The 60,948-nt window shown below is 42.3% G+C and overlaps 3 protein-coding genes and 1 pseudogene across 4 annotated transcripts; 1 reads left to right on the plus strand and 3 right to left on the minus strand.

Moving 5' to 3' along the window:
* Window positions 1-15,728: 15,728 nt before the first annotated feature.
* Window positions 15,729-29,420, plus strand: LOC110514335 (dpy-19 like C-mannosyltransferase 1). Of its 2 annotated transcripts, XM_021593782.2 has the most exons (22): window positions 15,729-16,177; window positions 16,529-16,553; window positions 16,690-16,777; window positions 16,971-17,108; window positions 17,205-17,325; window positions 18,589-18,682; window positions 18,814-18,871; window positions 19,332-19,423; window positions 20,173-20,272; window positions 20,813-20,890; window positions 23,128-23,214; window positions 23,330-23,389; window positions 23,678-23,758; window positions 23,944-24,045; window positions 24,218-24,289; window positions 25,147-25,226; window positions 25,382-25,406; window positions 25,715-25,834; window positions 26,222-26,396; window positions 26,626-26,725; window positions 26,818-26,943; window positions 27,237-29,420. In XM_021593782.2, exons 1-22 carry the CDS (start codon window positions 15,934-15,936, stop codon window positions 27,406-27,408), a joined length of 2,238 nt encoding a protein of 745 aa, XP_021449457.2. In that variant the 5' UTR covers window positions 15,729-15,933; the 3' UTR covers window positions 27,409-29,420. The 2 variants fall into 2 exon arrangements, with proteins under 2 accessions (XP_021449457.2, XP_036828314.1); XM_036972419.1 differs by lacking the exon at window positions 16,529-16,553.
* A 5,561-nt stretch (window positions 29,421-34,981) lies between these two features.
* Window positions 34,982-37,234, minus strand: LOC110514382 (fucolectin-3-like). Its single transcript, XM_036972421.1, has 3 exons — window positions 36,924-37,234; window positions 35,349-36,352; window positions 34,982-35,225 (listed from the first exon to the last, which is right to left on the minus strand). Exons 1-2 carry the CDS (start codon window positions 37,060-37,062, stop codon window positions 36,069-36,071), a joined length of 423 nt encoding a protein of 140 aa, XP_036828316.1. The 5' UTR covers window positions 37,063-37,234; the 3' UTR covers window positions 34,982-35,225; window positions 35,349-36,068.
* On the minus strand, window positions 37,180-39,312 carry LOC118944658 (annotated as a pseudogene).
* Window positions 39,313-40,861: 1,549 nt separating this feature from the next.
* LOC110514348 lies at window positions 40,862-60,730 on the minus strand. Its single transcript, XM_021593788.2, has 6 exons — window positions 60,522-60,730; window positions 55,695-55,771; window positions 48,951-49,245; window positions 48,464-48,618; window positions 44,944-45,226; window positions 40,862-44,353 (listed from the first exon to the last, which is right to left on the minus strand). The coding sequence occupies exons 1-6, from the start codon at window positions 60,593-60,595 to the stop codon at window positions 44,182-44,184; spliced, it is 1,056 nt and encodes a 351-aa protein (XP_021449463.2). The 5' UTR covers window positions 60,596-60,730; the 3' UTR covers window positions 40,862-44,181.
* Window positions 60,731-60,948: the final 218 nt, after the last annotated feature.

Here is a 60,948-nt window from a genome sequence, read left to right on the forward strand (position 1 = left end):
AAGACACATCCATGTCCATCGCCATCGATAGCATGGGACATCCACTCATCTTGACATAAGACCTCTTTAGAAATATGTTCAGACCTTTAGATCTGTACATAACAAGAGGTTTTTTACAACCTTTGAGTTTTCCCTGCCATTCTACTCTCTGCGTATCCTATGGTCGCCCCCTAGAGTTCAAAGTCCAATGTTGCAACTGCTGTACAGAGGTAGACAACAATATGTGCTGCTGTGTTACACATACGTTGTAAAACAGTATAAATGTCTGTGCAACAATGCCTATAGGTTTGGATAACCAGAGGGGAATGAGTGTGGGAATGTAGACGTTGCGAAAGGTGAGACAGAGATGTGTGTGTGAGAGAGAGTATGACTGTACATATGCTAGAGAGAAGTTTGTGTGTGGACAGTAGGTGTACTATACAGTGTTAACTGTCCATGTTTTGAGTGTGTGTGTGTGTGTGTGTGTGTGTGTGTGTGTGTGTGTGTGTGTGTGTGTGTACGTGAGAGAGTGAGAGAGTGAGTAGGGTTGAGTCTCTGGTCCAGCTGCGTGTGTTTGTTTGTCTTTGGTCTGAGGGCTCAAGGACCGGCCCAGCCCAGTGACAGACATGTGCAGTCCTAGCTCTCTCCCGCCTTGGGCTCTGAGAGAAATATGGTTCCGTGGAACTACCAGTTCCCATGAATCCAAGCTGTGTGTCCCAGGCTGGCAAGGGAAGCACACCCAAGCCCAGCGCATCAATTCATCAACGCCACCGCACTCCCAATCACATGTGACTATCTCCTTCCAGTGTACCAGTGGTGTGTGTGTGCATGTGTGTGTGTGTGAAAGCTGAAAACACAGCCCCTTTGTCTGTCTGTGTCATTATTACAGTGGTGAAAGTGACGGCCGAGTGTTTAGGTGTTGTCTGTTTATTTCTATTTTTCTACAGTGCTTTTACAGGGTTGCAGAGACAGTGACAGTTTCATGGGGTTATTTTCTACTGCTCGTGGAATTGGTGGATGGTGTTGTGTGCTACATTGCTACACACTGATAGTGCCAATATAAATGTAATGATGGTTTTCTCATTGCATTTTATTGCAAACCCACTGTCAGTGATGGAGTAAATTGATGTGACACCACACCTTGTGGTTTATTTATTTGAGGCTGGGAGAGAAGGTGTGTTCACTATGGCAGGTATGAAACGAACTGTATAGTGTTTTGTACTCCAGACTCCATGTTATGTTTATGCTGTTGTACAGACCCTTGTGTGATGGATATGACTAAAATACAATAAAGATTGTGTAAGATGAGGCGACGGAATAGCTGCGGTTTGAGGTAGTCTTTTGTGATTTTAGTAGTGTAGGGGACCGGCATAGAAATCCTATTAAATTACTATAATAATACATAATACAGTATTCTACTTCCTAATTCTATGGGGACAGGTGATGAAGTGAGGAACAGCTGCACTGAAAAGGTTGCATCTACACAGTAGTAGCTTCCTTTAAAGGGCCCCTACTAAGTTAATTTCTTGTAATTATATTTTGCACTTTAGATGTCCATTTTCCAACTACCCAATATATTTTGTAAACGGTCAACTCTGCACTATTTCGATTTGAAACACTTTCCAGATTAAACTCAGAACTATAGGGAAAGAGTTGATTGGTTTTCCTTTTGATAAATGTAGGCCCTGCTCCTTTAGGAATGTTTGTATTGACTGTTTTTCTCCTCAGTTTAAGTCCTCATAATTTGTACTAATTAACTCTGAATTAATTGTCAGCATCACCGCTAACCACATAAATTACATTTGTGTTAGATGGAAGCAGAAATCCCATTTTTTCTCTTTATGGTGTAGGGACATTTTTATTTATTGGACTGTGTTGGGCACTTGTAGGCCTTGAATTTTTGGTAGGCTAACAATTATTTGTGCCAATAACATCAAACCAAATGATTAATACATTTATTTTATTTTTATTTTTATCTATGACATTGAAATAAATTATTTATTTAACTCTTTTTCTTCTTTATTTTAGAACAACAAACTAAGATTTTATGGCATTAATGATTGATCTATCTTCATTTACAAGTACAGTAAAACTACCTCCACAATTCTTAAAGCCTGTCTAAAATAAGTTTTTCAGTCGCTTTCTCTGTCTGCTTACACTCAAAACAATCATCAGTATGATAAATATGCGCGGTGAATAGCTATCGTAAAATTGCCTAGGTTCCGGGAATGGCAAGCAAACATAATCCGTTCCGCTTCATCATCCGTCCAAAATGACAACGCTAACCACCAGGCGAGGGTCGAACAGGGGAAAGTCTCATTTGGCGGGCTGAATGCGGCTCGTGCACCCCGGCTGCTTGGGGCTCGTGCCTTGCCGTGGGACTGCTGGCCGGCTTCAGACAGCGAAACTAAATAAAGATGTTTACTGACAGGCTAATGAACGGATGGGCCCTCTTGATTTAACCTTGATGAATGGTTGGCCCAGGTGTTTTCAATAACGACAATAAGCACTGCAAGCCACAGACCCACTGATACTAGTATAATGCATTATTAGACCATTAGAGGCAGGGGAAGGGAGACCACTTATGCACTAGCCTATCAATAATGCTGTGTCCCAGTCTGCATTTAGGCCTGGGGAATTAGTCATACTGATATTCTATTTAATAAAAAATCACAAGAAGAGGCATAAAGAATCTCATTACATTTTAACAGGGTTACAGTAACCCAGGAGGACCGCAAGTTTAATTTTCATAAGAGCATCCATTCCTCAATTATGTCAAGCAGAGAAAATGTAAATGGTAAATGGAATGCTAACAATATCTCTACCAGCGCATTGGCAGAGAGGCGAGCCGGGGTCTGGAGAGCCACACAGGGAGGGGAGTAAAAGTGTGAGTGTGTGTTTGTGCGTGTGTGTGAGTGTGAGAGTGAATGAGCATGCATGTGTGCGAGAGAAAGACTGATTTAGCCAATACTGTCTTCCCTCTCTCCCACTCTGACACAGACCGTCAGAGACAGTGATATCTCTGGTTATTTCTACTCTACTGTATGTAGCCCTCTAATCAGAGAACATCCCAAACACCTGCAGCCTGACAGTATCTACATGTGCTAGTTATAGAACAGATTGTAACACCAATACAAGTGTTGATGTAAGCAAGAGCACCGAAATGAATACCATTACTAGTTCACCATCCTTTCAACTTTAAAGATAGGATAGATAGGATAGTTTTACACTTTAGAGACTCAATATGATACTACATGCTACGTGCCCCACTCCACTGTGTGACACACTGGTACCTCTATCAGGAACACAGACTGATGTACTAACGTGTAGGAACTGTACTGCATAGAAACATGTTTACCTAAATACCTCCACCTCTGATATGAGTGAAAGGTGTCACTCTTCACTTTCGCCCAGCACACACACACACACACACTCACGCACCCATGCAGGAACACGCACGTATATGCAACCACACACACACACACACACACACACAAACACACACACACACACACACACACACACACACACACACACACACACACACACACACACACACACACACACACACACTCCAAAGTGTCAGCAGCAGTATTGGCATGTGGCTATCAGCGCCTTGTGCTGGGGCCTCTGTAATAATAAACTGCTAATTGAACGGCTGCTCTGAGCGGCCTGTTAGCAGGGAGCCTGGCTGCCGCTGAAAGATTACTGCAGCACACAGCCAGCCCGCCAACGTGCTGAAAGAGGCTATTAGACCTCGCCTCTGTACCTGGGTGGAGTGTTAATAGAAACTCTCTCTCTTTCACACTCATACACATACACTGGTTCTCAGAGAATACATGGGTAAACAGGCCCACTGTGAGTCACAGCAAACATGCATAGAATAACCTGTAGGATAGACACTTGCTTGACAAAACACACTCCAGAGTAAGCCTATCTTGTAAACAAACTTGAGTGTAATGCACGGAAAGTACATTTTGCATAAAAAAAATATAGCAGAAATTAACACAACTGACTGAAAAACTCTTTCAGATCCAAGTCTGCGTGAAAATGTCTGGCATGCATCACCTGTGGAAGAAACAGTAAAAATCTCTCTCCCCTAGCCTGCGCCCTAGATCTTACATCAAACCCCCTCTGGAGGAAAGGGGGCCCCTGGAGAACAGGCCCTTATGCGGCGGCATGAAGCCATGCAGAAACCTCATAATCTTTTTATATGTGCACAGGCAAGAAAGATTAAAACATTAGGGTGTTGACAAGTGACAGAGAAACCTCCTCGAGTGTGTAAGCTGCTCTGAAGAAGTCACACTCCATGGGGTCTCAGCGATCAGCCAGGACTCTTCACCTTAATTAAACTAATTGGCTTTCCAGATTGCTTTCCCAATAGTCGATCAGGTACGTCTTTATGAGTAAGAGGCTTAGTGGAAATATTTTTGGTAATGAGAGGGAGAGGGCACAGCCCGGGCGGAAGAGGGTAGGGTTGGGTCAGGTGTTTGAGAGAGACAGAGGGAGACAGAGACAGTGTAGTGTGTGCGAGTGTGTATGCACGGGTTAAATCTATGACTTGTCCTGGAATCCATACCTTTTCGACACCACAATGTTGCTAAATAAAATTGATGAACATGTTGATGTATGCTTTGTTATCCAGCACCTACTAGAGCCATTGAATGTGCATATGTTTAACCCTCTCACATACTATAGCTACCGCAAAGCCAGGCTCTCTTTTGACACTGTCTCTATTTGACAGACAGATAGACCCAGAGTGCTGGCTGATTGTGTCTCCATTAGCTAGCAGAGCCCAGCTGGGTCAGTGGGGAGAGAGGGGGGAATACAGAGGGGAGGCAGGGGCCCCTTGGTATTGTGTAGAGTCTAAAAGAGAGGTCAATGTATTGTGCTAATTATATTACAGCCCCTACTCAATGCCAGTTAAGTCTGTGCGCATGTGTGTGTGTACCTACCTACATAGTATAAATTATACATGTGTAACTACTAGCTCCTATCTCAATGGATGGATTCTATAGGTCTACAATTGCATCAAACAGAAGCGTCATCATCTGTTTATAACAGAGCTATGCTAGCACTGGGGGGCTCAGGGCCAGTGTTAATATGTAGAACATAAGTTATGTGCTTTTTCTCCGGGGCTCTCAAAAGCTAATCCTGTAGGCTGCCCTGCTCTGCTCCGCTTCATTTCTCTCCACGCCCTGCCCAGGCCCGGCCCAGTGGTGTAAGCCTATCATATGACTGCATGCTCTGCACATCGGCCTAATCATATGGAAGAGATGATCACAGGGCAGGAAATCGCAGTGCAGGGCCAAAGGAAACAATCTTTCTGCACAGGCTTTAGCCAATCATGTTCTTTCTCTCAACTTGAAGCTGCTGACCTTCTCTTACCCTTTCTCTTTCTTTCTTTCTCTCCTTCTCGCTCCAGGATTCAATCTATGTGATTCTTGGTCTTCCCTATACTTTTTGTTCTTCCCCATTTGAATTAGCTCTCTGTCTGTTTGTTGATCATGTAGACCCGGGGCTTCAAACTTTTCTTTCCCAGGGAGCCCCTCCTACGCAAACCGGCGACCCAGGGACATGTTAGCAAAAAACGTGTTTTTTTTTTCAAGTCTTGTCTTATGTCTTAAGTGCTCTCATGATAATGGCTAAAGAGAATAAATCAACATTTTAAAATGATTTGGTATATTGTTTTTCATTAAATCCCCACATTATAATTGGAAGAGGAAGTGTAAATGCAAACCCAGCCTATTAGCTTGAAAGGTAACTCCAAAAACATTTTCACTAAGAGCAACTGTTTTGCTGGTTGAACAAATACATTTTCACTAAGAGCAACTGTTTTGCTGGTTGAACAAATACATTTTCACTAAGAGCAACTGTTTTGCTGGTTGAACAAATGTTAGCCATGTGTTGGCAACAATTCATGTCTAAGTCAAGAAAGCCAGCGGCACTTGCTGCACTGGTAGCCTATTTGCTGGTGGTTTTTCAAAGTGTATGTCTGATACTCTAGTGTAATTGTGTAATTGTCTTCGATGAGTATAATCTGCTCAATATTAGGAGTTGAGAAATAAAGTTGACATCATTAGAAAGAAGATTTTCTCCTCTTTTCTACTGCAGGTATGTAATTCTAAATGTGTCTATTCTGTTGTTGCTAATGATATTCATGATTATTTAAAAATAAATGAATATATACATATATCTTCGCTGACCACTGCAGTACCTCCATGGACCCAAGGGGGCCGCGGACCCCCGGTTGAATACCCCTGATCTAGACAAATATGGTTTATTGTATGTATACTGTATGTGCGCCACTGTAAAATAATTACCAACCAAAATTGTACATGTCTCCCATGTCCTTTCCGTGATACCAGGAACAAGGCCAACAGGAAAGAAACCTCACATTTAATCCTCTCAGTTTAACAGCCTTGTTTTGTAGACCTTCACATAGAGTAACATAGACCTTCACAATGACAGGACTTCACAATGACTGTCCTATAGACTTTCCATGTGGCCTCAGGTGCTCATGAGAGCACAATGACCTTAATGTTCCTCAGGGCTAAAGGCTGATACCTCTCCTTTTAGGCTGATATACAGTATTCCCTTTATTATCACTCTGTTATCTCTCCATCAGCAACCATGCAGGTGAGGCAGGCTTGCGCTTTGTCCCAGGAAGAGAGGAATACGAAACATGGAGGTTGACGCTTGCCGGTAATCTGCCAGTGGTATTACCAGGATTAAGACGAGGGCAAGGGACGCGTAGTTAACCTGAACAGGTGTGCCTGTTACCATGCCAAAAGCTGACATGACAACCACAGGACCTGCTGAGCTCTTGTAACCGACTGGCATCAAACCTGGATTGTCAGCTTTACTCTAAAGTCGGGTTTTGTTCACATGCAGTAAGAGACAGAGATCAGGACTGGAAAGTTGTGAAGACTGGAGTGGACTGCAGTGGTTGAAGCTGTCAAAAGTGGTCAACAAAGTGGGCAACATCACAAAAGCCGAGCAATAACAAAACACTTTTCTTCAGGGTAACATAGACCTACACACCGTCCCTCTGTCCTGAAGACCACTCTTCACCCTAAACCCCCACACTTTCTCCCTCCCCTTGGGTGAGTGACAGAGTTCTGTGACGATAAACCCCCATGACACCCCCACCTCTACACACACGCACACACACACACACACACACCCTTGCACTGATTTGACAGCCGCTCTCCCTCTCATTCAGATTGATGCTGTGTTGTGGCCCCAGGCCCCTGGAGAGCCCTAATTGAATTGGTTTCCAGAGAATACTAATGAGGCGTAATGTTGAGATAACTGATACCCAAAGAATAAGTGATCATTGACAGCATGTGTTTCTTGTCAGTAATAAACATGTCACAGAAATAGGGAGCCAGTTGGTGCATAATGAATTTCCCCTGGCACTCCCCCTTTGTCTCACGCACACGCACAGCATGCAGTAAATTGTATGGTTAAGTACTGTAACTAGTGACTAAGTAAACGGGTTGCGAACTTGCACTGCTGAAATTACATTAGTTGGGCCAGTAACCGAAAGGTTGCTGGATCAAATCCTGAAGCTGACAAGGTAGAAATCTGTCGTTCTGCCCCTGAACAAGGCAGTAGGCCGTTATTGTAAATAAGAATTTGTTCTTAACTGACTTGCCTATTTAAAAAAAAAAAAAAGTATATTTATTTCATAATTTGACTATCAAGGTGTCATTATAAAAACCTCTAAAAGCGAGAAAAACAATTGAGATGCCACAGACAGACACACGCACACACTGCTTGTGATCACAGATCTCTTCCCACTGTCCCGTGGTTACTTTGGCACCCATGGGCTGCCCTGGCCCAGATGCCTCCCTCAGTTCTCTGGCTGCTCCATATGGGAGATGTTTGTGTAGTGGAGACTTGGGAGAGCTTCAGTGCTCTGAAAGCTCAGTACATAAACACTGGTCCCTGATTCACACTCACACTGCCGACTGTGTGCTTACCTACTGGACCAACCAAAACCAGCCCTGCTATCTTTTAATCCAGGGAGACGGACTGTTGCGGAGAAGGGAAATAGCAAAAAATATGACATGGTAGCATGGAACTCTAAAATTACGTATGAGAATCTCATGATGGACTCCAATAGGACAATTATTTGTAAAACCAAGATGGCCAACAATTATGTTCCCCTTTCATATGAGACAGACAAAATCTCAAGGGTTGGAGTGTGCAGGACTGCGCAACTTCCAAGAAACGAAGACCCAAACGCCCTTCCTCTTCCCAGAATGCTATTTAGCTTCGGCATGGGGCGGCTGGGCTGGGGCGGCTGGCTTCAATTACCCCGGGGCAGTTAACAGGAGGTGTCATCAGCCACACTACAGTGCGTCGAGCAGTCCTGCCCGTACCGCTAAAACGCCTGCTCCCTGTCCGCCTCTACCCACGCTTGCCCTCCTTCCAGCCAACCCAGGCAAGCGGGCGCTGCTGCAGCGCTCTGTTTGGTGAAAAAACAAATTCCAGTGTGGCCGCAAGCTGAGCTAACAGCAGAGCAGTTTTCAATGGCTCGCCCCCTCAACCCAGTCCCCCCACCCACAACCCACGCCCCTGTTTCTGACAGTCCTGACGGGCACTCTGTTGCGTTATTGTATTTAGGCTCAGTCTGGCACCCATGAATCAGTCAGGGGCCCAAGAAATGCCACCCTGAGTTTGGCATTGGGATAGGGGATGGGGAGACGGGATTAGGGTGCAATGTTGAAAGCTTGGCATGTAGGGGCCTTAGTTAGGGTATCATGTGATATATACATGTGTCTGTGAAGGCAAGGGAGAGAACTGGGGCGGACTGGTTGTGTAAGAAACTGAGGTGCTCCAAAGAAAACTGATCCAGGGTGGAGTATCAAGAAGCATCCTGTCACGTGTATGTGGAGGTCAGTGACAGGGTGTTGGAATGGGGTCGTGCCGTTATCTCTTATCTAAATATATCTATTAGCCTATGTGTATTCAATGTTATTGTGGTGATATTGTTATCCAGAGCTTATTCAGTTGTTCCATGGGTCAATAAGGCAAAACCCTAAAAGGTACATTTCATGCCATTTAGGTCCACATAGTCCATGTACTCTTGTTTAATCTTTCTAAATTCAAATCAAATCAAATTTTATTTGTCACATATACATGGTTAGCAGATGTTAATGTGAGTGTAGCAAAATGCTTGTGCTTCTAGTTCCCGACAATGCAGCAATATCCAATGAGTAATCTAACCTAACAATTTCACAACAACTACCTTATACACACAAGTGTAAAGGAATGAATAAGACTATGTACATTAAAAAAATATATATATATATATATACGAATGAGTGATGGTATAGAACGGCACAGGCAGGATGCACTAGATGATATAGACTACAGCATAAACATTTGAGATGAGTAATGTAGGGTATGTAAACATATAAAAGTGCATTGTTTAAAGTGGCTAGAGATACATTACATCAAGATGGCAAGATGCAGTAGATGGTATAGAGTACAGTATATACAGTGGGGCAAAAAAGTATTTAGTCAGCCACCAATTGTGCAAGTTCTCCCACTTAAAAAGATGAGAGAGGCCTGTAATTTTCATCATAGGTACACTTCAACTATGACAGACAAAATGAAGAAAAAAAAATCCAGAAAATCACATTGTAGGATTTTTAATGAATTTCTTTGCAAATTATGGTGGGAAATAAGTATTTGGTCAATAACAAAAGTTTATCTCAATACTTTGTTATATACCCTTTGTTGGCAATGACAGAGGTCAAACGTTTTCTGTAAGTCTTCACAAGGTTTTCACACACTGTTGCTGGTATTTTGGCCCATTCCTCCATGCAGATCTCCTCTAGAGCAGTGATGTTTTGGGGCTGTTGCTGGGCAACACGGACTTTCAACTCCCTCCAAAGATTTTCTATGGGGTAGAGATCTGGAGACTGGCTAGGCCACTCCAGGACCTTGAAATGCTTCTTACAAAGCCACTCCTTCGTTGCCCGGGCGGTGTGTTTGGGATCATTGTCACGTTTCATCTTCAATGCCCTTGCTGATGGTTTTCACTCAAAATCTAACGATACATGACCCCATTCATTCTTTCCTTTACACGAAGCAGTCGTCCTGGTCCCTTTGCAGAAAAACAGCCCCAAAGCATGATGTTTCCACCCCCATGCCTCACAGTAGGTATGGTGTTCTTTGGATGCAACTCAGCATTCTTTGTCCTCCAAACACGACGAGTTGAGCTTTTACCAAAAAGTTATATTTTGGTTTAATCTGACCATATGACATTCTTCCCATCTTCTTCTGGATCATCCAAATGCTCTCTAGCAAACTTCAGACGGGCCTGGACAAGTACGGGCTTAAGCAGGGGGACATGTCTGGCACTGCAGGATTTGGGTCCCTGACGGCGTAGTGTGTTACTGATGGTAGGTTTTGTTACTTTGGTCCCAGCTCTCTGCAGGTCATTCACTAGGTCCCCCGTGTGGTTCTGGGATTTTTGCTCACCGTTCTTGTGATCATTTTGACCCCACGGGGTGAGATCTTGCGTGGAGCCCCAGATCGAGGGAGATTATCAGTGGTCTTGTATGTCTTCCATTTCCTACTAATTGCTCCCACAGTTGATTTCTTCAAACCAAGCTGCTTACCTATTGCAGATTCAGTCTTCCCAGCCTGGTGCAGGTCTACAATTTTGTTTCTGGTGTCCTTTGACAGCTCTTTGGTCTTGGTCATAGTGGAGTTTGGAGTGTGACTGTTTGAAGTTGTGGACAGGTGTCTTTTATACTGATAACAAGTTCAAACAGGTGCCATTAATACAGGTAACGAGTTGAGGACAGAGGAGCCTCTTAAAAAAATAAGTTACAGGTCCGTGAGAGCCAGAACTCTTGCTTGTTTGTAGGTGACCAAATACTTATTTTCCACCATAATTTGCAAATAAATTCATTAAAAATCCTACAATGTGATTTTCTCATTTTGCCTGTCATAGTTGAAGTGTACCTTCAACTATGATACATTACATCAAGATGCAGTAGATGGTATAGACTACAGTATATACATATGAGATGAGTAATGTAGGGTATGTAAACATATAAAAGTGCATTGTTTAAAGTGGCTAGAGATACATTTATTACATCAATTTTTCCATTATTAAAGTGGCTGGAGTTGAGTTAGTATGTTGGCAGCAGCCACTCAATGTTAGTGATGTCTGTTTAACAGTCTGATGGCCTTGAGAAAGAAGCTGTTTTTCAGTCTCTCGGTCCCTGCCTTGATGCACCTGTACTGATCTCACCTTCTGGATGATAGCGGGGTGAACAGGCCAAGTTGTCCTTGATGATCTTTTTGGCCTTCCTGTGACTACGGGTGGTGTAGGTGTCCTGGAGGGCAGGTAGTTTCCCCCCCGATGATGCGTTGTGCAGACCTCACTACCCTCTGGAGAGCCTTACGGTTATGGGTGGAGCAGTTGCCGTACCAAGCGGTGATACAGCCCAACAGGATGCTCTCGATTGTGCATCTGTAAAAGTTTGTGAGTGTTTTTTGGTGACAAGCCAAATTTCTTCAGCCTCCTGAGGTTGAAGAGGCGCTGCTGCGCCTTCTTTACCACGCTGTCTGTGTGGTTGGACCATTTCAGTTTGTCCGTGATATGTATGCAGAGGAACTTAAAACGTTCTACCCTCTCCACTACTGTCCCGTCGATGTTCCCTCTGCTGTTTCCTGAAGTCCACGATCATCTCCTTTGTTTTGTTTACGTTGAGTGTGAGGTTATTTTCCTGACACCACACTCGGAGGGCACTCACCTCCTCCCTGTAGGCCGTCTCGTCGTTGTTGGTAATCAAGCCTACCACTGTAGTGTTGTCTGTAAACTTGATGATTGAGTTGGAGGCGTGCATGGCCACGCAGTCGTGGGTGAACAAAGAGCACAGCAGAGGGCTGAGAACGCACCCTTGTGGGGCCGCAGTGTTGAGGATCAACGGGGTGGAGATGTTGTTACCTACCCTCAACACCTGGGGGTGGCCCGCCAGGAAGTCCAGGGTCCAGTTGCACAGGGCGGGGTCGAGACCCAGGGTCTCAAGCTTGATGACGAGTTTGGAGGGTACTATGGTATTAAATGCCGATGCACTTGCTAATAAATCCGCTCACCGAATCAGCGTATTAATCAATGTTGTTGTTCGCCGCAATGCGGAACGTATATACCAGTCCACGTGATCAAAGCAATCTTGAAGCGTGGAATCCGATTGGTCGGACCAGCGTTGAACTGACCTGAGCGCGGGAGCTTCCTGTTTTAGTTTCTGTGTCACGCCCTGACCTTGGAGATCCTTTTTATGTCTCTATTTTGGTTTGGTCAGGGCGTGAGTTGGGGTGGGCATTTCTATGTGTTGTTTTTCTATGATTTTCTATCTCTATGTTTTGGCCGGGAATGGTTTTCAATCAGGGACAGCTGTCTATCGTTGTCTCTGATTGGGAACCATACTTAGGTGCCTTTTTCCCCACCTGTCCTGGTGGGAAGTTTACTTTCTTTATGGCACTTTGCCTTTGAGCTTCACGGTTTGTTTTTATATTGTTTATTGTTTTGTTGGTGTCATTTTGATCATTAAAAGATAGTGTACGCTCACCACGCTGCACCTTGGTCCTCTCCTTCAAACAGCCGTGACATTCTGTCTATGGGCTGGAAGCAACAAAATGTAGTCGTGGTCAGCTTTTCCAAAAGGAGGGCTGGGGAGGGCCTTATATGCGTCGCAAAGTTAGAATAACAATGATCTAGGGTTTTTCCAGCCCTGGTTGCACAATCGATATGCTGATAGAATTTAGGGAGCCTTGGGAGCCTTGTTTTCATAAATGCAGCCTCAGGTTGTGGTTTCCAGTTTACAAAGAGTCAAATGAAGTTCGTTCGATGTGTCTACTTGGGGGGGATATATGCTGCTGTGATTATAATCGAAGAGAATTCTCTAGGTAGATAATGCAGTCGGCATTTGATTGTGAGGAATTCTAAGTCAGGTGAACAGAAGGACTTGAGTTCCTGTATGTTGTTATGATCACACCACGTCTCGTTAATCATAAGGTGTACACCCCCGCCCTTCTTCTTACCAGAAAGATGCTTGTTTCTGTCGGCACGATGCGTGAAGAAACCAGCTGGCTGTACCGACTCTGATAGCGTGTCGCAAGTGAGCCATGTTTCCATGAAACCAAGAACGTTACAGTCTCTGATGTCTCTCTGGAAGGCTACCCTAGCACTGATTCCGTTTACCTTGTTGTCAAGAGACTAGACATTGGCGAGTAGTATGCCCGGGAGCGGTGCGCGATGTGCCCGTCTACGGAGCCTGACCAGAAGACCGCTCCGTCTGCCCCTTCTATGGCGTCGTTGTTTTGGGTCGCCGGCTGGGATCCGATCCATTGTCCTGGGTGGTGGGCAAAACAGAGGATCCGCATCGGGAAAGTCATATTCCTGGTCGTAATGTTGGTGAGTTGACTTGCTCTTATATCCAATAGTTCCTCCCGACTGTATGTAATAAAACCTAAGATTACCTAGGGTAACAATGTAAGAAATAACACATAAAAAAAACAAAATACTGCATAGTTTCCTAGGAACGCGAAGCGAGGCAGCCATTTCTGTCGGCGCCGGAACTACTGATTCATAATTTGCTCTCTTGAGAGTTCTAAGAACCCTTTTGGAACCCTTTGTTCTAAGAATGGAGGACAACATTCTGAGGGTTGCTTCCATTGAAGGACATTAGAGCACCCTGATAGCCTGTCAGCATCAGAACATTCCCTTATTCTGCACCCGTACCAGGCAGGCCTCCGTGTGGGCCGGTAGTGGCCCTCGCTCCTCCTCAGCCGTGTTTCCCAGAGAAAGCAGGAGGCTCCCTCCCGGGTCACAGGGACAACACGACGGAGAACACCAGGGAAAATAAACAGAGCGCTTCCCTCCTGCCCCTCATCCTCTTGTCCCACTCACCCCCCCACCAAGAAAAAGCACACCAAGGCGATATGTTTGTTTGTGGAGATGGTGAGAAGCTGTCAGGATGTCATCACTAGAAGGCAGCTTTTCCTCTAGTGCTCTCTGTCCCTTTCCAAGCCAAACAGATGAGATCAGATCATCTTTCCTGATGTTCCTGTCTGTGTGACCAGCCACCAATATTCCACTCCGATGCAGCTTTGGCAATCATGTCTCTGTCCTCGAGGGTTGCCGCGGCCGCAGAGTGGCTCTAAAGATACACAGTTAATCTGGTCACCTGGCATAAAGGTAGTATCTCTGGTATGACAGCAAATATAGTTCTGCACATTATTGGTCAGTTATTTTCTCTGATAACCTTCAACCAAGAACATTTTGTATCTAGAGGAAGACATCTTGATCAGTCCAAGATTAATCTGAAGACTTATAATGAAATACATTTAATAACCATAATTGAACCATTGTGACCACTACAGATTTATTCAAATGAAAAAACTAGAAAGAGCGATAACCAAAAGTAGCACAAATGATTTAATACTACATGTGTCCAATAAACTCTCATAAAGTAGTAGTGTTTATAGTTTTGTAGTCTTTTGTGAGATACAGAGGCCATTAGGAATAAATTATCAGGTCAAACAGTACATGTGTAGTAAATGGAATGCCATTTTGCCTGGTTTTGTAGCAAACTTGAATGTTCTCGATTCATACCCGAAACTGTAGTGACATCTAGTGGTTAAAACCAAGACAAGCGTAAACCAGCAAGCATTGTCTGCTGGTCAACGGATACCATTACTGTAGTTTGTCAATTTCTGGAAAATGTAGTGGCATTAGTAATGCAAATGTAAACCTGTGCTTAGCATTCATAATTCACAGGGATATATCCTGGGGCTCTTTTCACAAACACAAATAGACCCCACAGAGCCCCAGGACAGCAACACAATTAGCCAAAAAAAAAACGATAATTACTTGACACATAGGAAATAATTAACATAAAAACCAAGCAAACTAGAATGATATTTGGCCAAAAACAGAGTACACAGTGGCAGAATACCTGACCCTGTGACTGATCCAAACTTAAGGAAAGCTTGAATATGTACAGACTCTGTGAGCATAGCCTTGCTATTGAGTAAGGCCGTCGTAGGCAGACCTGGCTCTCAAGAGAAGAGATGCTATGTGCACACTTCCCACAAAATAAGGTGGAAACTGAGCTGCACTTCCTAACCTCCTGCCAAATGTATGACTATTAGAGACACATATTTCCCTCAGATTAGACAGATCCACAAAGAATTATAAAACAAACCCAACTTTGATAAACTCCGATATCTACTGGGTGAAATACCACAATGTGTCATCACAGCAGCAAGATTTGTGACCTGTTGCCACAGAAAAGGGCAACCAGTGAAGAACAAACACCATTGTAAATTCAACCCATATTTTTGTGTATTAATTTTCCCTTTTGTACTTTAGCTATTTTGCACATCGTTACAACACTGTATATAGACATAATATGACATTTGAAATGTCTTTATTATTTTGGAACTTCTGTGAGTGTAATGTTTACTGTTAATTTATATTATTTATTTCACTTTTGTTAATTATCTACTTCACTTACCTTGGCAATGTTAACATATGTTTCCCATGACAATAAACCCCTTAAATTGAATTGAAAGCCTTTCAATTGAATTGAAATTGACAGAGCGAGAGACCGAGGGATGGGGGGATGCTACTGACATGTGCCACTGTCGTATTAGTTTTATATTTACGTTAGAAAAACAACATTTTGAACTGAAGCGTTCTAGCTACCAACTGACATATCTGTGTTACCATGGCTACTAACGCATGCAGTCTGTATTAACTCCAGTTGGGGGCGAACATTTCAAAGATTTGTGCAGTGAACACATCATCACTCAGGTAGCTAGCAAAAGGTGTAGACCCTGAGCGGTGGATAGAAGGTACCCTTCTCAGTTACTTCTACAAAACGTATTTCACAGCCGAATATTTACGATTATGAAAACATGGTCGTAAAAACTAGAAAACAAAACGTGAAGGATCAACCGCCGCAGCCCAACGTCGACGACAGAGACAGGAGTCCGTTTGTATCGCCAGGCACCGGGAAAAGTAGACGAGCAGGCAAAGGCACCCCTTTCAACAGCTTGCTTCACAATAGGAATGGACTATTTCCTGGGTTTTCATTCATCAGAAGTAAGCTTGGCCTTACACCGTCTGCTTTTGTGAAACTCGGAATCACTCTGGTTCTTGGTAAGTGTCACACAACACATATACAGTACTTAGCTAGCTACCAGTACTGTAACTATGTTGCTAACGTATCTAGTCAGCTTACGTTAGCTAGCCAACGCTAGCTCAAACAGCACAACCTCAACGACAGCTAACGTTACTGAGGTTTCTATCCCAGGCTGTGCCTCGGTCATTGGTGGCTAACAACTTTAACATTACTGTAACTACAGTAGTTAGCTAACGGAAGTTATATTATTAAAACTAACGCTAGCTAGCTAATGTTAGCTAACTAATAATAGAACAATGATTAAACCCCACAACTTTCCCCAAACTATCATTAACTAGGTATATTTATGTTTCTCTGTATTTTCTTAGCTGCTCTGGCTGGGTATTTACATTGGTAAGTTAAGTAGCCAACCTCTAACATTTCAGGTCATTGACATGCACTTCAATGTCTTGCACGTTTCCTGTGTACATTGATTGTAGATAACTAAGGTTAGCTAGATATCCCTAAAGCCTATTTGTTGTTTCTGTAGGTACCATCTCTCACGCCTCTTTGAAAATGACAGACACTTCTCACATCTGTCAGGACTAGAAAAAGAAATGGCATTTCGGACAGAAATGGTAAGTCTTGTGGTGTTGAAAGATGACAGAAGAAGAAACGAATGAAATCATGATGACCTATTCTATATGATTGTGTGTGATACTGTGTCTTGCAAAATCTTAGAGCTGTGTTTCTGTAGCAGGCCATGAGCCAATACCTGATAAGGGCTTTTCTGTGGGAATTTAATCCATTTGTTATATGATCCTGTTCTAGGGTTTATACTACTCCTACTTCAAGACCATCATTGAGGCCCCAACCTTTATCAACGGCCTGTATCTGGTCATGAACGATCGGCTTACAGAGTACCCACTGGTTATAAACACACTGAAGAGGTTCAATCTCTATCCAGAGGTAACATTTGTGGAAATGGACATCCTTAGAATTTGATTGGACAACAGACTTTGTTGAAGGTCTTCATGCTGAAATCCTTCCTCCACTGCTCTTTAGGTGGTCCTGGCCAGCTGGTACAGAATCTACACAGATATAATGGAATTCTTTGGACTCCCCACCAAGATGTGTTGGTCTATCAATAGAGGAGAGGGTATGGCTCCGGTGGATGGCTGTGAAGGTACCAATGCAGTCTTGTTTGACCTGAACAGACACACACAACTCTCTAGGCCAGATGCAATCAAACCAGAAGTATGGGAAATAATACAGAAAATGAGTGTTATTCCTGTGCCATCCCGCTGCAGTGGTTCATCTGAAATATTAGTTGTAAAAAAATGTTTTTTTTAAATCGTTATTGCTGCATATGAAATTGAAAGTTGGCGTAACGCCAGTGTTCCACTCCGTAAGGAGAATGATGACACAAAGCCAAACTGTTTGATTTTAATTTCAACATATATATTCCACTGCACTGGATCAATGTTCTTTTTCTGAATTGTGGATTTTCAAATGTGCAAGTTTGACTGAATATCAGTTAATTTCAGGAAAATGGAGATCTGTGTTTCCCACAGGAAGGCCATGCAGTTGCTTAGCTTATGAATAATTGCAATCCATGAGGCTATTTCTTGCTTTCGTTGCATTTTTTTTGAGCTGCTGCACAAAGGAAAAGCTTTCTTATTTCACTTAACACATTTCACATGTATCTGTGCCAACTTCAATGAAATCTATGAATAAGGGGTAGGTGTTTTGTGAGGGGTGGTTGTTCCCCTTTTCTACTTGTTGAACTGTTCTCTTGACTTGTCATTAGCACTCCATAGCATGTTATATGCGTGGTACTTCAGTGTTATGTAGTCATATAGTTAAGACTGGAGCAAGTTACACTTCTTTCTAATTAAAGGTGTGAATTATGTGAAAGCACACACAATGTAGTTTGAAGGTGCTGCTGTACATGTAAGTGCCGCCTGCCTTTTGTTCCTGTTTCCACTAGCTGAGTGCACAGCAAATTAGAGCAGACTCAAAATGGCCCTTTATCCTCATCAGCTCTATGGTAGTGAAATGAGAAAGCCTCCCACTTCAGGAAAGCATTAAGACGCCGACTGAAGGCTTCAATGTTTCCTTTAGGCCTATGTCTTTCACTATGAGCGAGTCAGGTGTCAATCATTATTCCATCATGCTTTCAAACATCTTGTTTTGAGCCATTCCATCAGTCGACTTAGCATTTTCTAAAAGGAAGGTAATTTGTTTGGTACAGTAATACAACAAGCAAACGATATTCTCACTCATTTTTGTCCAGGGCTTCAGGTCATGACCATAGAATAACATATATAGTAATTTTAATAGAATCTCTGGTCATGAGAATCAGTGCTTTGAAGTTATGGCCTTTGGCTATTTGAGGTCCTTGCCATTACCAGTCTCAATCCTAATAGCCTCTGTTTGTGTGTGTCAGGTATGGGTGACCCCGCATACTTCTACGTGACCTTTGTGTTCCTCCTCAATGGTCTGATGATGAGTCTGTTCTTCATCTACGGGACCTACCTCAGGTAACTTAACCATTACCCTCCTTTGATTTTGTATCGGTTGGGCTCAGATTTTAAAGTAATTTAGTGACTAATGTTCTAACAAAGACTGCTAAAATAAGAAAAGTTTCATCTCCCTCCCTTCCTCTCTCTAGTGGCAGTCGGCTCGGGGGTATGGTCACGGTGCTGTGTTTCTTCTTTAACCATGGAGAGGTGAGTGTGTAGCGTACAGGACCGTGAAGGTGGCGATGGGGGATGAATACAATGCAGGCAGCCATCAAAAGGATCTCTGTCTCAGACAGGCTGAGTGGTTGCTCTATTGTATTCTTCACACCAATCAATACTGACATTTCAATCATACTCTCAGCTCTCCTGTCTCCTCTCCTCAGTTGCCACCCACTTGTCTCCTTGACCTTCTCTGTCTGTGCTGGTTTCAACGCAGAAGTGTGAATGTATCCGCATCATTATTATAGGAGCATTGGTGCAGTGTGGGTTGTAGGATGATGACTCAATGTACTGGATGAGATTACTGGATGCGTCTTTATGTACAAATAGCTCTTCGCAGTTGTCATTGATTGATTGCTTAGCGGTACAGAAAATCCCCTCCTACGCAGCAATGTGTTGTTGCAAAATAAAGTAGGATTGTGTTTGTTTCTGTGTGTTTCTGTGTCAGAGCACCCGGGTCATGTGGACTCCGCCCCTGAGGGAGAGCTTCTCCTATCCCTTCCTGGTCCTGCAGATGTTACTCCTCACCCACATCCTCCGGTAACTCACCATCTCTCCTTTCTCCTTCCTTTCTCTCCTTCTCTTTTCAATACCCTCTGGCTGCCTCTTCATGTGCTAGTCATATGTAATTTAGAGCAGCGATTCTCAACTGGTGGGTTGCGACCAAGGTTTTTGATGGTTCACGGGTGTCTGAGTAAATTGTATTTTTTTATAAAAAAATACTCCAGTCTAAATTTAAACCAGATAGAAAGTGTGAATAAATAATAATGCACTTACGTGTTTTTATAATTTAATCCCTGAACACTTTTTCTTAAATCAAAGTATTTTCAATATACAGCTATTAACAGCACTATTTTGGTTGATTTTTGTGTTCTCAAGCCAGTGAGGTGACTTTATTATCATTCTTCATCAAGAATATGGGCAAAATGTAATTATTGACAATGAGAGTTGGCTGGGAATATAATTGCTACATTAGCTATCAATATAACATTCCTTTTTTTTTCTTTTTTCCAAGATTGGATTTTGTCAATTCTTTTTCACGATGCGGATGTCGGGACTGAGACAACCTAGTTCAATTTGGATCCCGAGGCAAAACCAGTTGAGAACACTGATGTAGATTATATTGAGAGCTCTGCAATTGTTATGATCTCAATTCATTGTGGTTCAGATATCTGGTTTGTTAAGCTTGGTGTTTGCAATACCAAGGTTGTTGGCATTAGTGTGTTCCTGTGTTAATGGGTTTCCTTAACTCTCACCTCCTGCTCTTTTCCACATCTATCTCCCCAAAGGACACACAACCCCAGCAGAAAGACCATGTGGGCGCTGGGCATTTCCAATTTGTGCTTCATGCTGCCCTGGCAGTTTGCCCAGTTTGTGCTGCTTACCCAGGTAAGAGGAAAAAAAGAGACATAAAGAAGGGTGGAGGGAAAGGTAGAGGGGTGAGGAAGAGAGGGGTGAGGAAGAGATGGGGATAGAGAGAAGGGAGGCTGTGAGAGATAGATGGAGAGAGAGAGAGGGAGGGAGAAGAGTAAACTGGTAAAAGGATGTACAAGGATAAAAAAAAGAGGACAGACAGTGAAAAAGGAGGGAGGGTGTGAGACGGATGGAGAATAAGACTGGAGGAGGAGCGGAGGCAGACAAAAGTGTCGAAGGTTAGTCATTCACACAGATCTGCTGGCATCTTTGATAGCAAAGCTGTTGCTACGCAGTCTGGCTAGATTATAATAGCAAATGTCCCTAAGCTAGCTACAGTTCCCTATCCTAATCAGATTCTTATATATGGGGATTTTACAACATACTGTAATCTAAGTACTTATAACATCAATGTGTTGTGCTCAAAATAAGCATGCACCCTTTATTGCAATCATTTCACAGTTGTTGTATACACTACTTATTGCTTGTGTTTACACATTTGACTACTTGTTTCAGGTGGCCTCTCTCTTTGCCTCGTACATCCTGGGATACATCAGCCCCACCAAAATTCAGTCCCTCCTAGTGACACACATGGTAAATGTATTTTATGGTTCCTATCTAACCTGCACTTGTGGACGTGCATCGTAAAACAGGACTGTACGTTTTGCTACGGAGTGTGTTTGTGTGTGAGATTCGGTCTGTAGCTACATTACTCCTCTCCACCTCAGTTCCAGCTCTCCTAATCCTCTCAGCAACACAGGCTGTTAGTGTGGCTAGCGTAGCGGGCTGGGGCCAGTGTGCTGGAGAGATAAGAGAAGAGGCCCTTTATATTAAGATGATGCTGGAGATTTGTGTCGTCGGAGGAGGAGGAGAGAAGAGAGGACATATGGCTATGAATAATTCATTCGCCTGGCAAGAAGTGGCAGCGTCAAGAAAACGGGACACTCACAGGCTTGTGTCCTTGACGACCTACAGCATTGTTAAGCCCACTTTGGCTGTAACAAGTTTGGTGTGCGTGTCTGTGTGCCATGACAACAGTAAAATAGTCCCAGTCAGTATTAGATTGAATGTCGTGGCCCTGCCCACCTGTGGGGGAAAACAACCTGTGGTTGCCTAGGTTACCCCATTGGCAAACAGCTGAAACGTAAATGCTATTTCCTTGTTGTTTACCTGTTTTAGTCAATCACGACAACAACAAAAAAGTATGTCTAAAGATTACTTTTCAAAATTGCCTGCTCCAATGTGTTCTCACTACTTAGAAAAACATCATATTGTAGAGCTTCCCTCATGCCCGTTGTCATGACGGTGCTACCAGCCACGTGAGTGACTATAAAGGACTATACAGCTAGTAGTGAGTCGAGTTACAAACGGACTATACAGCTACTAGTAGTGAGTGGAGTTACAAACAGACTATACAGCTACTAGTAGTGAGTGGAGTTACAAACGGACTATACAGCTACTAGTAGTGAGTGGAGTTACAAACGGACTATATAGCTACTAGTAGTGAGTGGAGATACAAACGGACTATACAGCTACTAGTAGTGAGTGGAGTTACAAACGGACTATATAGCTACTAGTAGTGAGTGGAGTTACAAACGGACTATACAGCTACTAGTAGTGAGTGGAGTTACAAACGGATCATATCAAACATCTCCAATCTAAAATCAAATCTAGAGTCGGCTTTCTATTCCGCAACAAAGCCTCCTTCACTCACGCCACCAAACTTACCCTAGTAAAACTGACTATCCTACCGATCCTCGACTTCGGCGATGTCATCTACAAAATAGCTTCCAACACTCTACTCAGCAAACTGGATGCAGTTTATCACAGTGCCATCCGTTTTGTTACTAAAGCACCTTATACCACCCACCACTGCGACCTGTATGCTCTAGTCGGCTGGCCCTCGCTACATATTCGTCGCCAGACCCACTGGCTCCAGGTCATCTACAAGTCCATGCTAGGTAAAGCTCCGCCTTATCTCAGTTCATTGGTCACGATGGCAACACCCACCCGTAGCACTTGCTCCAGCAGGTGTATCTCACTGATCATCTCACTGATCATTGGAGACTTTTATCTCCCTCACCAACTTCAAACATCTGCTATCTGAGCAGCTAACCGATCACTGCAGCTGTACATAGTCTATCGGTAAATAGCCCAACCAATTTTACCTACCTCATCCCCATACTGTTTATATTTGTTTAATTTTCTGCTCTTTTGCACACCAATATCTCTACCTGTACATGACCATCTGATCATTTATCACTCCAGTGTTAATCTGCAAAATTGTAATTATTCGCCTACCTCCTCATGCCTTTTGCACATAATGTATAAAGACTCTCTTTTTTTTCTACTGTGTTATTGACTTGTTAATTGTTTACTCCATATGTAACTCTGTGTTGTTGTCTGTTCACACTGCTATGCTTTATCTTGGCCAGGTCGCAGTTGCAAATGAGAACTTGTTCTCAACTAGCCTACCTGGTTAAATAAAAAAACTTGGACACTGGGTCTCCATATTTCCCACTTTCCCACACCGAATAGCCTGAAGTCATAGGGCTCATCTCGCAGGCTCTATTTCCCTACGTGGAAGTATTGCGAACCGTAGGTTGGGATTTTTGACCTGGTTACATGTACGTTGAACAACACAGCAGCTTTTTCCTTTTCTGTATACCATCAAATCTATGATGAAGTTGTCTCTTTTACACTGGGGGTCAATGGGAACGAATGTTTGTTTTCCCCAATTTGTGGGTGTGGTCAAGGGGATTTCCTTATTATTAGGTGAATATCGACTCGACTATGTCACCAAACTTCTTTCCACCCCACTCCATCTCCAGATCACACTTGCCGTGTGCTTTGTTCTGATGTTTGGAAACTCCATGCTGCTGACATCATTCTATGCATCCTCGCTGGTCTCCATTTGGGTGAGCTGGACTAACTCTCCTCGTGCTTTCAATGTGTAGAGGATGTATTTTATGTTAAGCATGGTGTGATGTTGAAAACGGTATGGTGTTGAAATCAGTTCCTTCCTGGTTGCAGGGAATAATTGCCCTGCGGGACAAATTTGCAGAAGCCTTCAAACCTGGCCTCATCACATGGGTAAGAGGACATAAGTGTGTGGACATGTTTAACTATACCTGTGATACTTGTGTGGACAATCAAAAACTGTGGACATTTTGCTGGTCCCCACAAGGAAAAAGTATATTTCTAGGGGGGGGGGGGGGGGGGGGGGGGGTGTAGAATTTGTGTTTTGGGGTTGGGTTAGGGAAAATAGGATTTTGAATGGGAATCAATTGTGTGTCCCCACAATGTTAGTAAAACAAGATTGCTTGAGTGTGTGCGGGCACGTGTGTGTGTGTCTTCTGGTTGACCTGTGTCTGCTCTCAGGTCATGCAGGGCCTGGTATGGGTTGTCTCCACTGTCATTCTCAAGTTCATGCTGTCAGCCATCTTTGGAGCCTCTGATGATGTAAGTCTTTGAAAATAGCCCTGAGCATTTGAAACAAGCTAGCTATATTGCCTTACATGTTCCTTTTCTGGAAGAATCACTGCATTTTGAAACAGCCATCACTCAATAGTATGATAGTAATAAAAGTAAACAGGAATATGTATTTGAAATTGCAGCTATTTTTACTACAACTTTCTCTCTCCCAGGCTCACATCAGTAGCTTAATAAAGTCCAAGTTTACCAGCTACAAGGACTTTGACACCATGATGTATACCTGTGCTGCGGAGTTTGACTTCATGGAAATTGAGGTATGAAAGACACTTGGCCCTATTTGGCATAGCAACACAGCACTAGTGTTAGAAGGGATCCTTTCGTAGTATTTGGCAGTTCATTTTGTAAAGGTAATGTGTGTGGTGTGTCAGAAATAAATGTTTTTCTCCAGTCGATCTGACGTGTGTAACATTGCTCTTCTCTTCTCAGACCCCACTGCGCTACATCAAGACACTGCTGCTCCCCATCAACATGCTGGTGGTTGCTGTCGTAGCAGGACGGGTAAGACTTCATTTGTGTGCCATACACAAGGCACTGCACACAGTCCACTGTTAGTGAACAAGGCAGGCATCCTTTAAATGTAATTTCTCCCATTCTGCACTGGACTTGCCTGTTGAGCTCAATTTGTCATATTTGAGGCAGGCTTGAAGAAACGGCAAGAGAATTATGTTCCAAAATTATTCAAGAATCTCCTCGAGCATGTCCAAATGTGTCAGTTTGATCTAATTGTGTGTCAAATGCAGAATCAATAAGACAAGTCCGGGTCTCCCGAGTGGCGCAGCGGTCTAAGGCACTGAAGTGCTTGAGGCATCACTACAGATCCAGGTCTGTCGCAGCCGGCCGCAACTGGGAGGCGCGTGAAGCGACGCACAATTGGCACAGCGTCGTCCGGCCTGGATGTCCTTGTCCCATCGTGCTCTAGTGACTCCTGTGGCGGGCCAGAAGCCTGCACACTGACACGGTCTCCAGTTTTACCGTGTTTCCTCTGACACATTGGCGTTAAGCAAAGCAGTGCGGCTTGGCAGGGTTGTGTTTCGGAGGACGCATGGCTCTCAACCTTCGCCTCTCCCTAGACTGTATGGGAGTTGCGGCGATGGGATAAGACTGTAACTACCAATTGGATATCACGAAATTGGGGAGAAAAGGGGGCATTCTGTTTGATCGCTTTGCTAATAAAGAAATGTAGGGCTTCTTAATAGTGACACTGGTGAAAATGGTTAATTATTTAATATTTGCTGTGAGTATGCTCACTGTTAGCATATAATAGAAGGCGGAGTCATCCTGGTCAACGTTATATCCCTTCTGAGGTTGGTATTTTTATTTGTGACACTGTTTGTCCCTTCTCCTACTCTGTACAGACCATCCAGGATGTTGTGAGGTTCCTGAGGGAAGGAGAGAAGTATTCTGTCAAACCTGAAGACGATGACGATGATGAAGAGTGAGTATATTTCCCTCTGTCCTCTCTGTAAAACTCACCCTCTTAACAGCACAAGTCAAAAGGTAAACTTCTGTGTGTATTTTGCCCATTCATTCTTATAAAGACCACACAACTTGACATTTTGACATCTCATAACTTTTTCAAATCTTTCACAGGCCAGAAATGTTGGCAAAAGGAGAGGTAAGCAAGCATCCTGATTTCCCTGAATGTTACTGCTGTATACACCAGAGTCTCTTCACGTTATATGATTCAAGCCTTCTGTTTTCTTAAATGCGGTAATGTTTATCTGCTTCAGCTACAATAATGATCATCATTGCCTGCATACAGAGGCAATCTTCACCTGCCAGATAAATTGCTAGCTTTATTATCAGTTCTAACCATTTCTTTCTCTCGCTTCCTCCATCCATCCTTCTCCCAATCTTGTTCTCTCCCTGTGTCCTTCAACCCTCATTCTCTACCTGGGCTCTCCCTCTCTGTCATGGTGTCAGCTGGTGTACCATAGCCTACAGTTGATAGCGTTTGCAGTGCTGGCGATGCTCATCATGCGTCTCAAGCTCTTCCTCACGCCCCACATGTGCATCATGGCCTCCTTGATCTGCTCCAAACAGGTCAGTCCCTGACACGACGCAAGAGATTAACACACCACAACACAATTAGCACTGACACCACACATATACCGCAGAGTTTTTTAAATTTGACCTTTTATTTAACTAGGCAAGTCAGTTAAGAACAAATTCTTATTTTCAATGACGACCTAGGAACAGTGGGTTTAACTGCCTTGTTCAGGGGCAGAATGACAGATTTTTACCTTTTCAGCTCGGGGATTCGATCTTGTAACCTTTCGGTTACTAGTCCAACGCGATAACCACTAGGCTACCTGCCGCCCCTGCATAACGTTACCAAAGATGGATCACAACACCACCAAAGACCTTCATCACAGACACACTACAGACCTGTGTTCTCTGTGATGCTCATGTGTTGTCTGTCTGTGTCAGTTGTTTGGCTGGATAGGGGAGAAGTTCAAGCTCCACATGATGGTGTTTGGCATCCTGTCCATCATGGCCATGCAGGGCGCGGCCAACCTGCAGGCCCAGTGGGGCATCATGGGAGAATTCAGCAACCTGCCCCAGGAGCAGCTGCTGGACTGGATCAAAGACAACACCCGGCCCAGTGAGTGATGTCTTCATCCTACGTCTGAAACCAACCCCCTGGCAAACTTGTTTTTTAAAATCATGCTAAATGGCATCCTTCGTTATGGAATTGACTAATCTGACTAGGTTGGATTGGTGAAAGCAATTGGCTGGTAACCTCACTTTCAGGTATCCAGTCCCTCTCAGATCACCCATGCCTTTGTGGACTCTTCTCTTAGATGTGCTGTTTTGTTTTGTGTGCGGTGCAGACGCTGTGTTTGCTGGAGCCATGCCCACCATGGCCAGTGTGAAGCTGTCAGCCGGCCGGCCCATCGTCAATCACCCACACTACGAGGATGCTGGACTGAGGTGTGGACAGAACATTGATTCTACTGTACTAGCTATGTGCTAGGCTAACACCAATTGAGCGTTGTCTAAACGTTATGGTCTGTTCCACTCAGGGAGAGGACCAAGCTGGTGTACGCCATGTACAGCCGCAAGTCTGCCGAGGTGGTGAAGAGGAACCTGATGCAGATGGAGGTGGACTACTTTGTCCTGGAGGACTCGTGGTGCACCCGGCGCTCCAGGTAACCCTGGGTGGCCTTCCCGTCAGTAATCCACTGCTGTTTACACTGTCATATGTTCTTGTGACATTGTCAACAAGTCATTCCAGTCAGTACAGGGTACTTTTCCAACTCACTGTGAAATGACTCTGAATTGAACTGAACCCAATTCTGCAGCCAAGTGACCTTTTGAACAATCTGTTTCGCGGTCAGTTAATCACAATGTTTTTGTTTAGTATGTTTCTTTGCTGAAATATTTTATCTTTCTCTGCCCCTCTCTTTCCCCCCCTTCTTGGCTTTCTCTGTGCTCTCCCCAGGCCTGGCTGCAGTATGCCTGAGATCTGGGATGTGGAGGACCCTCAGAACGCTGGGAAAGTCCCCCTCTGTACACTCATGTCCAGGGACTCCAGGCCCCACTTTGCCACTGTCTTTCACAACAACGTTTACAAAGTTCTAAGAGTTCCCAAAGCAGCTAAAGAGCTCAGATAACAGCAGAGTCGGCCTGTTTTTGGTGCTACCGTCTAGTATTTCCACCGACCTGGTGCGTGTTTTTATATAGTTCCTTTTCCTGTTGGTCTGTCTCCCTTTGGAGTTACCACTGCCACAGCTGCGTTTTACGTCTCCCTGTTTTGAGGCTCTGTTAGAGCAGTGGACTGACGTGATGGGCTAGATAAGAGTCCCCACTCGTGTTGTATAAGCATTTTATTTTATGCGAGCTTATACTAAAGTTGTTCTTAATGACTGAATTAGTTTTATTTTAGTGTGTATTAGTACATTTTGGATGTCAGGCATATTTAGTTTTTGTACTTTTGTGCCCTTTTTTTGCGTATTATGAATTGTCATTTATTTAGACGGTGTTATTTTTTGATTCACTGGTGTGTGTAATACTTTTGTTATTTGCCAAAGCAAAGTGTAGTTAGTATAACTACTAGTGTTACAGCTGCAAGTGTCAGGTTAATGTAGCACACCTGAAAAGTCATTTTTTAAGAGAAGCAGAATATGATAATCTGCAAAAATATTTTTCCCAACAACCCATTGCAACTTGTAGCAGTGCATTATTTTAAGCATTAGCGTAATGACCTACCACCAAATATCAGTGGTTTAGGACCCTGTATTGACACACAGAAAACACTTAGGCATCTTTTGGAGTTGTTAGTCATGCCAATTTAGCGTCATTGCTTTGTACTCCACCACAGGAAGTTACGTCATGAATTTGTAGCATTTTTTGCACCTCAAAAAGTGGCCTTTGCACATGTCATGAGAGCAACATATTAGAATTCAATGTATTATCACCCAACATTTTCAATTTTTTTGCTTGCGGTTACTTCCCCATTTAATTTTAAGGACATAGCTGTGAAAGACTACACCACTCTGTGGACTCCACTTTACACTCGATAGCACTGGTGTGCTCTACCCACTTAACCACTGTCCCCTTTTGTTCATGCAGCTGTGAAAGTCCCTTTGTCACTCTGAGGTCAAGGGTCAAACAGGAGAGTACTCCACTTAACCGGAGTGTCCTTCTCATTATCCCCGTCACTCACTCTGCCTTTTACCAGTGTGGCATTGAAGTTACTTAAAACAACCCCAGTGTAATCATTCCAGTGTAAAAGCTACAGTATTGTTGGGTACAAATCATCTCACCAATACAGGTGAGGCTTTTTAGCAATAAGCATAGTTAGTTACTCATAAAGACTGTTTAAGGTTTATACATTTTATACAACATTCATCAATTGTAATAGTATCAAGCGGCGGTTTCAATTAAATGCAAGGTGGAAGCTAGAAGTTTATTTCAATGTATTCTACTATTTCTGTAACCGTTCATGAATAGCACAGCAGGTGCTTATGGTGTTTTATGCTAAGTTTATTTTTGGTTATGTCCCAGATATACAGTAAGGTACTGAAGTGATCTTGAAAGCAAAGTGCCCATTTTTAGTGGTGGGGCGGTGACCACCCAACCTGAAATATCTCAAATTTGAGTGACAGACCTTGCTTTGTCTAATGCTTGTCTATTTAATCTGTATTTTGAAAATAAAATGTTCATCAGCGTCTTTTATTTTTAACAGTGAAACTAATGAGTTAAAGTTTGTGCTGGTTGATCATTTGAGAGAATTGGATATTTCATTTATTAAATGGTTTCTGGATTCACAGTAATAAGCCTTTATTACTAGAATACACAATTGAATACAAATGTGACTGTTAGAGGTGGCCGTCGCACTATGAAACCAAAGAAAAACATTTGAGGTTCCACTGGGTATGACAAGAAATAGTGAGTGACTTTCAGAAATATCTCGACATAAGTGTTCAAACCCTTGAGTCAATATTTTGTAGAAGCACCTTTGGCAGCGATTACAACAGTCAGTCTTTCTCGGTAAGTCTTTAAGACCGAGATCATCAATTATATTCACCTGCGGGATGATTTTTACTTGAGCGGATGTTCAGGGACATAATTACAAATCATTTGTGAACTGTAAATTGACTGCAAGAAGTACAAACATATATTTTATTAAAACATTTTAAAACCATGCTTTCATTTGTATATGGTCACAAATATCTCTGGATGTGGGAATACTTTGGAACAGATTTCCAAAACTAAAATCACTTGGAGCTGATTTGCTGGTGTTTTTACAGTATTTTATGTCCACAATTTTTTAAATAATATATACAGCACCAATCAAAAGTTTGGACACACCTACTCATTCAAGGATTTTTCTTAATTTTTTAAAACTATTTTCTACATTGTAGAATAATAGTGAAGACATCAACACTATGAAATAACACTTATGAAGTCATGTAACCAACAAAGTGTTTAACAAATCAAAATATATTTTATATTTGAGATTCTTCAGCCACCCTTTGCCTTGATGACAGCTCTGCACACCCTTGGCATTCTCTCAACCAGCTTCATGAGGTAATGACCTAGAATGCATTTCAATTAACAGGTGTGCCTTGTTAAAAGTTCATTTGCGGAATTTCTTTCCTTCTTAATGCGTTTGAGCCAATCAGTTGGGGTGGTATACAGAAGGTGGCCCTATTTTGTAAAAGACCAAGTCCATATTATGGCAAGAACAGCTCAAATAAGCAAAGAGAAATGACAGTCCATCATTACTTTAAGACATGAAGGTCAGTCAATGTGGAACATTCAAGTGCAGTCGCAAATACCATCAAGCACTATGATGAAACTGGCTCTCATGAGGACCGCCACAGGAAAGGAAGACCCAGAGTTACCTCTGCTGCAGAGGATAAGTTCATTACAGTTAACTGCACCTCAGATTGCATCCCAAATAAGTGCTTCACAGAGTTCAAGTAACAGACACATCTCAACAACTTTTCAGGTGAGACTGCATGAATCAGGCCTTCATGGTCGAATTGCTGCAAAGAAACCACTACTAAAGGACACCAATAAGAAGAAGAGACTTGCTTGGGCCAAGAAACATGAGCAGTGGAAATCGGTGGAAATCTTGCCATTTGGTCTGATGAGTTCAAATTTGATATTTTTGGAACCAACTGCTGTGTCTTTGTGAGACCCAGAGTAGGTGAACGGATGATCTCCGCATGCTTGGTTCCCACCATGAACCATAGAGGAGGTGTGATGGTGAGGGTGTTTTGCTGGTGACACTGACGGGGATTTATTTAGAATTCATGTTTTTTTGTGACTGCACTTGAAGAAACTTTCAATGTTCTTGAAATTTTCCGGATTGACTGACCGTCGTTTCTCTTTGCTTATTTGAGTTGTTCTTGCCATAATATGGACTTTAGTCTTTTAATAATATAACCCTCGGGTCAAATTTGTGGAATATTATCTGCGGGCCACCAGTCGGGGAACCCTGCTCTAAATTTGGCCATTATTATTTTCAAAATTCTTCAAGCTCTTTCAAATTGGTTGTTGATCATTGCTAGACAACCATGTTCAATTCTTGACATATTTGTCTTGCCGTAGATTTAATTCAAAACTTTAGCCGGGCCACTCAGGAACATTTACTGTCTTCTTGGTAAGCAACTCCAGTGTATATTTGTCCTTGTGTTTCAGGTTGCTGTCCTGCTGAAAGGAGAATTTATCTCCCGGTGTCTGGTGGAAAGCAGAATTAACCAGGTTTTCTTTTAGAATTAGGTCCATTCCATTAATTTTTTATTCACTCCCCAGCCCTTAACCATTACAAGCACACATACTAACATACTGCAGCCACAACTATGCTTGAAAATATGGACAGTGGTACTCAGTAATGTATTGGATTTCCCCCAAACATAACATTTTGTATTCAGGACAAAAAGTTAATTGCTTTGCCACATTGTTTGCAGTATTACTTTAGTGCTTTGTTGCAAACAGAATGCATATTTTTAAATATATTTGTATTCTGTACAGGCTTCCTTCTTTTCACTCTGTCAATTAGGTAAGTATTGTGGAGTAACTACAATGTTGTTGATCCATTCTCAGTTTTCTTCTTCCACAGCCGTTAAACTCTGTAACTGTTTTAAAGTCTCCATTGGCTTCATGGATAAATCCCTGAGTGGTTTCCTTCCTTTCCGGCAACTGAGTTTGTATTGAGTGGGTGTATTGATACACCATCCAAAGTATAATTAATAACTTCACCGTGTTCAAAGGGGCAACTTGTTAAGCAAATGTTTACTCCTAAACTTATTTAGGCTTGCCATAACAAAGGGGTTGTATACTTATTGACTCAAGACATTTCAGCTTGTCATTTGTTACTAATTTGGTTAAAAAAAATGAAAAACATAATTCCACTTTGACGTTATGGGATATTGTGCCAGTGACATTTTTTAAATGTTTAAATTTAAATTCAGGCTGTAACACAACAACATGTGTAAAAAGTCAAAGGGGTGTGAATACTTTCTGAAGGCACTGTAAGTGTAATAGGCTGCATTTACAAAGGCATCCAGATTCTAATCTTTTTCCCAGTAATTTGTCTTTTGACCAATCACATCAGATATTTTCACATCGGCTCATAATCAGAGCTAATCTGATTAGTCAAAAGACAAATTAGTGACAAAATGATCAGAAGTGAGCTGCCTATGTAAACAGCCATAGTGACACACAACAAATGTAAAAGGGTTTGCTTGCAGTTTGCAGACTATGTGGGCAACTTACCATGCACTGTATCAACTGGATATTGTGTCTCAAATGATATTTTCTCATGGTCAAACGTCTCTTCGTCTGTACTGTTTTGATTATACAGTGCCTTGCGAAAGTATTCGGCCCCCTTGAACTTTGCGAACTTTTGCCACATTTCAGGCTTCAAACATAAAGATATAAAACTGTATTTTTTTGTGAAGAATCAACAACAAGTGGGTCACAATCATGAAGAGGAACGACATTTATTGGATATTTCAAACTTTTTTAACAAATCAAAAACTGAAAAATTGGGCGTGCAAAATTATTCAGCCCCCTTAAATTAATACTTTGTAGCGCCACCTTTTGCTGCGATTACAGCTGTAAGTCGCTTGGGGTATGTCTCTATCAGTTTTGCACATCGAGAGACTGACATTTTTTCCCATTCCTCCTTGCAAAACAGCTCGAGCTCAGTGAGGTTGGATGGAGAGCATTTGTGAACAGCAGTTTTCAGTTCTTTCCACAGATTCTCGATTGGATTCAGGTCTGGACTTTGACTTGGCCATTCTAACACCTGGATATGTTTATTTTTGAACCATTCCATTGTAGATTTTGCTTTATGTTTTGGATCAATGTCTTGTTGGAAGACAAATCTCCGTCCCAGTCTCAGGTCTTTTGCAGACTCCATCAGGTTTTCTTCCAGAATGGTCCTGTATTTGGCTCCATCCATCTTCCATCAATTTTAACCATCTTCCCTGTCCCTGCTGAAGAAAAGCAGGCCCAAACCATGATGCTGCCACCACCATGTTTGACAGTGGGGATGGTGTGTTCAGCTGTGTTGCTTTTACGCCAAACATAACGTTTTGCATTGTTGCCAAAAAGTTCAATTTTGGTTTCATCTGACCAGAGCACCTTCTTCCACATGTTTGGTGTGTCTCCCAGGTGGCTTGTGGCAAACTTTAAACAACACTTTTTATGGATATCTTTAAGAAATGGCTTTCTTCTTGCCACTCTTCCATAAAGGCCAGATTTGTGCAATATACGACTGATTGTTGTCCTATGGACAGAGTCTCCCACCTCAGCTGTAGATCTCTGCAGTTCATCCAGAGTGATCATGGGCCTCTTGGCTGCATCTCTGATCAGTCTTCTCCTTGTATGAGCTGAAAGTTTAGAGGGACGGCCAGGTCTTGGTAGATTTGCAGTGGTCTGATACTCCTTCCATTTCAATATTATCGCTTGCACAGTGCTCCTTGGGATGTTTAAAGCTTGGGAAATCGTTTTGTATCCAAATCCGGCTTTAAACTTCTTCACAACAGTATCTCGGACCTGCCTGGTGTGTTCCTTGTTCTTCATGATGCTCTCTGCGCTTTTAACGGACCTCTGAGACTATCACAGTGCAGGTGCATTTATACGGAGACTTGATTACACACAGGTGGATTGTATTTATCATCATTAGTCATTTGGGTCAACATTGGATCATTCAGAGATCCTCACTGAACTTCTGGAGAGAGTTTGCGCCACTGAAAGTAAAGGGGCTGAATAATTTTGCACTGCCAATTTTTCAGTTTTTGATTTGTTAAAAAAGTTTGAAATATCCAATAAATGTCGTTCCACTTCATGATTGTGTCCCACTTGTTGTTGATTCTTCACAAATAAATACAGTTTTATATCTTTATGTTTGAAGCCTGAAATGTGGCAAAAGGTCGCAAAGTTCAAGGGGGCCGAATACTTTCGCAAGGCACTGTAGGTCTCTTCGTCAGTGGAGAAATAGAAGACGAGAAGTGAGGGAAATCAATTCAAAAGCAGGGTTGAAACTACCACATGTCAACTCATTTCAGGCTTAATCCTAATGCATGAAACTTGAGGTAAATACATCGATTTGAAGTTAGGATTCGGCCTTCCGTGAATCAACTGTGTTGAAATGTAATTGACCCATTGAGTTGGTTAGAGGGAGCATGTGTCCCAAAACCTGTTTCAGCATGTGCATTGAGGATTTTCACCATTTTGAATTAGTCAAATGGGTAGGACTTGCAATGGGTTAAGGAAGGATCACAGTAGGTCAGTAGGAGGATTCAGCCAATTAATTACCTGTATACACCTGAGGAAACATTCCATAATTGCAGGTGGCAGTAAATCTATCTGTTCAAACTATACACACTCCAGCAAAGTAGGTAATGGTATGCACCTTTTCAGTTTATTTTGGTACTGCCAATACACTCGTAGAAGAAGAAGAAATGGACAACTTTAAAATGGGGACAGCCCTCAATGGTGCTGCCCATGCTCTCACAGAAGTGGCCATTGCAAAGATAGGGGATGAGCTCTCTAGTACATCTCTATGAATTTACCCCAATTCTAATCCATCATATACCCACCAAGCACTGGTTGAAGCAGCCCAGGCGAATGATGTCCCTCCATCCCGTGGCACTGGAAGGTGACAGAGTCCCTAGCCGCTATGGAAAGATCACAGCACACCTGCCAGGTGGATTAGGAGTCATTCATACAATAGCCTACAGGATTTATATTATGTATCCTTTATTTAGGTGATCCCATTGGTTCTGAAATAGTACTGCTACAGTAACTACACAGTAGCAGTGTGGCAATTATAGTAGTACTTTAGTACTGTGTTAGTAGTACTCTTTGGTTGCATTGTGCTTTTCATGTACTAGTACTTTAGTAGAACTGAGTTGTGAGTAGTTTATTGTAAACATATTTGCTCAGCCTACTCACTGAGGGTTACTGTTGCCGTTGTTCTTCAGGGAGTTTCCGATGAGAATCTCTGCCGCGTCCTGCCTCCAGGGGCAGCAGTCCTCTCTGTTAGTGACGGTAATGGAGGTGACTTTGTGAACAGCCAGCAGGTACACCCTCCACCAGGGGTCGCTCTGAAGCTGGGTGTGGGCACAGGAGCCAGAGAGGCACTCTGCATCCAGGCGACCATCGATGGCGTTCTCGGCATGGGTCAGACGGCTTAGCTTGGACAACTGGGTCACTCTTCCCATCATTGCCAAGTTGCCTTCTTTCAAACAAGAGGGATGGGGTTTGCTCAGAAAAATTACAAGCCTCTGGTTAAGAATTTCTGATTTCTGGTCCCAATTTTAGCCTGGAGGGTACTGTATCATTGGATGTAGGAGTAGCAGATCTTTCCGAATGGCAAGTCTTCTGAGGGATCTCAGAAGATCCCACAGCCAGGCCAGGTTTAGGTTTGGAGCTGTAACAGCTGTCTCAGTGACAGTTGAAGGCAGGGCTGGAAAAAGGAGGAGAGGCACAGGGAGAAAGGGAGTGGAGTAAAAAAAATTGTATCCATAAACAATAATAAAAAAAGGTATCTGCTGGAGAAGGTGTACATTCTGAATGTTGGAGCCCATACCTGCCTGAAAGGTGCTTGCGTGCAGTTCCACCTCACAAAAAGTCAGGCACTTCTCTTTTCCTGGGAGGAGAATGTTGACATCGCGCCCCGATATCCCACTGCACGGAAATGTCCTGGTTTGCCCAGCAGGGATGTATGGAATCCCGGCACACCTACAGGTATAGGAATCTTGAGCATTGTTATATTTTATAAGAAGATTGCGGGACAAACAGTATTTGATCAAAATAAGGGATCAGGGATGAATTTCCTGAAGCTTAAAAGGGCAATCTGTAGTGGCTAAATACATTTTGGGATGTATAAATTAATGATGGATTCTTGAAGAATATACTGTAACTTAGAAATGCCTTATGAGCTTAGTTCAACTGTCGTAGCCCATCAGAACATGTATGTAATGTTCTTAAACAAAGTAAATGTAAACAAACTATATAGCCTCAAAACATGGTTTCAACTATAATTTTAATTTCACAGATGGTCAGTCCTTGCATCCATAGCTATGTCTATGAATTTAAGAGTGGTTACATTTCTCCAGACCCATCCCTAGGGCGGGAGAACCGTTTGTTATTGTTTCATCTCCGGATTGCCCCTTTAAGTCTGGTTAAATTCTCATAGTTGATGATGATGAGTTATGGAGATGGCTGTGTTGTTTAAGGGAGAGTTGTGTTACTGGGATGACACATAGTGGGCTGTGTAGCCAGCCAGAAGTTGTGTTACGAAGATAAGTCACAGTGGGTTGCTATTGCCTTTGTTGAACAGTGAGTCCCCAACGTGGATCTCTGCTCCACTGATCCTGTCGGAGCAGCAGTCCCCTCTGTTGGTAATGGTGACGTAAGTGACGTTGTGGGTCTTGCTCATGTCCACCCGCCACCAGGGGTCGATATCTTTCGTGTGGCTGCAGGACCCCTCCAGATACCGATTGGTCCAGTTCAGATCAATGGCATTGTTGGCATCTCCAAACTTGTCCCACTGCGACGACTGACTGGCTATCCCACCAGTGGCTGCATTCTCTTCACAGAACAAACAAGATTAAAAACATTGGGTTTACAAATGGATCATTGTCAGTTCAAGATGCAGTACATAGCTGTACTAATTAATGATCTCAATGAAAACGTTCTCAAACAGTGGTTGTATTCTCTATAGTACAACAAAAGTAAAAAATATTGTATATTGTATTACCATATTGAGTCTTATGATATAGGCATAGAATGTTTTGCACTCTTCATATCCTGCACCCTCCTCTCTACAGTAAACATTACACTACATAAGGGTTTGAGTCACAGGCTTAAAAGACAGTTAGCCATGGCTTCAAGTCATCTAATAGCTACCATGTTGGCAAGTTAATGTCCAACAATAACACATCAGAGAAATAGTAACTAAAACCCTGTAGATACCAGAGGAAAGATGTTTGTCCATATCTGTAAAAGGACCAATGAATTGGATGTAATTTAGAGGAATAGGTCAAGTTTGACCAGATGTCATGATTTTGTCACCCTAACAAGCTTATAAACTTAGATGAAGTGAACATGTATTGCCCCTTCTGTTAATTGATGACAATACCATATAATGTCTGCTCCTCACCAGGACGCCTGCCCACATTCACCTCCGCCTCACACAGTGACAGGTGTTTATTTGAGCCCGACAAGAAGATGTTCACATAGCGACCCTTGATCCCTCTGCACTGAAAGGCCATGACCTCCCTCGCGGGATATGAGGACATCACAGCGCACCGAAAGAAGGAAATCGTATAATCAGGTTTTTGATCTCAAATCATAAACATCAAATGCACTGTGTGTTTTAGTGTTTTAAATAAGTCAATATTTTCTGACAAGCTTCCTCACAATGGATTGTTGTTGCCGTTATTCTGCAGTTTTCAAAGTGGATTTCAGCCCCATCGATCATCTCTGGATCAACATCCCGTGACATTGAAATGTAGTGGAGCCCCCTGCTGGGATGTAGGATCTCAACGCACAACTGGATGAAACATTAAGATGTATTAGGAGGAGGTGGATTCCTCGTATTCTCTATCGTCACCTCCTTTTGAAGCCCAGTTGTGAAAAAAGTACCCAACTGTCATACTTGAGTAAAAGTAAATATACGGCAGTACAAAAAGATAGAAGTAAAAGAGTAAGTTACCCAGTAATATTATCTTTACAAGTGCATGAATTGGACCATTTTGCTGTCCTGCCTGAGTACTTTTGGGTGTCAGTGAAAATATATGGGAGTGAAAAGTAAACATAAAATAGGAATCTAGTGGAGTAAAAGTTGTCAAAGGCATTTTTACTAAGCTAAAATGTAGGATGAAAGGGCAGTGACACACCTGGGGTTACTGTTACCATCGTTCTCCAGGGAGTTTCCAATGCGGATCTCAGCCCCGTTGATCCTCTCTGCTGAAGTATCTCTGTTGGTGATGGTGACGGAGGGGACTTGGTAAGTCTCCGGCAGGTCCACCCTCCACCAGGGGTTGGTCTCTCCCAAAGTGTGGCTGCAGGAGTGATCTTCGTAAGTCGAGTTCCATATTCCATCAAGGGATCTTTTTGCAGTGCCTCCATAGAATGTGGAGGATTGGGCTGCTTTGCCCCCCAGAGCAACATACACTGTGGGCCAGAAGGAGAATAATGAGGATAGCTCAGAGCAAAATTCACTGTGGGCCAGAAGAAGAAGAATGAGGATAGCTCAGAGCAACATACACTGTGGGCCAGAAGAAGAGGAATGAGGATAGCTCAGAGCAACATTCACTGTGGGCCAGAAGGAGAATACTGAGGATAGCTCAGAGCAACATTCACTGTGGGCCAGAAGAAGAAGAATGAGGATAGCTCAGAGCAACATTCACTGTGGGCCAGAAGAAGAGGAATGAGGATAGCTCAGAGCAACATTCACTGTGGGCCAGAAGGAGAATACTGAGGATAGCTCAGAGCAACATACACTGTGGGCCAGAAGAAGAAGAATGAGGATAGCTCAGAGCAACATTCACTGTGGTCCAGAAGAAGAAGAATGAGGATAGATCAGAGCAACATTCACTGTGGTCAAGAAGAAGAGGAATGAGGATAGCTCAGAGCAACATTCACTGTGGGCCAGAAGAAGAATAATGAGGAAAGCTCAGAGCAACATTCACTGTGGGCCAGAAGGAGAATACTGAGGATAGCTATTCAGCACACAGATCAACCATAAATCATGTTACCATCTGATAATCTTCTTATATGTTATAAAATCGTTTTTAAAGACTATATTTAAAGATCCACTTTTGAAATAATGACACTATCTCTATGCGTTAACTTTACATACAGAACAATAGAAAATAGATTCCCATGGGACCCAACAAGGTAAGGGGGTTTACCAACCTAATTCATCTTTAGTTCCCCTTCCCATTCCCAGAATCCCCAGTAGGGACAGTATAATAACTTCTTTCATCTTGCTGATTGAAACGAATAGGACAGGGTCACAGATAAACATCGACAGGTTCAGATGTTCTGCTCAACAGACAGTTCTTTGAAAATGTCACAGATCAGATAAAACATGTGACTGACACATTTTGCAATAGGCTTCTCAAAATGAAGTTACCATATACATTTGGGAACTTACTGTGTATGTAATGTGTTTGCATGCTCTGCATTAAAGGGGTTTCTTTAAGCCCTTAGAGACTGGCAAAAATGGATTGAACATAGGAAGGGACCACTGACCTCTGAGTCACTATGTTCGCAATGTACAAAGATCTGTTTACTTTTCAAAAGTGGCCAACAAGACTGTGCTATGGAGCATGACATATACAGAGCCCTGACACAGGCATGTACAAAGATCTGTTTACTTTTCAAAAGTGGCCAACAAGACTGTGCTATGGAGCATGACATATACAGAGCCCTGACACAGGCATGTACAAAGATCTGTTTACTTTTCAAAAGTGGCCAACAAGACTGTGCTATGGAGCATGACATGTACAGAGCCCTGACACAGGCATGTCACATTTAGTCATCTTATTCCAATCTGTACTTTTTGTGTGAACTGCACTTTTTGTATTCCTTGTACAGTATGCTCATAAGTATGTTCATAAGACATGATGAAGCTTCACAGACACACTAAGACGGCCTTGAGTGTTGGGAAGACTCAGTGGAACAACCTGGTGACGTCAACCTGGCCATTGCCCTATAATCATGCTATAGCATACAGTACACATGAGTATAGTCCAAAACCACCTCTAAGTCAGTCCTAAATGGTCATTTAAAACGAATTGTATGTTTTGCTAATCATTTTACCAGGCTGAATAAATATAGCAGCATTGCAGAATCACGGTTTGCTGTGTCCAAGTGGAAGAAATGTTTCCAATACAACAGCACCGTCAGATGGTTCAAAAGAGGAGCTTCATTTCATCTCAAATATTGGAAGTAAAACAAACCAAATATCAAGAATACAGTATGATTTAATCCCTGTGTGTGTGTGTTTTGTGTGTGGGGGGGGGGGGGGGGGGGGTTTACTATCCTCATGGGGACCAGAAATCTTAGGATAGTAAAACGAGGAAAATCCAGAGAAGTGGGGTTCCCACAAGGAAAAACCTATTTTAGGTTTAGTGGTTAGGTTCAGGGACACAGTTAGGATTAGAATTAGTGTTATAGGTTAGATTTAGGAGTTTAGGGAAAGTGGGAGTTTGAATGGGAATAAATTGTTTGGTCCCCACAAGGATAGTGAAACAAACGTGTGTGTGTGCACCCATGTTTGTGCATGCACACGTGTGTAGATGACCAAGATTGGGGCTCTGCTTGGCATGTCCACCGCCTACATTGTCCCACTGAAGAACTACTCATCTGAGCTGTACATGGAGGAGAACACGGACATCCTTCTGCTCAGTGCAGTGGACCACATCTTGCAATATGTGAACCTGTACTTCCAGGAGAGTGCAGCAACAGAGCCTAAAATGGTTTCTTTAAAACAAAGCTGTAAAATGCAGTATAACATAAATATGCATTACATATGCTTATCATGTTTTATTCATTGTTTTAACTATTGTTACCTTGTTAGTCATTGACAGCAGTCTTGCATTGAGAAAAACTAATATGTAGGAGATATTTCAGGCCTGTGTATATGCTGTCTAATAAGGTTTAACCTGTTTTGTCTACTAGAAGTACTCTCACGGTGTTATGGGTCACTGGCCACATGCACACTGAGTGGACAAACTAGGAACACCTTCCCAATAATGAGTTTCACCCCCTTTCCCCCTCAAAACAGCCTCAATTCGTTGGGGCATGGACTCTCCAATCATTTCATATGTTTATGGTTCTTCAAACCTTGTTCGCAATGTGCTACGATATGAGGCCGGTAAGTTATAAAGTTGCATGCAATAAAATAATCTTCAGTAATCCCAACCATAACTTCGGGCCCTAATAGAAGATAGGGTTACAACTTCAGAGGGAACAGACTGTGGCAAAGGGAGGATTGCTGTTCAAAGGATGAAGGCATAATGCCCGATTATTGACCTATTACATACCAGAAACACAAACAACCAAATACACAAATACACAATGGAACAATTCCAGATGTATTAATTAAGTTTATTCATGAATTTGGTCCCACTTTAAATGACGTGCAGCTTATAAAGGCTTCCTAAAACCTTCATAAACACTACATAAATGTGTTACACATCATCTATAACCGTATGCCATGCTTTATAAAGGGTTCATAAATGTGGCATCACTGTTCTCCATAACCACCAATGTCTAAGGGGACAAAACCCACTATGTCAAAAATGATACAAACCTGTCCTTTATAAAGGGTGGCATGAGCACCGCTTAATAAAGAGCTTATAAATCATATTCAATTGTGGCTTCACAAAGCATTTATAACCCTGTCATACATCTTGGTAGAGCATTGCAACGACAGGATATTGGGTTCGATTCGATTCAACACCCTATAATACGTAAAAATGTATTCACGTATGACTGACTGTAAGTCGCTTTGGATAAAAGTGTCATTTCTAGATTGGCCCAACCCCTTTCCCCTTTCCCTCTTGGGTGCATAGTCAATATTGGACTTGACTTCAGCTTCCCCCAAAATGCTGTGCTGCAGGAGAACACAGACTCTAAAGTGCAGTCATGCAAAGCAAAAAACCTTGGTAGGGCCTTTTACAATCGTTAGTCTGTTTGTTGTAGTTGCCTACTTCTTTTTCCCCACCAAATTCTGTTTTCTTGGTTTTGTTTTTCCGGGTTTCAGATTTTCCCCATTCTTTCTGGTTTCCCCCAGTGTTTTCGCACTTTCTTAATAGAAAAACAACATTTCATTTTCTGTGTTCACAACAATTCTTAAACCACATCAGACTTTTGAGGTCTGTGAAAAATCGAAGAAACGTATATTTGTAAGTGTAGTTGCTCTTTAATTCACTGAGCATGCTCTGCACTGTTGTTTTGTTAGCAGGTTTTCTTTCTGTAGTGCAGTAAGCACTCATGATGTGATCTGGCCGCCAATAGAATGGGTAGAGTAAAAGGCCGGCCACATTCCAAAATTATTTTGAGCCCCATGAAATGACAACGTATATATACAGTTTTCTGATGTATCAAATACTTATGTCATGCAATAAGATGCAAATTAATTACTTAAAAATCATACAATGTGATTTTCTGGATTTTTGTTTTAGATTCCATCTCTCACAGTTGAAGTGTACCTATGATAAAAAAAAAATACAGACCTCTACATGCTTTGTAAGTAGGAAAACCTGCAAAATCGGCAGTGTATCAAATACTTGTTCTCCCCACTGTACATTCATTCTACAGACCCTATTGAGTATTCCCTGCAATACTTGTACTGCTGCACCCAGAATAGTTATTGCTCTAAGCCAATATGTATTCTATATATGGTGATTTGCATTGGGAGCACTTATTTGACCTTGGAACATGTTTTAAAACCCACATTTAATGCAAATGTCACTTAAAAATATGTTTAATATTTAGACAATTATTTTTCATATATCATGAATGGTTTTTGAGACTTTTCTGTTATTACGTGGGGGACTTTATTTGGAACATTTCCAAAATTCTAGGAGTTTGAATGGGAATAATGCCCAAAACAAGTAAGTTAACCTTTATTTATTGTGATTTAAATGTGTTGGTAGTAGTTAAGTGTTGAGTTAGATTACATACTGTAGCTACCTCAATCATTATTTCAAATCATTTCGGTGACTTCACAGCAATTACTAGCTAGACAAAATGTAGTTAGCTAGCAGGCTCAGCTAAATACATATCCCCTACATACATACATGTCTCATAGCTGTATTGTAACAATACATTTTTAATGGAGTTTCCCCATCTTCCCGTTTAGAGTTTCTTGTGCAGCACAGAAATGCCCTTATCTAGATGGTGTGACAAACGACCTTTCCTAACAGACCTGCTAACTTTGTTGTTCATTTAGGTTGGAACCAACACCCAGTACCTCCAGCAAGAAGGGAGTCAAGAACCGTTCTCCTGCCAGCTCAGGGACAAGCTGGACTATTCACAGCCCTGTGTAATGTTCAATGTAATGGCATTGCTGGACTTTTTGAAATGTCATGTATTTGTATTGTTTTAAAAATGTATAAATAAAATAAATGTACTGTATGGTTTAAACATTTCTTTAATGTTTTCTTGTTTTATCATTTAATGCCAATTCCCTATGTGTTAATACAGTTGTGTTAACATCATTAAGCCATTATGCATGTGTTAGGAATGACCAAAGGTGTCTGACCTTATATTAAGTACAGCGTCATATAATATAAGGCATTTATGCATGTGTCATAAATGACCAAAGTAGACAGACTTGATTACAACATTTTGTGGCTGATCTTTCAGCGGGGAAATGGGTGAATGTGTCAAAGACTTCACAGGGCCCAGCACTGTGTGGTATGGCTCGTTTTTGTTGTTTTCATGTTTGTGTAATGAGGAACATGTAACTTGGTTCCAGAAGAAAGACACTTTCAATGTCTTTAGATTGGGGACTTTCACCAAGGTAAGTGTTTCTTGGTGTAATGTTGCTCTCAGGCTATTGCTCACACAGCACATTGACGCCTGGGATATCAACCATTCAAAATTGGGCATAGTGGGAGTGACTATAGAATTCTATAGCAGTGACCTTACTGAGTAAAGTATTTGTCATCGTCACTACTTAACAAACAAAAAAGTCATAATTTTGGCTAAACCCTGCCCATTTCCACACTTTATCTTGTTAAAATGTGATTTGAAACCTAACCCTGACTAATGAAGGCCAAGTTTGATGCATTGGTCCATCAGACCTTCTGAGCATTTGGGCGGAAGTGTCTGGGAACGAGATTAGGTGTAATGTGACTAAGATGACATCCCTTTAGAGCGTTTTCCATCCTTCAGCACGTCACCCTTTATAAAGCACATGTTTATATCATATTTGACTTAGTGGGTTATATCACATTTGATATAGGTGATTATGTCACACAGTTATGCCACATTTATGAACCTTTTATAAAGCATGACATATGGTTATAGATGCTTTGTAAACATTTATGTACTGCTTATGAAGGCATTATTAAGGCTTTATGAAGCCTTTATAATCTGAACGTCATTTAAAGCGGGACCATTCATTCTAACATAATAGCATTACTTCACAGCATTACATGCATTTCAAGGTATGAATGATAACTGTCTAACCAATAATTAGGCTACATAATAATTCATGAAAGTTGTTCTTAAAAAGTGTTACAAAAAGTGTTCGTCAATTTATACCCAAACATCCAAAAACAGTGTGCAAGACGAACTTACAGAATAGTGATAGTATACTGAAAAGTTGAATTGTTTTCGTAAGACAATACATTCCCCAAACATTGCAGGGTGCTGTTAAGAGTTAACGATCTGATTTAGTTACATGTAGGCCCAGTCCCATCCAGGGGTGATCCGTACACCTCCACCTCACACAAGGTCAGGTACTCCTTCCTCCCTGGAATGACCACGATGACATATCGACCCTCCATGCCCGGACACTGGAAGGTGCTTGAATTGCCAGCTGGGATAGAGGAGATCACAGCACACCTGCAGGATAAAACAGAAACAAACTACTATAGCAACTTCTGATCAATTTCAAATTGATATCTAGCCACTATCTCTAGTCACCCGTCTGCAGTTCAAACAATAAAAAAGTGGCCACCCCGCCATTGTTTTGGTAAAAAGCTGAGGGATGAGGCTGCATTAATCTGACCTCTTTCAAATTCCTATGGATGCAAGGACTGACCAACCATGACATCAAAAGGACAGTTTTAACAATGTTTTGAGACAACACAGCATTTATTTCAATCTACATTGTTTACAAATATTGGAGTAAAACAAGTTTATATTTTGGGTTCTGATGAATGTTGAACTAAGTCCATGAGGTATTTATGAGCTACATACTTCAAGAATCAATTGGTATAAAATCGTTAATTTAAAAGTCCAAAAATGGATGTCCCAAAAGCAAATTACCCCTTTAAGGTACCCGGTAAGTAAAGTAGGCAGGATAAATGTACTAATATGGTCATAGCTCCACCTAGCCTTCTGATAGGTTAGGTTGGTTTTCCATCGATTTTTTGCTTCAACTAATCTTGAAAACGTATAAAAAGGACCTCAACTCTCCTACAGTAATTCACCTAGGATTATTGATGCCGTTGTCTTTCAGGGAATCTCCAATGCGAATCTCAGCTCCATTGAGTCTGCTGGGAACACTGTCGACTGTGTTGGTGATGATGATGGAGAACACTTTGTAGGTCTTCAGAAGGTCCACCCTCCACCAGGCGTTGATGTCCTGTAGAGTGTGGGTGCAGGACCCTCCTATCCAAATAGCGTTGCGATTCCCGTCAATAGCATTGCCTGGAATGCCAAACTCATTCAAAGACGACTGGGTGGCCTTTCCATATAGAGCCACATTCTCTCCTGGACAAAATAGAGCATAACGCACATTAACTATCATCTTATCAAACAATTGTTGGAACTTGTGTAAACATATTAATGCGCTGTAATCGTAGAGATTAATGTTGAGACTACCATTACAGAGAATATAACAAAAGTTGTACTTATAACACACTGTTCATAATCTATATATACATATATATATATACACTACTAGTCAAAAGTTTGGACACACCTACTCATTCAAGGGTTTTTCTTTATTTTTTTTACTATTTTCTACATTGTAGAATAATAGTGAAGACATCAAACTATGAAATAACACATATGGAATCATGTAGTAACCAAAAAAGTGTTAAATAAATCAAAATATATTTTAGATTTTAGATTCTTCAAACCTTTTGCCTTGATGACAGCTTTGCATTCTCTCAACCAGCTACATGGCGTAATCACCTGGAATTATTTTCCACCCGTCTTGAAGGAGTTCCCACATATGCTGAGCACTTGATATCTGCTTTTCCTTCACTCTGTGGTCCAACTCATCTCAAACCATCTCAATTGGGTCTAGGTCGGGTGATTGTGGAGGCCAGGTCATCTCATGCAGCACTCTGTCACTCTCCTTCTTGGTCAAATAGCCCTCACACAGCCTGGAGGTGTGTTTTTGGGTCATTGTCCTGTTGAAAAACAAATGATAGTCCCACAAGAGCAAACCAGATGGGATGGCGTATCGCTGCAGAATGCTGTGGTAGACATGCTGGTTAAGTGTGCCTTGAATTCTAAATAAATCACAGACAGTGTCACCAGAAAAGCACCCCCACACCATCACACCTCCTTCTCCATGCTTCACGGTGGGAACTACACATGCAGAGATGATCCGTTCACCTACTATGCGTCTCACAAAGACACAGCGGTTGGAACCAAAAATCTCACATTTGGACTCACCAGACCAAAGGACAGATTTCCACCGGTCTAATGTCCATTGCTCGTGTTTCTTGGCCAAGCAAGTCTCTTCTTCTCATTGGTGTCCTTTAGTAGTGGTTTCTTTGCAGCAATTCGACCATGAAGGCCTGATTCACTCAGTCTCCTCTGAACAGTTGATGTTGAGATGTGTCTGTTACTTGAACTCTATGAAGCATTTAATTAAGCTGCAATTTCTGAGGTAACTCTAATGAACTTGTCCTCTGCAACAGAGTTAACTCTGGGTCTTCCTTTCCTGTAGCGGTCCTCATGAGAGCCAGTTTCATCATAGCGCTTGATGGTTGTTGTGACTCCCTTTGAAAAAATATTTTCCGTATTGACTGACCTTCATGTCTTAAAAGTAATGATGGATTGTCGTTTCTCTTTACTTATTTGAGCTGTTATTGCCATAATATGGACTTGGTCTTTTACCAAATAGGGCTATGTTCTGTATACCCCCCCCAACCTTGTCACAACACAACTGATCGGCTCAAACGCATTAAGAAGGAAAGAAATTCCACAAAATAACTTTTAGCAAGGCACACCTTGCTGGTTGAGAGAATGCCAAGAGTGTGCAAAGCTGTCATCAAGGCAAACGATTGCTACTTTGAAGAATACCAAATATAAAATCTATTTTTGTTTAACACCTTTTTGGTTACTACATGATTCCATATGTTGTTTCATAGTTTTGATGTCTTCTCTATTATTCTACAATGGAGAAAATAGTACAAATAAAGAAAAACCCTGGAATGAGTAGGTGTGTCATGAGCTGGCGAACACCCAGAGAAATTATTGTATGTAGAGGTGCTGACTAACGGCGAATAAACTATAAGCTCTAAAAAATAATAAAGAGAGTCACACACTGTTTGTAGCATATTGAATATATTAGGCAATTGTTATCATACGTGTTGAGCCACTGAGGTATCAGGCAGCAGCGGTGAGAGAGGCACTGATTTAGGTGAAGGATCTAACCAAAGACCCTATGATAAAGATTGAGGCCCAGTCCTTGTCAGAGGAGCTGGGATCATACCGCTTCAGCATCTGTACAGTGATGTGGTATGACATCTTGAGACAGATCCAACATGTGAGCAAGCTGATCCCAGTATGCATGTGGATGTTGCAGTCATTCTTCTCAGAAAGACAGAGGTCTCAGCAACTGCAGGGCAACAGGCTTTATGACTGCACAAACGTCAGCCAAGGATATTTGCGAGGGTATGAATGGATATTTGCGAGGGTATGGCTGTTCTACAACAAAAAAGGCTGAGGTCCACAAAGCGGCACTTTTCATACGAATCATTTGATGAGCCCTGAAGAAGCTGGTGGTGACATTTTTCAATGTTGTTGTTGATGCTGGAACCTCAGTCCTTCAGGAAAGATTTTCCACATTAGAAAATGTGGGAGAGAAGTTTGGAGTGTGGTCATCCTTCCAAGTCTCTCAAATGAGGAGTTGACATAGCAATGTGAGGCCCTTAGTATGACACTGCACTATAACGAACACTCAGACTTGGATGGCAGAGAGCTTGCACAGGAACTGAAGAACTTGCCTGACTTCCCATCGAAGACCATGACCCTGTTTAAGCTGCTGATATTTATACACGAAAGGGAGCTCTCAGAAACGTATCCACATTTTTGGACTGCTCTCATATTTTGTCTTACTCTTCCAGTGACCGTAGCTGAAGCAGAGAGGATCTTTTCAAAGCAGAAGCTCATCGACTCCTACCTGAGGTCCACCATGCCACAGCAACACCTTAGTGGCCTTCATGTCAACATTATTAACCATGCAATTGTTGGGCAGATTTCTTATAAGGATGTAATGAATGACTTTGCATCAAGGAAGGCAAGAAAGGTCAGGGTTTAGATGGCAGTTGTGCAATTTAGTTTGTGTGTTTCTTGTTTGAAGTGCAATAGTGTAATAATCAGGTTCTCTTCTTTATAAGTGTATAATTATATTTGTATATTTGTATGATATAGGATTTGTGCAATTTAGTTTTATTTGTGTGTTTTTTGTTAGCAATAGGGTAATAGTGTAATAATTCGATTATCTTTTTATTTATTTATTTATATACTACAATTTGTTTATATTTGTCTTTGTTGCCTCTTTTTGATATTATTGAGTCTTATTTTTGTAAATAGTTTAATATTTATATAGTTTTAAATTGTATGATTATGTATTTGTGTTGTTCCAAATGTCTGAATAAAAATGACAGTTAAGGGGCGCTGAAGGGAAGGTTCGCCCAGGGAACCATACAAGCTAGAACCGCCACTGTTGGTACAGTATATATAAAATATATGAATATAAGTTCTGACCAGTTGGGGCAAGGTATCCGTAAACTTCCACTTCACAGAGTGTCAGAAGTCTATGCTGGCCTGGTAGAACCACAATCACATAACGTCCTTCGAAACTTGGGTCAAAAGCAAGGGTGAGAGAACTGCCGGCTGGAACAGAGGGAATTGTTTTAACCCTGGAGAGAGAAATGGGTTTTACTGACCACTGTCAAGATACTGCATCATATGCTATCTAACTTTATTTAAACTAAATAAACAAGACACAGGAGATGATATGCTGATATCTATAACTGTGCCTGTGGTCTGGTGGTAACCTGTGAGGGGGGTTGAAACTTTTCACCATCATTGCTTGATTCTATCTGTCCTGCCTGCATGGGTTTTTATGTACAGTATGTCCACTATGTATATTCTGGTCACTCTAATTGAGTTCTTCATGGACATAAACAGTAACAATACAGTAACAACACATTGTAAATACAATTTCAAAAACCACAGTATCTTGACTCACAGAGGGTTATGAATGCCATTGTCCACTAAAGAATTTCCTATTCGTATCTCAGCCCCGTTAAGCCTCTCAGGAACAGCATCCCCTCTGTTGGTGATGGTGATGGAGGTGACTATGTAGGTGTCAAGCAGGTCCACTCTCCACCAAGGGTTAGTGGATTCGTCAGTGGCAGTACAGGACCCATGATGGAAATGTGAATCGCGGTTCCCATCAATGGCATTGGAGGCATGACTCAAACCGTGCCATGGGCTCTCGATGAGGTCTGACTGTGTAGCTTTTCCACGCAAGGCAAGATTTCCTGCAGGTGAACACATCATTGAGTGAGTATAGAGGAGCAATTTGAAGATGCAGTCAAAACAGAATAAACATGTGTTCTAATCTGCTGATAGTCCTCTTTAGCAAAAAAAACCCAAATGTTTGTATATACTGTTAATTTAGTAACCAGATTGTTAGCTAACTAGCTAATGAGGTTACATGACTGAACAAGGTGTAAACAAATGCCTGACAGTATGCTCGGTAATATGAGTCATATATTTTTTATCTGTTTGTGCTAGAAACAATCCGTTTTCACTGTAGTAATGGTTCAACCATGACAGTAATGAATTTGTGCTCACTTATTTCTCCAGGTCACTTGAAAACATCGGAACATTGAAGCCTAATAATTACAGTTTTTATCTGGGTGATTATTTTCCTATGCGCAGAATGCAAAATAAAATGGCAGGTCGCAAAGCAACATATTTAGGAGCATATGTGACCAAAATAGCAGCATCCACATGAATGTAGAAGTGTTTAGAAATGTATTCTATTCTTATTTGCATTAAAAGAGACTCCAAAATGACACAATGGATTTACCAATTAATTTTTATTGGCCACAAAATAATCTGAAACGCAACCAAAACAAACTGCAAATGCATCCAACAAGTTTGTATTGTTACAAGTTTGATGTAGTCATTGTGTGCTCGGAATGTAGGGCCAAATTCTAAACTTTATTTCCAAGAATGTTTAGGGTTGTCAATAACTTTGACCCTTACTTTTGAGAGAAAAAAACATTAATTTTTCTCTGAGCAATTGTAGTAGTATAAAATTATATAATTTGTGCTTATCCAAAACCAGAAGGTCTGGACATGTATCTAGGAATTGAATCCCCATGCTTGTGTTGCACAGCTGGTTACTTGTTTTTTGAATGTTTGCTGAGGTGATGAACTTTGCTTGTGTTGAAGATTTTGTTTTAAAATGGCCCAGGTCCTGCTACCATCCATGTCTGTCAGACCAATGTCTCCCCCTGTTCCTTTTTTACCAGCTAATTGTTCTGTTCATGGGCTTGGTCAACTGGCATGCATTAGATCTTTTTTTTGTTGTTTTTGGCAGGATTCAGAAGTCAGAGAATTTTTTTCTGATGTTAGCTGGTAGCTTTAATGTCTCGGATGTGAATAGGAATCCACCTAGCGTAGTTTATTCTGTCCAGTGCAAAGAACCAGGGTGCCAAGGCATCTTATGTTTCAATATAAAGACCAAAATGTCTAGTTCTGTGTGCACAGTCTTTCAAATTCAATAACAATGTTCCAGAACTGGAAGGTTGGATACCTACTTTCTGCGTGTTAAAAGAAGAGCATGTGGACTAGAACAACCAAGCATCTTTCAGGAGTTTTGACAATGAAAGCAGAGTAACTTGATGACCGTGCCAGGTTTTGGTCAAGCGTGCTGCCTTCAAGAATGAGTCTGCTGTTTCTGAAGTTGGCAACCCCAGCATTGGCAGCATGGGCATACTGTACCCACTGTACCCAGCACCCTGTTGGTCCCTTACCATTTTTCCTCAGGACATCTTTTTTTATCTGAATAACTAGATATAATTAATATTGAATGTAGGCTGTTGTACATAGCCGCGGGAAGTAGGGGTCCTGAGGGTGCTTCAGCAGCCCCTAAAACATCTGAATAAAAAATATATAAAGACGTATTTTTTTCACAAAGTAGTGCACTGGGCCTTTACAACTCTTGAATTTAATATTGCAGCAACACAAAACTAAAATTGTCCTAGTAATCAAAATAACATTAAAAAGATGTCTAAAATACATATTTAAATTTTAGGTTAAATTTAGGTTCTGAATGAAAGGTGGAAATATGTATTTTCCGGACAATGAAATCAGGTTAATTTTTAGTTCTAAATTAAAGTTGAAAATATGTAGTTTATAGACTATGTTTGGACCAAGTCAAGGCTGGTCCAGACTGGACAAAATCTGAACCAAACAGTAATCTATGATTGGTTTAGATTTAGTCCGGACCAGACCAAAAATCTATGTCCATGGATGTTGAAATCAAAGCTGGCCTGTACCAAAAAAAGGCTGCCGTCCTGTATTTAGGAAATGTTGTTTGTTGTGGCGTACAAGCAGGTCAGCCACAAAGGGGAGAATTGTCGAGAACTGGTGACAACTCCCTCTGCTGGACATGCCAGGTCTCTACGGGCTCACTGGCCAGGACTAATTGGTGCTGATTGTACTTTGTGAGTAATCAAGGGGCTGATTGCTCACCAGCTGGACGAGTCCCATAAAGTTGCCAGAAGAGAAACACATGGGGAAGGGGACTGGGGGAAGAGAGGTTACCTCCGTATAGTCGTGAGCAGTCCTAGAGGTAATGGAGGGAGCTCAGTTTTGTTCCCCCCAGGATACAGCAAGACCCCAGCGCCCAGAAAATGAAATCAAACTTTATTTGTTACATGCGCCGAATACAAGTGTAGACCTTACCATGAAATTCTTACTTACAACCCCTTAACAAACAGTGCAGTTCAAGAAGTGTTAAGAAAATATTTACCAAATAAACTAAAGTAAAAAATAATAAAAGTAACACAATAATATAACAATAACAAGGCTTTATGCAGGTGGTACCGCTACCGAGTCAGTGTGCGGGGGTACAGGTTAGAGGTCTTCTACATCTGCATTGCTTGCTGTTTGTGGTTTTAGGCTGGGTTTCTATATAGCACTTTGTGACATTGGCTGATGTAAAAAGGGCTGTATGATACGTTTCATTGAGGTCACATGATTGAGGTCTTTTGAACATGTCAGTAGGGGTGAAGTGACTGTTCACAGATAATAAACAGCGAGTAGCTGCAGTGTAGGCCATTTGATTAGTTGTTCAGCAGTCTTATGGCTTGAGGGTAGAAGCTGTTAAGGAGCCTTTTGGTCCTAGACTTGGTGCTCCGGTACCACAGTCTATGACTTGGGTGACTGGAGTCTCTGATAATTTTATGGGCTTTCCTCTGACACTGCCTATTATATAGGTCCTGGATTGCAGGAAGCTTGGCCCCAGTGATGCACTGGGCCGTACGCATTACCCTCTGTAGCGCCTTATGGTCAGATGGTGAGCAGGAGCCATACCAGGCGAGATGCTCTCGATGGTGCAGCTGTAGAACTTTTGCCCAGCGCGGATGTGATGTAATCGACGGCTTCTGGTTGGGATATGTACGCACGGTCACAGTGGGGACGACGTCGTCAATGCACTTATTGATCAAGCCGATGACTGAGGTGGTATACTCCTCAATGCCATTGGATGAATCCCGGAACATATTCCAGTCTGTGCTAGCAAAACAGTCCTGTAGTGTAGCATTTGTGTCATCTGACCACTTCCGTATTGAGCGAGTCTATGGTGCTTCCTGCTTGAGTTTTTGCTTGTAAGCAGGAATCAGGAGGATAGAATTATGGTCAGATTTGCCAAATGGAGCGTGGGGGAGAGCTTTGTATGCATCTCTGTGTGGAGTAAAGGTGGTCTAGAGTTTTTTTCCTCTGGTTGCACATGTGACATGCTGGTAAAAAGTTGGTAAAACTGATTTAAGTTTGCCTGCATTAATTAAAGTCCCAGGCCACTAAGAGCACCGCTTCTGGATGAGCATTTTCTTGTTTGCTTATGGTCTTATAGAGTTGGTTGAGTGCGGTCTTAGTGCCAGCATCGGTCCGTGGTGGTAAATAGGCGGATAAGAAAAACAGAGTTGAGAACTCTCTTGGTAGATAGTGGGGTCTACAGCTTATCATAAGGTACTCAGGCGAGCAATACCTCGAGACTTCTTTAATGTTAGACATCACTCACCAGCTGTTATTGACAAAAAAGATGCACACCCCCACCCCTTGTCTTACCAGACGTAGCTTCTCTGTTCTGCCGGTATATTGAAAATGACAGCCACATATATTATCCGTGTCGTCGTTCAGCCTCGACTCGGTGAAACATAAGATATTACAGTTTTTAATGTCCCGTTGGTAGGATAATCGTAATCGGAGATCATCAATTTTATTTTCCAATGATTACATGTTAGCAAGTAGAATTGATGGCAGTGGGAGTTCACTCGCTCGCCTATGGATTCTCAAAAGGCAGCCCGATCTGTGGCATCTCTTCCAAGGCTGCTGGCCCAGACGGCATCCCTGGCCGCGTCCTCAGCGCATGCGCAGACCAGCTGAGGGTGTGTTTACGGACATATTCAATCACTCCCTTTCCCAGTCTGCTGTCCCCACATGCTTCAAGATTGCCACCATTGTTCCTGTACCAAAGAAGGCAAAGATAAGTGAACTAAATGACTACCGCCCCGTAGCACTCACTTCTGTCATCATGAAGTGCTTTGAAAGACTAGTCAAGGATCATATCACCTCCACCTTAGCGGCCACCCTAGACCTACTTCAGTTTGCATACCGCCCTAACAGGTCCACAGACGATGCAATCGCCATCACACTTCACACTGCCCTATCCCATCTGGACAAGAGGTTATACCTATGTAAGAATGCTGTTCATTGACTACAGCTCAGCATTCAACAACATAGTACCCTCCAAGCTCATCATCAAGCTGAAGGCCCTGGGCCTCAACCCCACCCTATGCAATTTGGTCCGGGACTTTCTGACGGGGCACCCCTAGGTGGTGAAGGTAGAAAACAACATCTCCACCTCGCTGACCATCAACACTGGAGCCCCACAAGGGTGTGTGCTCAGCCGCCTCATGTACTCCCTGTTCACCCACGACTGCGTGGCCATGCACGCCACCAACTCAATCATCAAGTTTGCAGATCACACAACAGTAGTGGGCTTGATTACCAACAACAACGAGACAACCTACAGGGAGGAGGTGAGGGCACTCGGAATGTAGTGTCAGGAAAACAACCTCTTCCTCATTGTCAACAAAACAAAGGAGATGATCATGTACTTCAGGAAACAGCAGAGGGAGCACCCCCCCCCACCTCCTATCCACATCGAAGGGGCAGCAGTGGAGAAAGTGGAATGTTTTAAGTTCCTCGGTGTACACATCAACAACAAACTGAAATGGTCCACCCACACAGAGAGTGTGGGGATGTTTTTCAGAGGCAGGGACTGGAAGACCACTCAGGATCGAGGAAAAGATTAACGGAGCGAAGTACAGAGAGATCATTGATGAAAACCTGCTCCAGAGCGCTCAGGCCCTCAGACTGGGGTGAAGGTTCACTTCAGGACAAGGACCCTAAGCACACAGCCAAGACAATACAGGAGTTGCTTCGGTGTGCAGCGACGCTGTGCAGCGACGCTCCCCATCCAACCTGACAGAGCTTGAGAGGATCTGCAGAGAAGAATGGGAGAAACTCCCCAAATATAGGTGTGCCAAATTTGTACTGTACAAGTGCCAAATGTGCTTCAACAAAGTACAGAGTAAACGGTCTGAATACTTATGTAATTGTAATGTTTCAGTTTCTTAAGTTTAAAACATTTACACAAATGTCTAAAAACCTGTTTTTGCTTTGTCATTATGGGGTATTGTGTGTAGATGAATTTAATAAATTTTAGAACGAGGCTGTAATGTAACAAATGTGGAAAATGTCAAGGGGTCTGAATACTTTCCGAAGGCACTGTAAATTTGCCTGTTGGTGCCATAAATACATTGAGATATAATATAGCCTCACTTTTCATAGTAAGAGATCTAGCCCTGTTAATCTAAAGGACATAATATCTAAACATACTCTCAGAGCATTTCGTATTATTCTGGATGTAAATTCGTGACAATTAGTTTAGTATGATATGTTACGTATGGTATGTATTAATTTGTGGATGTCCATCACCCATTTTATATGATATGTTACAATTCGTATTATATGTTACGGATTTTCAAAACGTACAATACGTTACAAATTTGCAAAACGTATTATATGTTACAAATTTGAAAAATGTATGTGATATGTTACGAATTTGCAAAATGTATGATATGTTACGAATTTGCAAAATGTATGATATGTTACGAATTTGCAAAACATGTATTACGTTTAAAAATTCTAGCTAGGTGGCTAACATTAGCTAGCTCGCTGACATTAGCTAGACTAGGGGTTAGGGTTAAGGGTAAAGTTTAGGAGTTAGGTTAAAGGGTTAAGGTTAGGGTTACGGGTTGGGTTAGCTAAAAGGTTAGGGTTTGGAGAAAGGTTAGCTAATGTGCCAAGTATTTGCAAAGTTGCTAAAAAGTAGTAAGTTGAAAAGTTGCTAATTAGCTAAAATGCTAGAGTTGTCCATTAAGAGATTCGAACGCGCAAGCTTTGGCTTGTTAGACGTTCATGTTATACACCCATCCATCCACCACAACCAGCCACCCTACTTTCGTTTTTGTGATACATAACTGTGTCTTATGCAACCATACCAAACATAACATATCATACTAAATGGAGTGTCTCAGATTTATGTACAGAATAATACGAAATGCTCTGAGACCAGCTCTGTATCTATCTAGTTAACAGGAGGAAAGGGAATTAAAAATGTGATTACTTGGGACTGTAGGGCCAATAGAGCATGCCAATCCCAGGAGAGTCAACAAGAGGAACATCGTGGTCGATCTCATCATCCTGGAGGAAGAGCCCAGAGCAAGTCAACAGGTCTGATAGGAACTAGTCCACAGAAACATTGACACAAACACTGAAACAATCTGATAGGCTGCAATTCAATCACAATTTATATTTTTTATCTATTCAGCTCACATGAACAAAGAAAAACATTTCAAATATTGTTTTACTCACTTCGTAAGAAGAACAATAAACACGAAGAGAGTGCATTTTGGGTAGTATCATTAAAAAAATGTTTTACTCTTCTTTTAAACTCATTTTAACACTGTTATAAAGAGCAAATGTTCAACTTCAAAATTTATATAATATTTTTACTTTTCTAGCCTGTCATCCATGTGTAACAGGGCTGATGTGTTTTGCTCAACCCTCTCAGTTTTCCGCCATGTTTTTATTAATAAAAAAGTAATCACCATATTAAAACGAAATGGCGCCGGAGCAGAAGGCAGATGTTTTACGTGCCCCCAACGGATTGTTCTTTGTTTGCTTATCTGCGTTGTTTGTAACTTATTGTTTTACTATTTTTGTACATAATGTAGCCGCTCCCCTCTCGTTTGACCGAAAATAACTTCTAGATATCAAGACTGCGATAACTCACCACGGACTAGCAGGATCCTTTTTTTTCTTTCATGATATACGGCTCCCTCGGGAACAGGCCCCAACCCCAGTGATCTGCGTGAAGAGGAGGCGGAGAAAGAGAGGCCGGAGGGCGGGCTGCCTTCTGAGGAGTAGGAGGCGATCGCATAAGCCCCCACTCCCCTCAATTCATTCAAAGTACATGATATCTAAGGAAGTCTTGAGCCATTGCTCACCTGAGGTAGAGTTTCTCATGATAAGCTGCAGACTACATTACCTACCGAGAGAGTTCTCATCTATATTCTTTGTAGCTGTTTACATACAACCACAGTCAGAAACTGGCACCAAGATAGCATTGAATGAGCTGTATTCTGCCATAAGCAAACAAGAAAACGCTCACCCAGAGACGGCGCCGGCGACTTTAATGCAGGGAAACGTAAATATTTTTTTTAATGTTTTTTTTTACCTCCTTTTTCTCCCCAATTTCGTAGTATCCAATTGTCAGTAGTTAACTGTCTTGTCTCATCGCTACAACTCCCGTACGGGCTCGGGAGAGACGAAGGTCGAGAGCTATGCGTCCTCCGAAACACAACCCAACCCAACCAAGCCGCACTGCTTCTTAACACAGCGCTCATCCAACCCAGAAGCCAGCCGCACCAATGTGTCGGAGGAAACACCTTGCACCTAGTGTCCTGGTCAGCATGCACTGCGCACGGCCCGCCACAGGAGTCACTAGTGCGCGATGAGACAAGGATATCCCTACCGGCCAAACCCTCCCTAACTCGGACGATGCAAGGCCAATTGTACGTCACCCCATGGACCTCCCGGTCGTGGCCGGCCGCGACAGAGCCTGGGCTCGTGCCCAGAGTCTCTGGTGACACAGCTAGCACTGCGATGCAGTGCCTTAGACCACTGCAACTTAAATCAGTTTTACCTCATTTCTATCAACATGCTAAATGTGCAACCAGTGGGAAAATAACTCTGGACCACCTATACTCCACACACAGAGACGCATACAAAGCTCTCCATCGCCCTCCATTTGTCAAATCTGACCATAATTCTATCCTCCTGATTCCTGCTTACAAACACAAATTAAAGCAGGAAGCACCAGCAACTAGATCAATAAAAAGTGGTCAGATGAAGCAGATGCTAAGCTACAGGACTGTTTTGCTAGCACAGCCTCAAGTATGTTCCTGGATTCCTCCAATGGCATCTGTCATTGGCTTCATCAATAAGTGCATTGATGATGTCGTCCCCACAGTGAGTGTACGTACATACCCAAACCAGAAACCATGGATTACAGGCAGCATCCGCATTGAGCTAAAGGCTAGAGCTGCCGCTTTCAAGGAGCAGGACTCTAACCCGGAAGCTTATAAGAAATCCCGCTATGCCCACCGACGAACCATCAAACAGGCAAAGGGTCAATACAGGACTAAGATCGAGTTGTGCTACACCGGCTCTGACGCTCTTCGGATGTGGCAGGGCCTGCAAACCATTACAGACTACTAAGGGGAGCACAGCCGAGAGCTGCCCAGTGACACAAGCCTACCGGACAAGCTAAACTACTTCTATGCTCGCTTCGAGGCAAATAACACTGAAACATGCATGAGAGCACCAGCTGTACTGGAAGACTGTGTGATCACGCTCTCCGCAGCCAATGTGAGTAAGACCTTTAGACAGGTCAACATTCAGGCCGCAGAGCCAGACGGATTACCAGGACATGTACTGCGAGCATGTGCTGACCAACTGGTTGGCCAGCAGCATACCACCCTGCATACCATTGCTGGCTTGCTTCAGTAGCTAAGCAGGGTTGGACCTGGTCAGTCCCTGGATAGGAGACCAGATGCTGCTGGAAGTGGTGTTGGAGGGCCAGTAGGAGGTACTCTTTCCTCTGGTCTAAAACAATAATAATCCCAATGCCCCAGGGTGGTGATTGGGGACACTGCCCTGTGTAGGGTGCCGTCTTTTGTATTGGACGGGTGTCCTGACTCTCTGAGGTAATTAAAGATCCCATGGCACTTATCGTAAGAGTAGGGGTGTTAACCCCGGTGTCCTGGCTAAATTCCCAAGCTGTCCCTCATACCATCATGGTCACCTAATCATTCCCAGCTTACAATTGGCTCATTCATCCCCTTCCTCTCGCCTATAACTATTCCCCAGGTCGTTGCTGTAAATGAGAACGTGTTCTCAGTCAACTTACCTGGTAAAATAACGGTAAATAAAAATAAACTAAAAACTAGCAAGTGTCTTCAATTATATTTTCAACCTCTCCCTGTCCGAGTCTGTAATACCAACATGTTTTAAGCAGACCACCATAGTGCCTGTGCCCAAGAACACTAAGATAACCTGCCTAAAGGACTACCGACCCGTAGCACTCACATCTGTAGCCATGAAGTACTTTGAAAGGCTGGTCATGGTTCACATCAACACCATCATCCCAGAAACCCTAGTCCCTCTCCAATTTGCGTACCGCCCCAACAGATCCACAGATGATGCAGTCTCTATTGCACTCCACACTGCCCTTTCCCACCTGGACAAAAGGAACACCTATATGAGAATGCTATTCATTGACTATAGCTCAGCGTTCAACAACATAGTGCCCTCAAAGCTCATCAATAAGCTAAAGACCCTGGGACTAAACACCTCTCTCTGCAACTGGATCCTGGACTTCCTGACGGGCAGCCCCCATGTGGTAAGGGTAGGTAACAACACATCCGCCACGCTGATCCTTAACACTGGAGCCCCTCAGGGGTGCGTGCTCAGCCCCCTCCTGTACTCCCTGGGCACGACAGAACCTATTCCCCCTCAGGAGACTGAACATATTTGGCATGGCTCCTCAGATCCTCAAAAGGTTCTACAGCTGCACCACCGAGAGCTTCCTGACTGGTTGCCTGGTATGGCAACTGCTCGTCCTCCGACCACAAGGCACTACAGAAGGTAGTGCGAACGGCCCAGTACATCACTGGGGCCAAGCTTCCTGCCATCCAGGACCTCTATACCAGGCGGTGTCAGAGGAAGGTCCTGAAAATTGTCAAAGACTCCAGCAACCCTAGCCATAGACTGTTCTCTCTGCTACCACACGGCAAGCGGTACCGTAGCGCCAAGTCTAGGTCCAAGAGGCATCTATACAGCTTCTACCCCCAAGCCATAAGACTCCTGAACATCTAGTCAAATGTCTACCCAGACTATCCACACTGCCCCCCCCCCCTACACATCATTGCCGTTCTCTTTTGTCATCTATTCATAGTCACTTTAATTTACTCTACCTACATGTACATACTACCTCAACTAACCGATGCCCCCATACATTGACTCTGTACCGCCACCCCCCTGTATATATTATATTTTACTGCTCCTCTTTAATTACTTGTTACTTTTATCTCTTATTCTTATCCAGATTTTTTAAAACTGCTCTGTCGGTTAGGGGCTCGTAAGTGAGCGTTTCACTGTAAGGTCTACTACACCTGTTGTATTCGGCGCATGTGACTAATAAAATTGGATTTGATTTGAAAGTTCAGTTCCCTTAACAGGGTTGACCTTGAAAATGAGAGTCAAACGTAAATGAATCATTATTCTCGTGAAATTAATAATAGTCTTCGAAAATTATATTGTCAAAGCAGCAAAGTAACAAGAGCTTTACAATGATAGCGAAAACTGGAACGTTTTCAGGTTAAAATCTTCCTCAGAAAAGGGACATGTCAAAATGCTGATTTTAGACTGCTTAGAAATAATTTATTCATATATTGAATTTTCCATGCAATCTTTAAAGGGCACTTATTTTATTATAACAGTCTTTTACATTTCTGCACAATTTCTACTTAATAAGGAACGTAATTCAAGAGAGTATAGTATTAGCGGAGAGAACAATGAGAGGTGCTGCGTTACTCTTAGCATTATCCTTTCGTGATTTTTAAAAATAGAACACAAGTATAAAATACAGTCCAGCTTGCTGTCTCTTTGCAATCACAGCCTCCTTGCAAACACAGTAGTACATTTAAGTAAAGGATTGGATTATGGGAACATCACGCCCATCTGAATTCAACCCACTGCTGAATTAAGACATTATTATTATGAAATAACTGTTATCTAAATCAACAGTTAATGTGTGGTTGTGTAAGGCAGAACATATAACGTAATAGAAGACAATTCCAAATAGTATTAGATTGTAATATCCTCTTACCTTAAAAAAACAAGGTCACTTTTGATGCTGATGTAGGTAAAAGCTCTGTAGACAACTGAATCTGACTGATTCATTTATACACCAGTCACAAAGTCAATGACCCTGCCCACCCCCCTCGTCTCCAAGGACATCCTCCTAACAATTTACCATACCATGATAACTAGTCACCTGCACTACTGTTCCATAGTTTGACTTCCAGCCCCACATCGGTGCGATAAAACAGATCTCAACCAGCTCCAGTTAATCATCAACAGGGCTGCTTGTATCATGACCGGGCATTCATGGAGGGAACACAAGAGATACTTCTGTAATATGCTGGAATCTAACCACTGACGGACAGTATCCTTTTCAACATCCTAGTGACGTTTCTTTGGGACTATTATAGACATCCTGACAACTGATACACTGAATGTCCTGAGAACGTCCT

The sequence above is a fragment of the Oncorhynchus mykiss genome, chromosome 3 (genome assembly GCF_013265735.2).
Source record: "Oncorhynchus mykiss isolate Arlee chromosome 3, USDA_OmykA_1.1, whole genome shotgun sequence".
NCBI lineage: Eukaryota > Metazoa > Chordata > Actinopteri > Salmoniformes > Salmonidae > Oncorhynchus > Oncorhynchus mykiss.

Coding starts and splice junctions, on each gene's coding strand:
- LOC110514348 (XM_021593788.2), bottom strand. CDS start 60,595: ATGAATCAGTCAGATTCAGTTGTCTACAGAGCTTTTACCTACATCAGC. Junction 48,619..48,950: donor AATGGCATTCATAACCCTCT/GTGAGTCAAGAT, acceptor TTCTCTCTCCAG/GGTTAAAACAATTCCCTCTG. Junction 45,227..48,463: donor CGGATACCTTGCCCCAACTG/GTCAGAACTTAT, acceptor TATTTTGTCCAG/GAGAGAATGTGGCTCTATAT.
- LOC110514382 (XM_036972421.1), bottom strand. CDS start 37,062: ATGTCCTCATATCCCGCGAGGGAGGTCATGGCCTTTCAGTGCAGAGGG. Junction 36,353..36,923: donor GAATGTGGGCAGGCGTCCTG/GTGAGGAGCAGA, acceptor TGTTCTGTGAAG/AGAATGCAGCCACTGGTGGG.
- LOC110514335 (XM_021593782.2), top strand. CDS start 15,934: ATGGTCGTAAAAACTAGAAAACAAAACGTGAAGGATCAACCGCCGCAG. Junction 17,109..17,204: donor GGTTCAATCTCTATCCAGAG/GTAACATTTGTG, acceptor ACTGCTCTTTAG/GTGGTCCTGGCCAGCTGGTA. Junction 19,424..20,172: donor CTCCTCACCCACATCCTCCG/GTAACTCACCAT, acceptor ATCTCCCCAAAG/GACACACAACCCCAGCAGAA.